The sequence below is a fragment of the Vicugna pacos genome, chromosome 23 (genome assembly GCF_048564905.1).
Source record: "Vicugna pacos chromosome 23, VicPac4, whole genome shotgun sequence".
NCBI lineage: Eukaryota > Metazoa > Chordata > Mammalia > Artiodactyla > Camelidae > Vicugna > Vicugna pacos.
The window spans coordinates 3,854,055-3,915,002 of NC_133009.1; the positions used below are offsets into that span (position 1 = coordinate 3,854,055).

General features: G+C 37.3%; 1 protein-coding gene and 1 pseudogene across 2 annotated transcripts; one reads left to right on the forward strand and one right to left on the reverse strand.

Annotated features, from left to right (window-relative positions):
- Positions 1 to 15,027: 15,027 nt before the first annotated feature.
- Positions 15,028 to 45,732, reverse strand: LOC140688686 (complement receptor type 2-like). Of its 2 annotated transcripts, XM_072948306.1 has the most exons (27): positions 45,607 to 45,669; positions 41,586 to 41,765; positions 40,154 to 40,253; positions 39,679 to 39,764; positions 38,729 to 39,127; positions 37,617 to 37,793; positions 37,434 to 37,536; positions 36,698 to 36,783; positions 35,152 to 35,541; positions 33,597 to 33,785; positions 33,412 to 33,511; positions 33,108 to 33,190; positions 32,051 to 32,458; positions 31,271 to 31,447; positions 31,102 to 31,192; positions 30,723 to 30,799; positions 29,439 to 29,846; positions 28,867 to 29,055; positions 28,705 to 28,792; positions 28,268 to 28,350; positions 27,045 to 27,437; positions 25,821 to 26,006; positions 24,524 to 24,712; positions 23,541 to 23,564; positions 22,787 to 22,865; positions 18,425 to 18,527; positions 15,028 to 15,624 (listed from the first exon to the last, which is right to left on the reverse strand). In XM_072948306.1, the coding sequence occupies exons 1-26, from the start codon at positions 45,662 to 45,664 to the stop codon at positions 18,440 to 18,442; spliced, it is 4,431 nt and encodes a 1,476-aa protein (XP_072804407.1). In that variant the 5' UTR covers positions 45,665 to 45,669; the 3' UTR covers positions 15,028 to 15,624; positions 18,425 to 18,439. The 2 variants fall into 2 exon arrangements, with proteins under 2 accessions (XP_072804407.1, XP_072804406.1); XM_072948305.1 differs by lacking the exons at positions 36,698 to 36,783; positions 37,434 to 37,536; positions 37,617 to 37,793; ... (2 more) ...; positions 40,154 to 40,253; positions 41,586 to 41,765 and having other exon boundaries at positions 18,425 to 18,530; positions 45,607 to 45,732.
- Positions 45,733 to 59,095: 13,363 nt separating this feature from the next.
- LOC116278729 (U2 spliceosomal RNA) lies at positions 59,096 to 59,189 on the forward strand (annotated as a pseudogene).
- The last annotated feature ends 1,759 nt before the right edge of the window (positions 59,190 to 60,948 follow it).

The following is a 60,948-nucleotide window of genomic DNA, read 5'->3' on the forward strand; positions in this document are numbered from 1 at the left end:
CTGCCAACACCTTGATTTCACACTTCCAGCCTCCATAACTGTGAGAGAATACATTTTTGAGGTTGCCCTAAGCCACCCTGTTTGTCATACTTTGTTACGGCAGCCCTGACAGACCAATAGTGAATCTACCTTTAAGATTTTCTTTCTCACCTGGTTGCTCCGTGGTCTTCCCTTCCTTCAGTATCTGCTCTGGGTCAGGGATTTCGTATGATTTGACTATGCCCTCCGTCCACCCTCCTCCTTTCTACCTGGTGAATACCTCGCTCTTCTTCTATTCACTTCCTTGGTTTCCAGCAAGGATACAGATTATCCCCCTTATCCTCCTGTACCGTTTTTCATTTCAATAAGGAGTTAAACACCTATATTCCAGCTTTTTAAGAACAGGTGGTAACAGCCTCGTTTTCCTTTCTGAGATGTGGCCAGATGATGGTATTACTGTTCTGCAACTCTTGACCCAAGAGGTGTTGCTGCCAACTCACCCTCTATTACAAGAATATGTAATTCTGGATCTGAACTGGGTGTTTGTGTCTATGTGCACCACGCCATTCAGAGGATCTGCAGGAGTTTTGCATGATCTTACTTGAAAAAGAAACAGAATTTTAGAGCCAGAAAGAGTCATCTGAACTTTTGTTAGTCCATAACACGTTAGTCCCCACCTGACTGCAGCTTCCCGAAGAGCATATGCAATTCTGGGAACCACAGATTTTGCCACCTTGAGGAACTTCACCAGATTCCTCAGGATCAGCCACTTCCTAAGCACCGCTTTCATTTTTTTAATTTTATTTATTTATTTTTATTCTTTTTTTTTTAGGTGTACTTGATTTAAAATGTTAGTTTCAGGTATACAACAAAGTGATTCATTTATACATATACATACATATGTTTATTACAATACATGTATATTCTTTCCCATTATGACTAAGCACCACTTTCAAAAAGACCTCCTACCGATCTTTCTCATTCCTATATTGCGCCTCTCTGAAAAATGTAAAACTTCATTTATTAACAAGTGTTTACGCTGTCATTCAACCAGTACAAGTTAAAAATCTTAAAGTCTGGGATTATTTCCCCGCCTACACTTTCCTTTCCTGACACATTCGTGAAAATAGGACATCTCTAGTGAATAGAGATGTTCCTTCAGTCCTGCCTTGTGGTGGTCATTTCTTGTGAAATGAACTTGTAATGAACATGCCAGTAACTCAAGGCAGTAGGAAGAAATGACCAACAAGAAGAACTTCCACATCTATTATAGCCTAGGCGAACTTATCAAGACATGTCTCTGTTCCAAAATTTGAACATTGATCAGATTTATGGATTTTTGACTGACACAGATGAGTCCTCAATCTAGAGTTACTTACAATTACAGCTGTGTTTAGATCTTGACCAGACAGAGTTTCCTTGGCAAATGATAGAGAGCACTCTCTTGAAGTAGCTATGGTAACCAGGGAGGCATTTAAAATTCACAGATGTCCCGATGGGAAACTCATCCTTGTCAATCTGTTCTGTAGGCATGGCAAATGGAGGATGCACCGGGGCTTTGCATTGACCTCGAGAGCAAGACCACAGTGACATTAAAGTTAGTGGAGAAACCTCAACTCTACTTTCTCTTTCTCCTCCAATAAGCTTCACAGATACAGCTGTCACCACTGCTGAAAGTCTGTTCCCAAGTCAGTTATATTATTCAGCACAAGGAAATTTGAGCACATGCTTTGTAGACAAAGTTCAATAACTAAGACTATACTATATGAAAGGATATTGTTAAGCACATATTTTAAATACTAGCTTCAGCTACTTCCCCTTAAGCCCTCCCAGTTGTTAAGTTAAAGTAATGAAAATGCCATTTAGAGTCAGACAATATGAAATCACAAAGAAATATCTGCTGAAAAAAATATCATTTTATTTTAGTTCTGGAAATCTCTTTATTGTTTTGTTTTGTTTTTTAAATCCCATGTTCCCCTATTGGCACACTCTCTACTAATTAATTCAAATAATGGAGGATATGTTGGTCAATTTTATTAGTCTTCAAAGAATCAACTTTCGGCTTTATTGATTTACTCATTTTTATTTTATCTTTACTGAGATTTTCTTTACTTTATATGCTGTTCTTTTTTAAAAAACAATTTTTTGAGATGATTGCTTAGACCTTTTTTTGTTTTTAGATTTTCTAGTTTCTAAATAAGCATTCAGACGATTATTATTATTCTAAATATAGTTATTTAGCTGTATTCCACAAGTTTTCACATGTTATATTTTCATTTTTCTGAGTTCAAAATATTTGATAAATTTTTAAACCAAAGCCATTGTTTCATCATTGACCCATGGTTTATTTAGAAATGCTTTACATAATTTATAAACATTTGAGGCAGTTAAAAAATTATATATTTATTTTCAAGTTTTGAAATTGACTGAGTTTATGGCTCAGCATATGACCAACTGAGGCAATTTTATCATATGTGATTGTAAAAACTGTGTTTCTGTGGTAGTGGGTGCAGTGCTCTGGGTATGTTAGTAAGGCCCAACCTGTTACTCATATTTATTTAAATCTTCTAATACTTACTGATTTGTGGGGGTCTTATTCTACCAGATACTAAAGGAGTTGTGTTAAAATGTTCCACCTATTGTACATTTGTCTTATTTCTAACTCTGTCTATTTTTCACTTTGTGCATATACTTTTTTTAACATTTTTATTTAAGTTTAGTAATGTACCTTTATTTTTTAAATCATATTTTCTGGTAGATAGACCCTTTTATCACTAGAAAATCTCTCTATCTCTAGTCTGCCTTTGCCTCACATTCTGTTTTGCCTGCTTTATTTGTAAGGCATATAAGAAACAAATAATAAGTTTGTCAATTTAACCCTCAATACATCTGTAATTATTATAAATATAAATACGCAGTGATAATTTAATGATAAAGATCCTCATAATGCCACATTTGCCAAATCAGCTTTCTTTTGGTTCTGTATAGTATGTTTTTCATCCTTTTATATTCATCCATTCTGTCTCTGAACATGTACGTTGTTTGTTTTGTATAGAACGTTTAGTTTTAATTTTTAATTAATTGTGACAGAGGTTCCCAAACTTAGTTCACAGGGCTCTTATGGTCTCAGTAATTTTTTCATGTCATTCCTAGTCAAAAAAGAAATACTTAGCATTTCTATTTATTAAATAATTAGGCCCAAACAACTTAATAAGTCTTGTGCCCACCATAATTCTTAATATGGAATGTTGAACACTGCTCAACTTCTCAAAGCTTGGAATCAGATCATAAACCACCACTTAATTTCCTATTCCACATTAATTTTCATTTGGTATTTTCTCTTTATTATGATCATAGCTGAAAACCCAGCTTTGCAAAGATTTGATGTCGACCAAGTGGAACCCTGGGAATCTAATGGAACTGAGCTAATTTGAGCCATTTTCACAATATGTGAGAGAATTCAAGTATTGCTGTGTAACTCACAGGTCCCCTGCAAATTCATAAACACCCCTAGGGCACCTCAGCCCACAGTGTGGGAAATGCAGCAGTATGACAACCTTCGTCTTTAAAGTGGAAATGTCTGTTTATATTTAATATAATTGTTGATGTATTTTGGATTCGATCTACCATCTATTTGTTTTTTCATTTGTCCTGTGTTGTCTATGGTCTTTATTCTCTTCTTTTGCCTTCTTTTTGATTATCAGTTATGTTTATTATTTTACTTCTGTTTCTTTTTATTACATGATTAGTGACACATTCCTTTAAAGAACATCCTTAATTATTAATATGCATCCTTAACATATTAACATGTAAGTAGCAATTATAATTTCCCCAACAATTCATGAACTGTAGAAGATGCTAACTCCATTTAGTTCCCTCCTGTCTTTTGTACTACCATTATCATGTATTTAAATTCTACACATATTTTAAACTACCACAGGTCATGGTCAATATACACACTGCAGACTATGTCTTGGACTGTAACCATGTGCTACTAACCTGCACCTAATGTTAATGGGCTCCCTCAACAGACTCAGCTAAGGTTTTGAAAATCTGTGCGGAAATGTGTAGTAGGCTGAATAGTGAGCTCCCAAAAACATCCATGCCCTGATCCCTGGAAATTGTGAACATTACCCAATGAGATCACAGGGCTTGGCAGATGTAATTAAGTGAAAAATCTTGAGATAGGAAGATAATCCTAGATTATTTGGGTGGGCCCTAAATTCAATCACAAGGGTCCTTATATGAAGGAAACAAAGGATCAAAGGAGGCAGAAGAAGCAAGAGTTTTGAAAATGCTACACTGCTGGCTTTGAAAGTAGAGGAAAGGGGCCATGAGCCAAAGGATGCAGGCAGCCTCTAGAAGATAGAAAGTGCAAAGAAACCTATACTTACTTCCCAGAGCATCCAGAAGGAACATCCAGAAGGAACACAGCCCTAAGGATCCACTTTAGATTTAGATCTCCAGAACCAGAAGAGAATAAATGTCTATTGTTTTAAGTCCTTAAGTTTGTGGTAACTTGTTACAGCAGCAATAAGAAACTAATACAAAAAATAATGGCATATGATGTTAAAAACTTTGGATTCGTAGAGACCTGGCCTTGAATCTGATGTCTTCTACTTACTAGCTGTGAGGTCTTAGATGAGCTGCTTAAATTTCTCTGAGCTTCAGTTTCATCTTCAAAAAGCCAATGATAATATTTACCTAATAAGTTTGCTAGAAGGGTCAAAGATGCAAAACACTTAGTAGCATCTTACACATAGATGGCACTTGATTAATTGTAGTTACAGTTATTATCCCCAGAAAAAGGAAAATGCTAACAGGTAGATTTGGATGTTCTGCAAATGTAGGCATGCTCACTTTGCTTCCAAGAGTTTATTTTCTACCTAAGTGTAGAGAGCTAGTTTGAAATAAACCTACTTTTCAGGAAAGCCCTGGAAGACCTCAGTGACCAGTGATCTCAGAAGTTCTGGATGAGTGTGTCCCAGATTCAACCTGGGATTTGATCTCTGCAGCCCATGAGCATGGTTCCCACTGGATCACTGACAGATAGGAGAATTCCTTAAGAAAGTGGATCCATCTAGTCATTTGGCCTGCATAGCTGCTAAGTTGCCTTTTTCCTGTTTATTGGTTTTAATCAGAATCAAGAAATTTAATCTATGTAATTTACTTAAGCAAAGGATGGTGATCAAAGAAAGCTCATATTTCTTACTTATTTTTCTCTAATATTAGACAGCCTTACATCTATCACTACACATTTTCATTATTAAACCAGCAGTTGTTAAGCAAGAGTACCCTTGTCTATGTTTCTTGCCTCATCTTGTACCACTGTGTCCTCTGATTGAGCTGAAATCCTTTTGTCCCCCTTCTTCAGGTTTAAGCTATATGTTCTTTCTTCTGTCTATAATATTCCTTCCATGTGATATACTTTCATCTTCATTCTAACTTCCACTGTTCTTCCAAACCTCTGCTAAAATGTTGCTTCCTCATTGAAGCCTTCCCTGAGCTTCCCAGGGATTTCAAATCTGAACTACTTCCCTCTACCCGACCCCATAATAATTTATAGTCAGACCATTTACTTTTCCTTTTAAATCACTTATTACAAGTTGTGCTTATTATATTTATGTGCTTTAAAAGATGTATCTATTTCTCTCAATAGATATTAGACATGCATAATCTGAGGGCAAGAAACCCAGTGATTTTTGGTCCTTTAAACTAATACCTAGTCCAGGTGCTTAGCACTCGAATGTAAGTACTCAGTGCATATTTGTTGCAATGAATAGATGAAAGATGAATTACCTATAAAACTTTAAAAAAAATCAAGAGTCAAGGCTATATCCCCAAAAGCTGATTCAGTGGGTCTGAGTTACAGCCCAGAAAACTGTATTTTGTGATTTTGATAAATATTAGCACTTAGGGAAACACTGCGACAAACAGAAAAAAAAAGTTAAAAAAACAAACAAAAACAAAAAAACTCCTGTGATGTGATTTCAAATGTTATGCCTTCATCTTTTCTAGGTGATGTGTGGGATGAATGTCATTTTGATATTTGTCTTATTTAGTGATACTGGACAAGATAAGAGGTTCCAAGTGGAGCTTCTGTTGCCAAGAGTTTTACCAGGAGAGGCTGAATGTCACAACGAAGTTCACAAGGAGAAGACAGAGATCTAAAACAACAAAGCAAATGGGATGAACTATTCTTGGAATGGCATTCCTTTCCTTTAATTACCTAAAATTCTTTCCTGAGTCCTGGCTATGATATATGTAATAATAAAAATGCGAATTTGAAAAATAGTCCAAATAAAAAGGAACACATGAGCCTTCACCAGAGAAAGCTTGATCTAGTTTTCTTTTCCTCCTTCAATACAAATCCCTCAAATTATGGCCCATTCCTATGATAAATATATTAATACGAACTCTATAAACTCAAGATCTACCATAGCTTATCAAAAAATCTTTTGGTTTAGCTTTATTAAGATACATTACATACAATAACTGAAAATATTTAAAGTATACAATTTGATGACTTTTGACACATGCACCATGAAACCATCACCACAATCAAGATGACAAACATTTCCATCACACTCCCTACAAGTTTTCTAATGTTTCTTTGTAATCCATCTACCTCTCTACCTCCTTTTCTAGGCAACCTCCAACCTGCTTCCTCTTACACAGATTGATCTGACTTCTGGAATTTCATATAAACTAAATCATTCAGTTTGTACTTGTTATTTTTGTCTAGCTTTCACACAGCATAATTATTTTGAGAATGATCCAGATCGTTGCATATAAAAATTTGTTTTCTGTATTTTGTTTTTGCTGACTAACATTCAGTTATAAAAATACATTTTAATTTAGTTTACTCATTCAGTTGTTCAAGGACATTTGAATGGTTTCCAGTTGTTGGCTATTACAAATAAAGCTGCTATAAAAATTCATGTACAAGTCTTTGTGTGGACACAAGCTTTCATTTCTCTCGAGTAAATACTTAAGGGTAAAATGCCTAGTCATATGGCACATGTGCATTTAACTTTTTAAGAAATTGCCGAACTGTTTCCAAATTGGTTGTATCATTTTACCAATGAGCAATGTATGATTATTCCAGTTACTTCACCTTATAGCCAATACTTGGCATGGTCAGCTTTTAAAATTTTAGCCATTCTACCAGGTGTGTATTGTCATCTCTGCTATTTTTGTCCTGAATAACACAGTCCATCTTAAAATATTTCTGATTCGAATCTTCCATTCAAGGCAAGAATTGATGTATTCTATGCTATAAGCACAGTCTGCTCATTATTACTTGCATTGCTTCATACATGAGCTATCCACCTGGAGTAGGCTCTGCCTTCCATTCTGCTCATTCTGTTCTTTATTGAAGGGTCCTGCAAATGCTTTCCTTAAGTAACTCTATCAGTTAAAGAAAAAAAGAGCATGTAGTTTCAACTTTTATATATTTTATATTTAAATATTTAAACATACTTAAATATATATTATATATTATGATATATATTTGGTGCATTGTATATAATATAATATGTATTATATGCTTTGATATATAACATAGCATATTATTTAATACATGTATCATTTATTATAAAGAATATTATATATTACATATGAACTATGTATTAGATATTAAATTTTAGTATATTATATAATTTAATAAAGCTATATAATTATATATTTGTAATATTTAATGTAATTGTATATGCTATATTATACAACAAAAATATCAGTACAACATAATATTATGTATGTCATATAATATAAATGTAGCATAATTTATGTGTATAAAAATTGTTATTATAACAATATAATTTATATGTTCTGTTATAGTATTTAATAATTATATAATATGTATAATATATGTGCTATATATATGCTATATAATGTATATAATGATATGCTAATATATGTAAATAGAAATTTTAAGAAATATGATACAGATAAAAAACGTTTTAAATGCTTTGCTACTCATGGTGACTTAGTATGACTTAAGATGTCAGAACTAACATCTAAATGGACAAAATAGAGTCGCAATGAGCTTCTCTGTTAATAATAGTGGATATAAAGCTATCTTTCAACTAGTCTTCTTGATGCTTTGTAGATTTTTTGTTTTTTCAGTTCTTGATCAGTTGTGATTAAACTGACCGTGTTTCTCCCTCTTAATGTCTATATGTGTGGCGGGGACTGTCAGCTATGCCATTCGATTCTTTGCTTGAGTTGGCCTTAGAATTATCTTCATTCAGTGTTTACATGAAGGGAAATTTTGAAGTTACTTGTCCAACTGTTAAGGTCATATTTAAAACTAGGTAATACAAACCACAAATCTATTCATCTTGAGCATATGTAAACTAAAGTAGGTCACAAATTACCGAAAACCAACTGAAACACCCCTCTTTTCTACCTTACATCTTTACACACTCAAGTCACAGAGAGATCTGATCCGACCAAGTGAGGGCACCACAGTCTGCCTATGTTAAAATAAACACGGGTCCTAGTAATGCTTAATCAGTGTGCTGACTTTTATGTAAAATGAATATCGCTGTGAATCATCCTGTACAATTTTTTTTGAGGGGCTCACTCCTCAAGTGCTGTTGAAGCCATGCTCCTTCCACTCAGCCTTTTCCTATCATTGGATCTGAGACGTCTCCCTTTTCAGCCACTTTGTGGCCTTCAGGGTCCTGTGTGACTTTCTAGTCGTGGTTTTGGAGATCCCCATGGGGATTCTGAGGTTAATGCACACCGTCACATACATTCCCTCATCTGATTTTCACAATAACCCTCTCAGATAGCAGAGTATCGATTATGTTCATTTTATACAAGTGGACTCTGGGAATCACGCAGGGATGTTAATTGACTTGCTGGGTCCAAGGCTCCCAGCTAGTAGGTAGCAGAAGCTGGAAAACCAGAACCCTGGCCTCCTAATTAAGGAGATTTCATAAAACCCTATCACCGTACTTCTCTACACATATATCTTGCAGGCATAGCCCTCTCTTGCATTTCTTTCAAATTCCACAGTGCTGTGCACACTGTCAGCATTCCATCAGCATTTTCTTTACCTAAATTACTTTGGCAAGTAAATACCAGACAGTTTAATTTAGGCTGCTTCATATTTTGAAGTTATTGTGATAATTTTAGTTAATATTATTTTTTTGCAATTAATAGTGTCTGCAATTGTATTCTAACAGTAACTTAATAAATATGGGCAAACTACAACAACATTCCAGTGAGAAGGGGGCAGTATACTCACAAAGTCCACAAAAATTCTAAGCACAGATTGCTTAATTTACTTGACAGACTTCTCTTCTGAAATTAAAGCTTTAGGTTTTATCCCATCTCTTCACCTGACAGCTTCCTTTATGATGTCTTAGGAGATAAAATATTAACAACAATTTTTGTGGAAACTTGTTTTTCCCTATTCCTTGCTCTCTTAGAAGAGAAGGCCCAATCAAATAGTGAATGCAACATGTCTAGTGACAACAAAGAGCAAACTTGTTGTCCAGAAGAGACTGGACAAAAATAAATACTGTCACTTCAACTAAGAAATTGACAACAGTCCAAGCAACTAAGAAGACTTCTAAGGGAAGCCAAAAATAAGAAGAGAAGGGGCCTCATTAAAGGTGTTTACCTATTCGGAGTTAACGGTAAGGAAGGGAGAATGCTGCCTCGAAATTTTCATAATATCTATAAAAGGCTTTGTTTTGTTCTAAACAGTTGACTAAAATATGACAATATGTAAACATCTCTACACTTCCGTTCTACCTGCAACCAGTGACACTGAGGGTTCTAGAGCCTGGCTCCCTCTTCTATCCCCAAGCACCTAGGATCCTCTTAATATAGATGCTTGATAAGTGCACATTCATGCTAGTGGTGGTGGCTTGGGTTGTGAGTAGGGTGAATATAGCCCGATGCAGGGCAGTTTTCAGGGGATAACTGCACCCCCTGGACTGCGTGTCCAAACACAATCGTGAACAAAGGGCTGGAGTAATGATTGGGGGATAGAAATTAAGTGGCAGGCACTGCGTTAGACCTTTGACATGCTTTATGCCATTTAGGTTAGCAGCCCCATGGGGCCGAGATCTCAGCATTCCCCTTGTACAGATGAGGAAACAGTGTAGTAACTTTCCGCACAATTAATCTATTGCTAGGATTAGAACCCAAGTTGGTCGAATTTCCAACCCGACTTTCTTTCACTATGATCAGTGCTACACTCTGCCGTGGCCAGAGACAAGGAATTCCGTGCAGCACCTGTTGAGCGTCTGCACCCTTCTCTGCACTACACACAACAGAAGTCCCCGCAGAGGGGAACTGACCAGCGCCATCAGGGTCTCCGGGCGCAGAGGGGATCCCAGAGCCGACCTGCCTACTCGCACACTCAGCCCCCAAGAGCGACTCTGCGAGGCGCGCGAGCGCCAGCCGGGCCGTGCCTGCACCGCCCCAGCTGCCCCGGCCGCCCCGTTCGCTGCGCCGGCTCCCGCGCCCGCCAGCATCTCACCCCAGGCCGCCGGTAGCGCGAGCAGCGCTAGGACCGCCAGAAAGGCTCCTCCGGAGCAGGAGACAGAGGGCGCTGGCGGTCGGAGAGGCCCCGGACTCCTCTGGGAAGAAGTTCCCATCCTTCTCAAGCGCCTCTAATAACCTGACGCGATCTTGGAGAAAAGTCCAGATCGGGAGAAAGCAGAGCGAAGATGAGAGATGTCCAACACCGGCTCTGCGCCCAGGGTGTGGGAAGTGCACCCCGCGTTATAGGAGGGGAAATAAAGCCCTTTGACCACAACTTCCCCTTGGTGGGTGAGACCTTGCTTACTCCCAATTTGCATTATTTCTAACAAGTCTAGCACCTGGAGACCACCTTAGAGGAGAAAAATCTGGCAGTGCTTTTAGTTCCTTGAAGTATTCTGCGAACGAAGATGGGCAGCTCCTGGTTCAGAGCTTCACGTCCACACACCTCTGCACATTCCCTCTTCGCAAGAATCCGCGTGGGTAGGGCAGTTAATGAAATTCCTGCTCTCTGTGTTGAAGACACACTTGCAGGCAACATGTACAGGGAATATGAGGAATCAATTTCTTCGTGTTGAATTGAGATATACCATGCCATTAAAAGATTTTTAAAAAGAGAATGGTTTAATCAGATTTGCATGTTTAAAAAATATAATTCTGTGTATAGGATAGAGACCAGATTGGAATAACGCAATAGTGGCTGGAGAGACAAGCAAAGAAACTCTTGCCAACATGGGGTGAGATTTGATGGTGACCCTGACTAGGGATAAAGTAGACAATTAAGAAAGATATTGGAAATGCAATGAGCAAGTTTTGCTTCAGCATTGGGTTTTGGTTATTTCCTTTCTTAAAGTTAGTGGCCAGAAAAAGAAGGAAATTAGTAATTAGCCCTGGGATTCCAAATGAACGGTAGTGCTAGTTATTGAAATAAGAAACATGGGAGAGGGACAAGTTTGGGGCAGAGGGTTAAGCATTCAGAGGTGAGAGAAATGGGGGTGGGTGGTAGGCAGAATAAGGTCCCCAAGATGTCCCTGCCCTAATCCCAGAACCTGTGATATGTTACCTTCTGTGGCAAGAGGGATTTCACAGGTGTGCTTAAGTTAAGGATTTTGAGATGGAGAGATTATCCTGCTAATGTGGGAGGATAACAGTCACAGGGGTACTTATAAGAGGAGGCAGCAGAACAGAGTGGAAGAAGGCACTGGCTGAGGCAGGCTGGAGTTACGCTGCCGTAAACCAAGGAATGCCGCTCCCTCTAGAACCCGGAAGGGGCAAGGAAAGGATTCTCCCCCGGAGCTCTCAGGAGTCAGTCCTACCAACACCTTGATCCAGCCCTCATTTTGGACTTTGACCTCCAGACTTGTTTCAAAACAAAACAAAAAACAAAACCAAAACTGTGTTGTTTTAAGATTCAAGGTAATTTGTTATGACAGTAACAGGACAGGGGACTAATATGGAAGGGGGAGGGGACCCTCAAGGGAGAGTGTCAACGGTTTTTTGGATTTTTAACTGAGAATGACGTAGTCAAGGGACGAATGGATTTTAGTGAGGGCCAGGAAGTGCGGGAATGTTATGGCAATATTCTAGGAAAAGGTTGGGAACGCAGGAGTGGATAATGAAGCTGGACTCCCAGCAAGAGGACTTTTGAAAAGCACATGAGTGGAAAAGTCTCAAAAAAAATCTCAGGAACTGATGGGTCTGTTGAAGAAGAACATGTCCAGTAAACAACAGGAAGGTCAGGATATGTTTATATGAATCACATTGATCCAGAGTTTTGTAAACTTTTTACCAAGGTATAGTGATACAGAATATTATATCAGTTGCAGGTGTTCAACATAGTGATTAAAAAAATTTTAGGTTATACTCCGTTCATAGCTATTATAAAATAGTGGCTATGTCCCTGTGCTCTACAGGATATCCTTGTAGCTTATTTATTTTAGACACAGCAGTTTGTATCTCTTAATCTCTACCCTTGTTTTGCCCTCCCTCCCTTCCCTCTCCGCATCGGTTACCACTAGTTTGTTCTCTGTGTCTGTGAGTCTGTTTCTGGGCCACTATTTACTATTGCACATCCATTCAGAACTTCCTTTCCTCTTTCTCTGTTTCATATAATTTTAAAAAATTTTACTTCTGTTTTCATTTAATTTCCATCTGACAATCTGCTTATAGTCTGTCTCTCCTCACTAGAATAAAAGCTCCGAAGGGTGTGTCCATTTATCACTGCTCTCTTCCACAACCTAAAACACTGCTTAGCACACAAGAATGATTTTCATAGCTACCTATTAAGTAAATGAATAAATGATTAAATAAGCTAACATCAACCACTGTTTCAGAAAATTTGGTGGTTTGAGAAGAGAGATGGTTTAAAAGAGAAAGCCTGGATGGTATGGGGGAAGCTTTGTTTTCAGATAGAAGGTATGGTGGGTATTTGTTGCTTTAACTGGGCCCCTTCTGGAACTGTGGCCCCTGATTTTTGCTCTGGGAAGTCGCCTCTTTAGCAGAGTTCTATGTAGCCATGGTTTCTCAAATACAAAACTATTGACACACTGAACCAGATAATCCTCTGTTTGGGGGTCTGTCCTGTGTACTGTAGGATGTTAAGCAGCATTTTCGGCCTCTCTCCACCAGTAGCTCTTCCCTCCTCCAGCTGTAACAATCACAATGTCTGCAGACATTGCCCAATGTCCTCTGGTGGGGGAGGGAGGCAGGGTATGAGAGCCTCTCTTGAAAACAGCTGAGGTAGCTCAGTCCTATCCCCAGCCCCAAGCCTAGGCAAGCAGCTCAAGCCTTGTCATCTGCTTGTTTCACTGCTTTCACCCTAATAAGTGGTTCAGTTGGGGGGGGGGCAGGTGACCCTGTTTGGACAAATCGAAGGTAATGAAGGGATTTTTGAAGGAGTTATTAGACAAGAGAAGCTCTTTATGCTGGAGTGTGTGTTTGGCATGGTCAGCAAATATTTTTGCCAGTTTTCAAGGAGTGTCTACCAGAGAATGAGGCCAGCAAGGAAAAACAGAACCAAAGAATAGAACAGATTCCTGAGGATGTAATTAGGATATTTAATTCTCATTTTGACTGAAGTGAGCTGAACCGTTCACCTTTACTGTCACGTAATATAATAAAAATCCCTTTTTTGCCTAAGCCAGTATGGGATGGATTTCTGTCACTTGCAGCTGAATGGGTACTGGCTTGAACAGGTTTGTAGGTGGGAAAATGAAAAGAAGCCAGTAATAAGAGAGTGTATTTGATGGAGCAACATCCTGGAAGAAACAGAGAGAGACAAGAGGAGAACTGTAGAGTCTGTGAAAAGTGGTTTGTGGAAATGAAGATAAGGATGAGTGGATATAGATAAGCTTGGAAGTAAAGGGAGAGGAAGTTGAGATATTTTCATCATCTGTTAAGATGAGAACAGAGATGAGTAGAGATGAAGTTATAATAAAATAGAAGGCTGGAGGGTAAGTTGGAGAAATGACAATGGTACTATGAATGAACAAAAGATATGAAACAGCATACTACTTCTAGGTATATATTCAAAAGAATTGAAAAACATTCCTTGAAGAGATATTTGCACACCCATGTTCATAGCAGCATTATTCACAATAGCCACAAGGTGAAAACAACCTACATGTCCATCGATGGATGAATGGATACACAAAATGTTGTATATACATAAAATGAAATGTTATTCAGTCTGAAAAAGAAAGAAAATTCAGATACATGCTACAACATAGATGAAACCTAAGGACATACTAAGTGAAATAAACCAGCCACAGGAAGGAAAATACTGTGTGGTTCCACGTATGTGAGATATCTAAAGTAGTCAACTTCATAAAAACAGGAAGTAGAATGGTGGCTGGCAGGGACTGAAGGAAGGGGGGAATGTGGAGTAATTGTTTCATGGATATAGGTCAGTATGGTAAGATGAAAAAGTTCTGGAGATCTGTTGCATAACAATGTGAATACACTTAACACTTCTGAACTGTATGCTTAAAAATTATTAACTGTAAATTTTATATTACATGTTTTTTTTACCACAATTATAAAAACAAAACAAAAGATGTCAAACAGAATGCACAGTCTTGGAGAAGTTGGGGGCGGGGAGCAAATTTGTGGTGGCCAGTAAGCAAGATTTTATTTTCTCAATAATTTAAATGCTGTAAAGAAAAAAACTGACAGCTGGATCTAGCGTGTGGTGGGGAAGAATGAATGGGCTAGGTGAAAGCGTTGGCTGGATAAATATAAAAGGAAGTCTCAAGGATGACTGCCTTGAGTCTGTGGGTTGAGAGTCTGACTAACATGACAAAGTGGTGGGATCCGGAATGCATAAACGTTAAATCAGGAACTTGAAAACCCTAAGACTATGTCTGTTATTCAGGAGTGCACTGACTCCAGGGGGAAAGAATAATATAGGGAAAATGTTTTTCTTTAAAGATAAAATTTATTTGAATGACTAACGTACATACTACTACATGACATTTTACAAACAACTACAGCTTCTGACAAAGCTTTCAAGGAAACATTGAAATCTTGGATTGTACACCAAAACTTTAGAAATAACACTTCACTCATGATTTTAAAAATAAAGTGCAAGTTGAAATTACTGAGTGATTACATATTATGAGAAAATCTCAAACCAAGGGGAAATAAGTGAAATGTTAAAACATATCAGAAAAAGATGCTACTGTAAAAATAAAACTAGACTCCCCATCAAACATATGCCCATGATAACCACAGGATATGCTTCATACTTTGCTTAAATAATTAAAAACACACTATAACTAAAAGAGTATGGTAACAGTAAGTATGCTGATTATAAAAGAAGAGTCTGGGCGTGAGGACAGCTCTTTTTAGTGCCAGAAAGGCGACACTTTTCAGAGTTACATAATTGTGTATAGTCAGAGCCCAGCTCCAGGCACATCACAAGTGAGGCTTCGAAAAGTTCTTGAAGAGCATGTGGAGGTAAAACTGGGCTCTCATCTTTATCATCAAGCACACTTTCTTTGTTCCACTTGAGAATAAGTGCATATAGGAGTTGAAGCTTATGATAGAATCTCACTGATGTTGAGGACATACAAAAAGACTTGCTGATATTAGAATGGCTTCTTTCCAACCGATGTTCAGTTGGGTTCCAAGCAACAAGGCACACTGAAATAGATTAATTTCTATTTAGGAAAGGCATTGGTACAACTTGAAGTTTAAATATGAGTATCAACATTCTCTTTATATATACCAGCTATAAGTCCTATAAACAATGAAGCGTCAAGCTTCAATTAAGCATCAATTAAGTGGTCCTTCTTTGGACAATATGAAGTGAAGCAACTAATAACTAAATTTTTTGTTGATAAATATGAACAAAATAAATGAGGGAGAAGTTGAAACAATGTCCTCATCCTCACTCATTCAAATATTCATTCAACAAATATTTATGTCATAGCTCTACTTTGGGCTCCCACTGCTTTGGACCTGGAGATCACTCTGCAACAGTCTCTCCTGTTTCCTTCCCTTTTGCTCACCAGCAACAAGGCATCCTTTTATTCCTCAACTGCCACAGCAGTTTTCCTGTGTCTTGTTTTTGGTACTTATTCTTACACTATGAAATGTATATGTCTTATTTTTCTGACTGAAATAAGTTCTAAGAAGGCAGAGGTGGTATCTTTATTTCGTATTTTATAGACTGAAGGAGAAAGCAGTTTGAAGTCAGATTTGAGCTTGAATTCTACTTTTGCCAATTACTGACCCTGAGACCTTGGCCAAGAGAAAATTTTAGCCTTGGTTTTCTCATCTGGGATATTATATTCTCACCTAGGTATTATCTTGGGATAATATACACCTTTCAAAGTTATACTGAAGCAAAATGAGATCAGGCATGAAAGACCCTCAGCATGATGCCTGGGTTTAATAAACCTTCACATGTTCACCCTTATTTTCTCCTGGGAAACTCGAGGGGACCCTTCACGTTGCATGTCAACCTTTCTGTACTTCCTGTCATTCAGTCTTCACCTCTCATAGTGCCTACTTAATACCTTCTTCTTTCTCCTTATATCTCTGATGTCTCAGTTGATCAATTTGCTTTTTATTCAGTGAGAAAACAGAAGCATCAGAAGAGAACCTCCACACATGCTTCTACCATCACATCTCCCTGTATGTTTTGCCACCTCTCCTGTTGCTAATGCCACACTCCTATGTAAGTTCTCCTGCTTGAGTACAAGATCCCAGTCCTTCTAGCTTGCCCAGATGTGGCTCCAGCAATTCTTCCTTTTCTTTCCTGCCATCATTTCCCCCTTCCCTACTAGATCGTTCTCAACCACTTATAGGATTGGCAACATCACTGCTATTTCTTCATTCTTAAAAAAAATACTGCCCTTGACTCTACTTCTTATTCTTGCCATCATTCTACTTATCCTCTCCTCTTCATAGAAAAACTCCTTGAAAGAGTTGTCTGTGGTTGATATCTCTAATTTCTCCCCTTTCATTCTCCCCCAAGCTCATTTCAATCAGGGTTTTGCATCCTTCCTCTACACCAAAACTGTTCCAGTCAAGTTCACCAGCAAAATTTGTGCTGCTAAACACAAAAGTCGGTTTTCATTACTGATCTTTCTTGATCTGTATTTGACAGAGTTGATCACCCTCTCCTTCATAAAATTCTCTCTTTGCATGACTTCTAGAACATTGCTCTCTGGAGTCTTCTCCTGTATCAGAGCTGCTTTTTCACCCCTCTGTTGGTTCCTTCTCACTCCACGACTCTTAATGTTGGAGGATCCAGGGCTCAGCAGTTAGACCTTTCCTCTTCCCCAGCCTCTTTTGTCCCTTGCTGGTCTTATTTGGTTTCATTATTCTGTATATCCATATATGGAAAAGCTCAAATTTGTGTACTGATCCTGGATCTATTCCCTGAAATGCTGACTTGTACATCCAGCTGCCTTCTCGGCACTTCTACTTGGATGTCTATTAGCTATCTCACATTTACCATCTCCAAAGTGGAACCCCTTGTTTTTCTCTCTAATCCTACTTTTCCCATTCTCAGTTGTCTTAATTAATGGCAATTTTATCCTTTCAATTGCTCAGGCCAAAAAACCCAGGCATCATCATTGACTTTTCCCTTCCTCTTTTATCCTGATACAAACTGTTGGCAAACCCCACTGGCAGCATCTCGAAAATGCATGCAGAATTTGACCTCTTCTCACTAGCCTGGTGGTAGCCACTCACAACTCCTTGCCAGGATTTTTGTGATAGAACACATATTGATTCCCCACCTTTCACCCCTGGCTTCCTCCGTTCTCTTCAGTTAAAGTGATCACTTGTTTTTCTGCTTCAAACCCTCTAAGAATTCTCATCTCAGAATAAATACCAAGTTCATTACAGTGACCTAGCATATAGGTCTCTACAGGATCAGTCATCCTCACCTACCTCCCTGTACCTCTCTGATTTCATCTCTACCACTGTCTCCCTTGGTCAGTCCACGCAAGGCCACACTGGCTTCTTGCTGTGCCTCTGACACAGCAGGGACACACCACCTTATTATGGTCTTTGTACTTGCTCTTCTTTCTTCCTGGAATGCTCTTCCTCTACAAGGCTAGCTCCTTACTTCACTCTAGTCTTTGCTCAAATCTCATTTTCTGAGTGAAGACTTCTCTTCCAACTACCCTGCCCCCGTCCCCTTTTCCTGCTTTATTTCTCTTCATAATACTTACCATCTTCTTACTTATTTTATTCTTAGTTATTTTGCTGTTTATTTAAATATTTGTTGAATGGATGAATAAGTTTAAAAAACCCAGGGACAGAAGTTGGCAATGTGAATTAGGTAAGTTAAGAATTTCTGTGCATAATTACTAAAGACTTGTGCAACAGAACGTTATACACTGAGTACTATGCTTATTGAGAAATATAAATTTAAGGAAACATTGACATAGAAATTAATAACAATATTCCAAATTTCATTGGATACCAGTTTGTCTTCTGATTAGCTTGCTGGGTTGTATGGATCAACAGAATATACGTCTAGTGTTTCTAAATGAAGATCTTCTTTACGTCTTTCCTTTGTGTAGTAACTGCTAAATGGAAGAAAAAAAGAATTATTTGCTCACTGATTACTATAAAGGTGTAAAAGTTGTTTTCTTTCCATAATTCCCAACATGGTAAATACTTTTCATGGATGATTTCATTTTATTGTCTTAAATATACTATGATGTAATCACTAAAACCCTCACTTTTTGGAAAGACCCAAAAAATTACTTGCTAAGCTGTTATGTGTCCAAGTCAGAAGTTGACATTAGGCAGCTTTATCCAAGATGTTTAATGACTAGTATCTATGACTCCCAGATCGAAAAAAATTGATTTTAGAATATGATCATAAATTTACTTTTCTGGGAGCAATCTTTCAATATAACTTAAAAATTTTTTTATATTTGATGTTTACTTCAAAACCCTTGCAAAGCCTTACAGCACTAAAAGCTTAAAATGATTTTTAAGATTTTTTACTTTTATTCTTTGAAAGCACATATAGTTTGCTGTGCTTCTAAAACACTTTGCCAAAATTAGCAAAGGACAATAAATATGTGATTGTGCAGTGGGGAAGGTAGAGCTCAAATGATAAAACACGTGCTTAGCATGCACAAGGTCCTGGGTTCAATCCCCAGTACCTCCTCTAAAAATAAATAAATAAATAAGCCTAATTCCCTCCCCCCAAAAAATAAAAATATGAAAATGAATATATGTATGTATAGGCAGGACTGGGACATTGTGCTGTACACCAGAAATTAATATATTATAATTGACTGTACTTCAATTTTAAAAAGTGTGATTGTGCTATAATGAAGAACTCGGAAATTGCAAAAGTACAAAATTACTGCTGAGAAAAATTACTATCAAAGCGTACTTACAGCATGTCACTATCACATTTAAGAGGTCAACTTACTTATTTAAGAGGAATATACATTAAGATGACTAATAAATGGTAATTTTTAGGTCAATATGAAGTTTAGGTTTTATTAAAATATCTTAGATGACAAGAAAAGAATTACATAGTCTCTTCCTCAAATGTTTGGGTGACTTTTCAAAATATCTAATTTTGTTACTAGACATCCATTTTAAATGATCCATTTCCCATCTCACAACAAGTATTTAAGGCAGCTCAAATGTCTATGTCAACTATCAGAAAATGAACTGAAGTCAGTTAGAAATTGGACATAGAACAAATGAGTGATGCTTAGGAATTAAGTTCAACATACGTTTGGTTCCCATCAACTGCGACACTTAAATATAGTATTTGCTATAACTATGTTAATAAACTTAATAATCAGACTGCAACATAATGAATTTTTTGAGTTTGTAGGCATTGCTGAAGTTTGCAAAGTTTTCTACATATGCAGTGCCCTGATAGCAAACTTAGTAGCAGGAAGGAAAGATATAGAGATCACATTTTCTATTTATTTAAAATTTTAATTACTCTAAAATTATCTTCTAACTTCCTGTGAGGAAAGCCATACAAATGACATCCTTACTTTTGTTTTCTTGGGACCTTTTTCTCTCTTGGATTCTATGAAACTATTTTCTCCCAAATTTCCTCTTCCCTCTGACTGTTCCTTCTCCTCCTCCCACTTAAACATTACTGCCCTTCTGAGATCTGTTCTCATCTATATTTTAAAGTTTTATGTTCTTCTTGGTCCCAAAGTTTCAACTGTGATTTAAACGTCACCTGCCTGAGTCCAAAGCTCCTCTCGAGTCCTACCTATGTCATGGGCGTTTCAAAGTAACAAGTCAGACCTGCGTCTTTTCCCCACAAACCTGTCCCTCTCCTTTTTTGGTGAACCACTGGGTTTACCCAGTGACATCAGCTTGAATCATTCTTTGTGCCTGCCTCCTTTTCCCCACATTCAGCAATTCACTAAATCTGATCTTCTTTATGGTAAAGATACTTCATACAGCTGTTCCATCTTCTTGATCCCCAGCACTACTGCTTTGGTTGAGACCCCACTACTACCCACTCTTCTGAAAATACAAATCTGAACATACTGTTTCCTTGGTTAAGCTCCTACAGGATAAAGACCCAACTCCTTGTCCTGGCATGCAAGGTTTTGGATGATCTAGCTTCTGGCCACCTTTCTAGATCTCCTCAATGTTAAATTAAACATTAGTTCCATGGGATGTTAAAAGCATTATGCAAGAAAAAAGAGTTCTGCAGTTCAGTTCAGTTAGTTTGGAAGAGTATTTTTTTTAATTAAATAGGCTTCTTTATTGTAGGACTTCAAACAGTCTCATGATCATTGCGAATCTCCATAATTAAAATGTAGTATGAAGTGTTTCCCAATCTTATTTGGTCATAGGACACTGTTACTCCTGAAATCAGTTATAGGACCAAGGATATGTGATGCACACACACTCTGATAAACACTGCAGCCTAAAGCTCATCCCAGTTGCAGACCCTTGAAAGACCTACTGTGCTCAGGCTCTTCCAGGCTTAGAACAAACTATCCAGGTTCAAAGTTACCGCCATTATACAGATTCAGTGTAACCCTTCAAGGGTTGCACGAGGCATTATAAAACCACAAACAGTGTAATTAGATGGCACTGGTGGCATACTAAATGATGGAACCAGGTAACTTGGCATGTTAAAGTAACTTTGCTGGAGTTTGCAGATGACAGGTCTGGGGTGACGTCATCCCCCATTGCAGGTTGCCTAAGACCTGACAAGACTTCACGTGATTATCCTCCCTAATGCTAACATGTTCAGAGACTTAAGAACCTGTGTACAAGGAACATTTCCAGGCTGATGCTTGATGGTATCATTTGCTGAAAATGTATCCTTTGCACATATCACAATACTCTGTAATTTCCACAAAACTTAAGTGTCAGAAGGGTCATTTATGCCACTCTTTCACCTAAAATTATGCCATCTTCACTTTCAATCACAATCACATGTATTATTCCTTAGTCATGTCAGATTCTTATGCCATTCTCATAATATACGGTGGAATAACAAGCTCTGGGTCTTTACTCTAAAAGCTCCTTCTACCTGGAATAACTTTCTCCCCTTGTCCATACTCTCTTGAAGCTCACCTGAAACATCTCCTCCACTATGGAATCTTTTCTGATCAAAATTCCCAAGTATTGACCATTTGCTTGTGTCCCCACCAAATATCACACAACCCACTATGGCAACATTACTTTATGGATACAAATGTTTAAAAATTAATAAATTAAAAATAAATGCTAAAAGTATGTCTAAGTTCTAGACAATAAAACAGAACATAATGAAACATAGAAACCTAGTAATGTATTAAGTCATCATGAAAACAACAGCTGAGTGAGTTAAAGATTACTTGAACAAGTAGAAAGGCCTAGTATATTTCTGAATGGGAAAGCATTATAGAAAATACGCCAATTCTCAAAGATTAATCCATAGATTCAAATGCAATCACAAAATATCTGTTTTTAGAAAATGGCAAGTCGTCTAAAACTCATCTGTAAGAACAAAGAGGAGATAGTAGAAAGGAAAAGCCCAAAAAATAATAAACAGTGAGGGGCTTCTTGCCTTATCAGATATTAGGATAGGAGACTATTTAAACGCAAAGTGGTTTGTGATGGAAGAATGGATAGATCAATAAAACGAAAAAGGAGTCCAGAAACACAATATATCCAGATACATTAATTATTTGATATACTATTAAGTCAGAGCTAACTTTCCAGAAGGTCATATGAATATTTTTAAGCATCTAATGTTCATACACTTATCCCTAGCAATTCTAGAAATCTAGGCTAAGGAAATAAGTATGAGAAAAGTTTATTCAGGTGTTTCTCATACTTTATTCATTATCAAAATAAATGTGGAAGCAACCTAAAATATCTACAGTACAGAAATACATATAATTGAACAATATGCTATTAAGCACCTAAAAAGAAAACATGATTTAAAGACACAAGAAAAACTGTACATTAAGCTAAATCATTTTTTTTAAAAAATGGCTGGAGACTATAAAGCTAAAATTTCAGTTTTAAAGGGGAAAACGGAGAAAGAATATAAGAAAATGATCAGATAGGAATATACCCAATATTTGCAGTTGTTATGATGGGATTTTTTTTCTATTTTCTAGATATTTTATTGCATATCATCTGAATAAACGTCATTCAAATAAAATAAGAATTTGTTATTTTTTAAGTTCTTACAGAAAGTCTTCTATTTAACACAAGATACCTTATTATAGTTATCACATTGCAATATTTATTTCATATAATTTGTGCTTCTGTGTTTAGTTTCAGGCAAGGAGTCAAAACCTTTTATGCTTTTTGGTCAAGTATGCGCTGAACTTACCGGCGTCCTCTGTATTTTAGTATCATGCATAAGGAGACAATAACCAAGCAGATGAGAACCACTCCACCTACAGAAAGCCCTAGAAAAGAAAACGGAATGTCAAATGCTAGAAAAAATGTGATCATCATTGTTTGAAGTGATTGTGGGGCCTAGTCCTAGTAGAGGAAGATATGTTATGTGACTTTTATACTTATCTTTTCTTGGCCATAAATACCGAATTCATGAATGAGCATATGTGAGCTTAAAGTTTTTCGGATTCAACCCTGGTTAACACTTAATCTAAAGCATCGAGCATTTGATCACAGGGTTCCAGTCAAGCTCGTGTTGAGCTTTTCTGTTCCTTTCAGTTTTATTAGTAATATTCTCATCACTGGGGTAAAATTAGGAGCTCAGGACATGAGGATCCTATCACCTTGCACAACATTTAAATCTCAGTTGTGAAATATATTTTGCTGCTGCAGAATAAGCCAGTCTATTTTGATAGTAACCAAATCATGCAAAAGATCAAGAGTTTAATGTAAAATAAGCTTTCAATATAGAAACTGGGAATGGTTATTTAAATCATTTATTCCATTCTATCCTAAGGTGACAGTTTGTGATGTGAAGTGCACATTAAAAGATCCTTAAAACACCAAAAAAGATCATTTCTTATAAGTGAAAAAAATTAACAGGCCAGATACAGGGCCTCAAATAATACTTTTTTTTTATATAAAACACCATTAGAAGTCTTCTTCAAGTATTTAAGAAAACTTACCACCAAGAAGAGGAGAAAGTGAGCCTACGAAGAATACAAAAATTACAAAAATATTAGTCTAGTTGCATGGTTCCACGTAGCTCAGAGTCCCAGGGTAACGTCCCCAAGTTAACACACAACTCCCTTCTCTCTAAATCTACTTAAAAAGATGTACTGGAAACCTGGGTTATACCCAATCTTCCTTCATTTCTTGTGTAACACTGCCATTGGATTTAAAAAAAATAATTTTTTTTCACTTTAAGTTGGGGTAGTTCACTAATGAAAAAAACAATAAACTCAACTTTATAATCAGGGATTTCCCAGGTCAGAATGCAAACATTAATTGTTACAACAGGTTGGCTAATGTATTTTTGGAAGTCCCTGTCATATTAGTAAGCACTTATAAATGAAGATTCAGGAATAACGGAAGTCTTAGCAGTCAACTGCTTTCAAAGTACAGTTGGTTCTCCATATCTGTATCTGCAGATTCAACCAACCACAGACAGAAAATATTTGAAAAAATCAAAAAATTCCAGAAAGTTCCAAAAAGCAAAACTTGAATTTACTGTAAGCTCATCAACTATTTACATGGTATTTACAATGCATTGGTATTATAAGTAATCTAGAAATTATTTAAAGTATATGGAAGGATGTGCACAGGTTACATGCAAATACTATGCCATTTTATATAAGAGACCTGAGCATCTGCAGATTTTGGTATCCAACGGGGTTCTGGAACGAAGCCCTCTGCGGATACCACAAGATAACGGCATAAGGTTGTTAGTTTTGCACATTTTCAGTTAGTGCTCTTCTCTTTTTATGTTCTGTCTTTACTTCTCCCATCCTCAGAATAGACCACCAACTTCAAATTCGTCTGTTACTGTACCACTGGTCACAGTCCGAAGCCAGTTTAAAACCCAGGAGTCCCTAACATTGAGGGGTACCCCTTACTCTCTTCTCTCCAGTGAAACGAGTCGGAGCTTAGTGAAGCCCTTTGTACTCACTTGGTGATTTGCAAACAGCCAGGGGAGGGTTCCATCGGTGATCTTCCTGACACTGGCTCTGAGGACTTCCTTCCAGGGTATACCCATCTTCACACTCTAGAGTGACAACAGCTCCATACTGATACATCTTTCCAGGCTCTAGCCCATTCTGGATTCCATTTATATGCTCTGGGAAGCTACAGTTCACCTCTGAAATCAAAGGAATCTCGTTGAAGCTGGGTCATACTTTGGCTTTTTGCCATGAACATAAATACTGCCCTTAATGGAAAGGCTTATGAAACCAACTTAGTTTATTCTCAGTTAGTAAAGCTTCACTGAAACACAAAATGATGTCCTAGGCATAGACTTTTAGCATCAGCCATCTACATCAATAACTTCCAGGTAATTATGCCAGACTACATTCCTTCTTTGTGCTTTAGTTCTAAACCAAAACGATAATTTTAGTGGCTTCTTAGAGAAACTATGAGGGCTGAAAGGGTCATGTTAAGAACTCTGAATTATTGCTCCATCAACTTCTACTCTTATTATCTAATTCTTCTTACTTGTAAATGCTTCCTCATTTCTCCTTCCATCTTTTCAGTGTAGGGGTCAATAGTGTGAGATTTTGGATTTGAACTTGACTCTAGGACTTCCTAGCTGTGTGACTTTGGGTAAATTACAGATCTCTCCATTCTGCTGGGATCTCATCTACAATATGGGGATAATCAGGGCACCAATTTCATATAGTTCTCATGAGGATTAAATGAGATAATGCATGCAAAGTGCAAGGCACAGTATCCAGCATGTGGTAAAAACTGCTTACCAAGTATTCGATATTAACTCACTACTCACATTTCATATGCATTGCTAATGAAAATGAAAAAGATATTCTGAAACTTTAATAAAAAATATACCTATAATCTTACCACCACTTAGAGGAAATACACTCTAACAATCATTGTACTTTTTACTAGTATTTTGCCAGATGCACACTTACCATAACTGTAACCACGGTGTAAATTCAGTTTGTACCTTAGTTTTTTAATTTATATAGACTTCAACTTTCCATATTTAAATGACTACATAAGTGATAGCTCAGATAGACTAAAGCCTCAGACACTTTCTTATTTTGTAATATTTAGATTACTTGATGTATTAATCCAATTAAATCCAATTCGATTAATTCAATTAAATGTATTTAACTCAATGGTCCAATTAATGCATTTATTTGGCTATTTTAAGTGGAAAGTAGCTAACAAATATATCTATTTGGGACAAATTTGATTTAAAAATAAGGAAAAATAAATAAACAACAAACCTTTACAATAAGGGGCAGGTCGGTTCCAGGTTCCCTCGTATGTGCAAAGAAGGAGTGCTTCACCTACCAGCAGGTAGCCTTGGCTGCATGTGTACAGGACTGACATCCCAGGAGAAAATCGAGCTATGTCTCCACCAGTATGATTCCCATTGGGGATCTTAAATGGATGCTGACATCCTGTGAAAGCTTAGATACCAATATAAAAGGACCTTTAATTTAGTACAGAGGAACACATAGCCAATGCTATCTGTGGGTCATAGCAATACAGAGTGAAGGCAGGCAGCAAGCCAACTAATTGGTTTCTAGAAATATTCATTCCGCCCAGATCAAGCAGTACTCAGGAGAGATTTGCATTTCCTGCCTATATCATATATGATCTGGAGACAAATCTCAAATGTAAGATGATGAAACATCAATGGTTTAAGCCCACAATTTTAATCTATCAACCAATAATATTCGTTTTTCTTTTCTTTTAAATGGTAGAAAGGCTGCAGTCAAGGGTCACACACTCAAATGCTTACAGAAGCTGACAAGTGAAGCCACCAGATATGATAAGTCAGAAAGCATCTGTCCTTCTAAAAAGGGTAGCCACTGCCCATTTCAAGCTACTAGTGCCTTGCAGGAAGGCAATGGCAGCCCTTCCTATATCACAGATCCACCCTTTGTCTTGGGCAGTGGAGACTGGTTTCACTTTGAATAAGACTACTATGCTAGCCAGAGAAACCAGGTTTGAACTCAGTTCTTGGGTCACCGACTGGGAGCCTCTGTTGTAGATAGACACTAATGGAGGTAAAATTACCAATGATAACTAAAATTACAAGAAAGACAATTCAGTGGGTCCATTCTACAGAATATCCAAAGATCTCTTTCTGGCTAGTATCACAGCCTTAAATATCAAATTATCAAGTAATATTACTGCCAAACAATTGCACTCCCCAAAAGGCATGTGCATTTTCCTATTCTAAATTAATAAAAAATAACAAACCGGGGAGACTCCATCAATTTAGAAGTTAACCATTATCTTTTCATGTACTTTTGTTCAACACACTTAGAAAGGAAAGGGAAAAAATCATGAGGTGAGATGGTAAGGCAGGTATTTCATAAAATAATGATTACATCTTAGCTTTTACTTAGTTTTCTTTAGGCAGAATGGCAAGTGTGATTCAAAACCATTTTTCTTTACTTTGTGCAACATCCCATGTTTTATTCCTTAAAATATCTTACCCTTTTTGATACAAGTTGGTACAGCTGGCTCCCATTTGTTGTTGGTATTACACTTAGTCAAGTTACTGCCATTCATGATGAAGCCAGGATTGCAGGCAACATACACTATGTCATTGTGGGAATATGAAGACTGAGTTTTATTTAGTTTGTATCCATGTGTGACTTCTGGGTTAGGGCAGTGAGTCACAGGGGGAGATTTTAAGCACCGTGGGGGAGGTCCACTCCAAGATCCACGTCCTTTAGAATCCTTTATGCACCGTATACTTTTCTCTCCCAGAAGATAGAATCCTTGGTCACATTCATAAGAGACCTCGTTTCCATATAGAAAGTGTTCTACCATCACACCTTTGTGTCTCCCATTGTTAATCACTGGTGGAGGTTGACAGTCGATAACTGCAGAAGAGATTTAGGAAATTCTACTTCAGCTGGTACACCAAGGTGGACAGTCTTCATTCAGAAACAAACAAAACTATGCAAATGCATGTACTGCACATAGCTAAAAAATTATTTAAATTTTAGACCCTGGATTATGTTTTCTGTGAAACAGCTTTATTACATTTTCTGACCATATGAGTAATACACACTCATTCACTAAAAATTCAGAAAATTCATTAAAGTATTAAGAAAGGGATAAATACAGCTATATTCCCATGAAATAGAGAAATAGTCTACATTTGTTATTTTAAAAATTTTGAGCAATTATCAGGTATATGGCAAATACGGTCATTTCTCAGTATTCGCAGGGGATGAGTTTCAGGACCCCTCCCGGCCATCGATAACAAATTCCAAGGATCCTCAAGTCCCTTATATAAATGGCATAGTATTTGCGTATAATCTATGCATATCCTCCCACATACTTAAAATCATCTCTAGATGACTTATAATACCTTATACAATAGAAATGCTAGGTAAATAGTAGCCAGCACACAGCAAATCCAAGTTTTGCTTTTTGGAACTTTTGGGATTTGAAAAAATATATTTCTGACCTGCAGTTGGTTGAATCCATGGATGTGAAACCCACAAATACAGAGAGCCAACTGTACTAATTTCCTACTTAATAATTTTGTTTCCCAAAACAAATGCTAGTGCCATCTAAACACTAAAAGATGTTTCTTAGTTTATGCACACTGAGCTAGAGTGCATAGACTGTTGACATATAGATTAGTTCTGCAGTGGCCTGTCATCTCTAACCCCTACTACCCTACCGATTTTTTCTAACTTACCTTTACAAAGTGGACTCTTTTTGAACCAAACCCCATTCTTATCATCTTGACATTTCCAATAAGCATATCCAGTCAACTGGTACCTAGAGAGAGAGAATATATTTTCTCTTCCCAATATCAAATCTCTGAAACCTAGCCTTCTCAAACCACAAATACAGAGCCACTTCTAAATAAGAACTTCGGCAGAGAGAAATTAAAGCCTTCAGCCCTCCAAGTAAGAAAACTACTTTAAACTTAAAATCGCTCACAGCAAAGCCATGTCCATGTCAAAAAGGACTGAGACGTCAGAGTTGCTGGTTAGATTTTGAAACCTCACATTCTCAGTTAGCGTGAAGATGAGGAACCACTAAAGGGAGTCATCAAGACAAGCTGAGGGTAGAATTAATGCACAAAGCAAGATGAAGACCCTTTCTCAGGATGGATCATCTTGTACTCACCCATCTTGGCAGGATGTATTAACTGGTACCACAGATGCATCAACTGGAAGCTCTCGAAGATCTTCTTTCAAAGGCTGGCATGGTGCTTCTAGAGGAGCGAAGTTGGAGTTACTTATACATGCCTGATATCAAAGACAAAGACAACTCTCGAACTGAAAGTACCTTCACACCGAGGGGCAGAAGGACTCCAATTTCCTGAAGGCATACAGTGAATGGATCTGTTTCCCACAAGCAAGTAGCCAGAGTCACAGGTGTAGTCTACAGTCATCCCAGGGGTAAAGAAGACCCTGTTTCCACCTGTATGCTGACCATGGTAGAGCCCAGGAGGTGGCTGACAGCTTGAAGATAAAACTTCCCACAGAAATACCAACAAAAACAGAATTTATATTCAAGAACTTCAAGTATACAATGTTTGCCAATAGACAGTGTGAAACTTTTAAGCCAATGATCATCAAGTTCTTATTCATTATTGAATGCTTTCTGTGCCTTGGAAGGAACCTGGCACCTTCAAAAAGATCCTCTCAATTATTTACCCTGAATATACCCCAGATCCAAAGGGGCATTTGCACAAAGAACATATACAACAACACACAGAATATTCCATTAAACAATGGAAGAAATGGGACAGTAATCTATGCCCCCTTGCCTTTTTCCATGACTCTAGCTTTCAGTGAGCGATAATAAACAAGAACAAACAAGTTAATACTTGATTTTGCTCCCCATAGGGTTTTTACCTTTTTCACAAACTGGTAATTCAGGATCCCAGGTGTTATTGGCTTTGCAACGAACCTGACTTCTGCCATTCAAAGTAAATCCATTATCACACTTGAATGTCACAGTGTCATTGTAGAAATATGGGGCTTCCTTGCCAAATATCTTGTATCCATTTGCAATGTGGACATGTGAGCACTGAACAGCAGGGAGGGAGAGTTTACAGAGAGGAGCAGGGCCACTCCAGATGCCTGTCTCTTGATCGTTGCTTGTACAACGGATGGTGCTCTCCCCAATGAGGATGAAATCCACTTCTCTCTCTGGCCCGGGGTTACATGTGTACGTGACTGTGGTTCCATATAGAACATCTTCTGAGGAACTCCCTGTGTGTGCTCCATTGTAGATAACAGGGGGTGGTGGGCAGGTGATTTCTGGAGAGATGAGAAGTTACTATACAATTCTGTTCCAGTATTAAAGCCCAAAGAAGAGAAATGAAGCTGGTTATGAGTTATCAGGTTTCTTAGAGGATATGAGTGAGTCATGATGATATGTGTTACATCAAAGCTCACTGCATATGTAAAATCCAACTTAAAAGACTTCATAGGAAAGATACTTGTAAGTCTTTGTTAATAGTGAACATGTACATTGATATCAGATTGTGAGGCAGTAAAGTCTGGTGGTAAACTATTAATTTAAAAACAGAATTATTTCTTTTTAATAACTATTAGGTCAATAAAAAGCACAGGGAAATAGAATTAAGCTTTTTTGAGTATCATCTTTGTGCTGAGGTGATATGATAGGTTAGCCAAGAATACTAACTTGATTGAACATCTACTTTTTGACAGGTAATTTTCTCAGCTACAGGGTAGGAATAGTACCATCTAATTATACTAACTTTGAGATCTGCAGCCTTATGCTAAGGTTGTAGATAAGAGGCTAGAGATCAGAAAAGTTACACAAATTGCCCCAAGTCATGTGAAGGAGCAGAAATAGAATCTGAGTTTGGATCCCAACCAGTCCCCTTTCTCTCCCCTAAACTACAGTGTGCCCAACATTAAGGATGGCAGCTCATATATTCACTGACCTCATTATTAGTATTCTCCTGTATCATAAAAAGAGAATCAGTAACTAAATTGCTATGTTTTGAAGTAGAAAGAGGTGACAACAGAAAGCAAATCTCGTGCAGCTGTAACTATTGACAAAGTGAATAGAACAAAATCTAATATTCTTTTTCCCATAACATGGAATCTCACAGGAAATGCAAACAGCTCACATTATTTTAGATCCTCTGTTACTTTTTTACTCACCTTTACAAAGACGAATCTCCATAAACCAAGGAATTGTGCCTTGACACAGCTGATAAACACTCTCACTTAACCGGTACCTAGAGACAAAGAGCCATGATAGTTTGCCATCTGGTAACCACTAACCTAAGCGAGAGCTGTTGGCTCAAAAGCAGACTCATTACTCTCAGGACAAGAAGCAATAGGAACAAAAATGTGCACAGCATCAGCACGACCTGTCCATGGCATAGCACAGGTTCCATTAATGGAAAAACAGAGTGATCAATGCTTCCACGAACACGTGATGGAGCGGGAGGTGGTCTCGGAGATGAACTTTTACACAGAGCTTGCAGTAGGCACTGATGAGTCAGACCTAGTTCAAGCTGAAACAGCCCTCACTTACCCTTCATCACAAGAAGAGTTAACATCTGCTCTAATAAATTGGGCCTCGGGTTTTTTAAAGACTTGCTTTCCTATGGGTTCGCACTCTGCCACTAAGAAAAGAGACTAGGATAAGAAATCAACTCAAGGAATCTCAAAATAAAAAATCATCTGCATCCAAAGCCTGCTACCTCTGCATGTGGGGGCAGCAGGCCTCCACACTCCCTCAGAGGTACAACGTATGGATTCTTCTCCCGCCAGCACATAGCCAGGGTCGCAGCTGTATCTGATGGATGTTCCAGGGCCAAAGTGGATCATGTGTCTGTCTTTCGTTTGCCCATGGAGGATCCTGGGAGGAGCCTGACAATCTAAAGAAAAGGCAGAGAATTTTTCTGATGTAAACTACAACAGAGAGAAACTGAGCCAAAGAAATTAACATTAATGCTACAATTCCACTTTGGTGGCAATTGTATGGTACAGAAGTTATCTTGCAGCCTCGTTTAAGGTAATTTTAAATCTGTGGTTTTCAATCTTTTTTTTTAATTTTCTGCATTTAGGCTGCTGCAGATTTTGTTTGATTCCCTCTATGTACACCAACTCCTCTCCTGTCTCTTCCTTTTTTAAGGAATCATCTTCCATGATTTTAATGTGAGATTTCCCTGTAGGGGAAAGTCTTTGCCGATATCTCTTTTAAGAAATCACTGTTAAGACAAACAAGCATCTTTGCCAGTTTTTTCCTTAAAGAAATGGGCAACTTAGTGACCCCTAATATTTTTTCCCCAATGATACTCCCACAAAATGAATGGAAGAGAGTGTTTAAAAAAAAACTTCTATATAATTTATATTCACTATATTCAGTGTAATTGAGGAGACTGGAAACTGGAAAAGGCCCTGCTGAAGTCCGTAACCCCTTCTCTTATGCTTCAAATGGATGAATAAGCAGCACAGGTTCCAAGTATGGGGATACCTACCCTTTTCACAGACTGGTACCGATGGTTCCCATGTGCCTTGGGCATCACATCGGATTTCCTTGCTGCCCTTCATTTTGAAGCCGGATACGCAAGCGAATACCACAGTGTCGTTATAGGAATATTGATCTTTCTGCCCAGATAATATTTTGCCTCTTAGGATCTGGGGAGGTGGGCAGTGAGCCTCAGGAATAGAAAGTTCACAGCGTGGGGCAGGGCTGCTCCAGGTCCCAGTCTTCTGACTACCATTGGTACAGCGGATAGTGCTGTCCCCAACAAGGATGAAATTCACTCCTTTCTCTGGGCTTGGGTCACAAAAGTAAGTGACTGTGCTTCCGTACGGAACATTCACTGAAGAGCTGCCTGAATGCCTTCCATTGAGAATAGGAGGAGGTGGTGGACAAAGAATTTCTAGAGAAATTATGGAGAGAAATGACAAGGTTGCAGCTGTATTAAAAACAAAGAATACCTCAGGTGTTGCTTAATGTCATTTTCATCCTAGATTTGAATCTAATGAACCTGTCAAAGCAGCTGTATATTATTCAAAAAAAGTATGATTTAGAGTTTTATTCTTTTGGGGAGGTAGGAGGTAATTAGACTGATTGATTGATTGATGGGGGTACTGGGGACTGAACCCAGGACTTTGTGCTTGCTAGGCACATGCTCTACCACTGAGCTATACCCTCCCCACTAGAGCTTTATTCTTGAATATATATATATATATATTCAAGTATATATATATACTTTGATGATCCTTTGATTTCTTTTACCAAATATACAATCCCTTTATGTGCATGGCCTGAACAGCAACTCTGCGTAGCTTTCAGAGAAAGATAAGTCTAGGAACCCTGTTTCACTTGAGTAAGCAGAGAATAAAGAGGTAATTCGAGGCTACTTCAGTGAATAACATATCCCTTAAAGATTTCTAGGAGAGATCTTCACTCTGTAAGACCCTGTATAGTAACAACTGAACAAAAAGATTTCAGCTAAGCTGAGACTGCGGTGTCCTGTTGAACCTCTGGTCAATAAGCCAGTTACAAATCACATCAGCCTAACATACCTTCACAAACTGGCATCTTGGTCCAAAAAGTTTTCTGTCCAACAATTACACACTGGCTAGACGGTTGGCCGTGTAATTGATACCTGGAGACAGAGGGAAGTCATTCAGAACTATCAGGCAGAACAAAAGCTTCTATTTAAGGCAAAATCACTTAATTTCTGTGTACCCCTTTTATCAGCATTCTCTCTCATAACCTCAAGCTGTCCACAGACCCTCATGGAAGAGCCTTCTGCAGGTTTCACGGTTCACACCAGGCACATGTAACTCAAAGGAATTAAATCTCACTGGCTCTCTCGACACTCACCCTTCATTACACGAAAAGTCCACAGTTACACCAACCCGAAAACTTGTGGGCCTCTTTATCTGCCCATTGAGAAGCTGTCCTGGAGGTTCACACAGTGCCTCTAAGAAAACAAGCCAAAGATGAGCAAAATGTGGCAAGTAACATTATAACCCAAATCCTTAAAATTGATTGTAAATTTAGGGTACCTTTACACGTGGGAGTGACAGCACTCCAGACTCCTGAAGACAAACAGCGAATGGTCTTTTCGCCAAGAAGCAAGTAACCAGGTTCACAGCTGTAGGTCACAGAAAATCCTGGGGCAAAGGAGCTAACACGCTCCCCTGTGTGATGTCCGTGAGCGATTGTGGGAAGTGATGGACACTCCAGGGGAAAATCTTTACACACACACAGTAGGGAAATCAGATGATAGCTTCTACCCAAACTATATTTTGACTTAGTACATAAATCCAAGTAAATGATACATGATCTATGGTAAGCAGATATCATTCATTTTCAACTCAGTCTTTGAAAGATCAAACAGGCGTGGTTTAACTGTATCCATTTTACACCATAAATAGTACATTATTTATTTTTAGTTTCACCTTATGAATTATCTTTGCCACATTTCAATAGAAAAATTTCAGTTACCAAAAAAAAAGTCCATTTTCACTCATACCTTCATCTTACCCTTAAGCCTGTTCTCTGCTCCAAAAGTGGCATGTTATTATAAGGGGTGATCCTGTCAGATATTTGTAATATAGTTTCTTTGGATCCTCTATGTGATTTATATACACACATATTTTGGGTGTGTATGTATACTCAATACATATTTTCCTATGCTTACTTTCTTTGCTTAATAATCTATATCTTTCCATATTAACACATACAGGTCCGTCTAACACTTGATAAGGCTTAACAGTTTTCCGTGGTCACTCCATTTTGTGACTATCTTCAGATCTTCCCTACCTCCAAGTTTACATATCTATTTATGGATAGATAGACTCCTATTTCTCTAATAATAATTTGTTCAGTTCTTTAATCAATTTAGAATTTATCAATAACATTCTTTATTAGGAAAATAAGTACCTAATTTTGATGGTATAATTTTTGTCAAATATTGCATGGTTCCTGTCATTACATAACTGAAATTCAGATTTAGATTTCAGGAGCAACATATACCAGACCAAAGAAGAAGGAAATGAAGAGCTTACAGAAGTTCCTATTTTCAAACTTACTTGATTTGAAATGTTATGACTTAGGAGACAAGTTGGGAAGATTAGCAGATCACTCAATGAGGCCGAAGACAACAGGGCATCATAGCAGCCAGGTGATATTAACAGCTATTTTTGGACGAATTCTAAATCCACTGGGTGTGTTTTTTGCTATTGAGCCCATATTTCTTCTCATTTTAACAATAACCCAGATATTTGGTTTAAAACCACCCAATTCTCATAGTTCCAGTGAACTCTGGCCCCCATCCTTGGGACACTCATTCCGTTCAGTTATTAGTTGTGATCAGTCAGATTTTTCCATTGTACTTAAGATTCTTTGCTCCGTTGATGTTTGTTGAATGAACATTTATACCCCCCCAAACTAAGAAAAAACAGGAAGCCATAATTTTCACCCTTTCCCTTGCTCCTTCCCTCCACCCCTACATTCACACATTCACAACATTTTTACTTCAGAATGATACCAAACTTGATCTGCACAGAAATACAAGGACCCAACCTCCTGACTCAGTTTTATTTTTTTTCTACTCACCACTCTCACAGGTTGGCAGTGGTGTCGGCCCCCACTTTTTATTTGCTTGGCACCAAACAGTTTTGTTTCCTTTCATGGTGAAGTTGGTATTACAGGCAAATGTCACAGAATCACCATGTCTGTATGGTGGTCTAGACTTTTTACTTCTGTAACCCCCTGGTACTGTGGGTTCAGGGCAAATAGAATTTTTATTGTAATATTCACAAATGGGAGCAGCCTTATCCCAGATTCCATTTACTTGGTCTTTACTTATACAAAAGAGAATACTTTCTCCAATGAGGCGGAAGGTACCCTGACAGCTGTACCTCACCACAGTGTTAAGAGGTGTGGGGCCAGAATGATAACTATTCCGTCCATTCTTGATAAGAGGAGGAGGGTCACAAGAAATCCCTGCAAAGTAGAAAAGAAAATATGTGGTCACACTGATCATGACAAGAAGAAGATTCAAATTTAGATGAAGGGTCCAAACTGAAGTCATGCCCTTTTTTCAGAAATAGACTTAGAAATTTGTACAATTTGTTTCTTATTCATAGTCCCTACATAACCCCAGCCTCCTAAATTCTTACCTTTCTCTTGCTCCTCAGCAAGAGGAGCAGTATAAGACTATAAGTCAACTTGACCAAACAGTAACAATGAGACAGAATTTATTGAATAGTTCTGTGTCTAATGAAAAACAAAAGGCAAACAGCACATGAAAAGAATATGTTAATGACACACTAATCACACGTGGAGAGACACCATGGACTAACGAAATTTGGGCTCAGTAGCCCTGGTTTCAAATGCCCACAGTCATTCAATAGCTGTATGGCCATAGGCAAGTCTTACCCTATCCTAAGCCTCAGTTTTCTAGTCTAGTATAATTCAAGGCTGTAGTGAGAATCCAGTAAGATAAAAGTACCTGAAAGGGGCAAGTACAATATCTGGAACATGCTAACTATGCAATGCCTGTTTCAAACACACAACTGGGACTATAAGTAGTGAAACCACATTCTGTCCTGCTATTGAAGATACTGCAGCCTCATTGCAAGTCATTTGTTATCTTTTGATGCTGGACCTCTTTGAAAAGCCACAGGAAGTTATCAGATGTTTTGAATAATGACCTCGTATCCTTTATTTACTTATCCTAAAGGGTATGAAGAATATTAATTGTTTATATTGGTATAGATACACCTTTCCTGAGTGGGTCTCAGAATAAAGGGAAAATTACCAACCTCCAAAACTTCTGGTTGATTTCCATTTAGCTCCAAGAGTTGTTCATACTGGCATAAGAAGACACAGCCAAACCACTGTAGCACATCAGTGCTACTCATTTTCAGTAGGGGTAACTTTTGAGAGCCTCTATCTTTATGCACATAGACTACTCAATGCAAAATGTAATCAGTTGAATAAATTTAGTTTTAGTCTGCATTCTACAACGTACAGAAGAGTGGCATATATATGTTCAAAGCACACATATAGATAAGGTTTTATAATTGATAAATGCATGAGAGCACACCAGAAATCAAGAGGCACAGTCCGCACTTGATTATTTTTGCTTTCTACTCACGTTCACAGACAGGAAACTTATTATTCCAGAGTACTCTCATTCCTTCTGAGACACACTGACTAGAAGACTGGCCATTTAACCGGTACCTTAAACAATAAGGGGCAGAAAATCAGCTGTAGAACAAACCAGTTCTTGGCTGTATGGAATTAATCACTTCTTTCAAATATAAGGTATTGGTGGGCTCTATTTTTGTAAGCATTTCTGGCTTAAGGAAAAAGTCCAAGATTGTGAATCAGCTCAGCCACGTGAAGACTTCAGACCAGCTAAAAACCAGAGGAAAAAGATCCTAATGATCATATTCTTTTCTTTAATTTTTTCTTTCTTCCTTGGCATCCAAATATCAAGATTCTCTTGACCGTGTAGAAGGAAATAACCTCAGTTCCTAGTGAAGAAATTATCAAAGACCTTGTTTCCTAAGCTCACCATGAAGATCCCCTCTCACTAAACACCCATTGTCCATTCATTCTCCTAATAGAAGCCTTAACTTCTGAGCCCAAATCTTGCTTTTTTAAGTGATGAAAAGACAATTCCCAGCTTTGCCTGGCCATGTGCAATACATACACATGGAGAAAGCCAGTGTTATTTGCTTGATAACAGAAGTCTTAATCATAAAGTATAAAGAAAAGGAGAAAAAAATCAGAGAAAGAAAAAAACTAACTACCGTTAGAGATCACAGTTTGCAATACTTAGCTGTGGATCATAGACTCTAATTCAAACCCCATCAGCTTGCACTCACCCCTTATTACAAACAAATGAAACCTTTGCCCCAAGCTGGAGATTAGGAGGAGCTACCACACGACCGTTGAGAATCTGCTTTGGAATGGCATCACATGATTTCACTAGGAGAAAACAGACAAGGCTGATACACAGAGTCAGGAAACAGTTGCATTTCCTTAAGATGGAATAAACCTTTAGGCACCTTCACATTTGGGAGCTGTATGGCTCCAGGTTCCCAAGGATGTACACTGCATAGTGTTAGTTCCAATGAGAGTGTAGCCAGGCTCACAGCTGTAGGACACTTCCTGTCCGATTAGAAATAATTCCTTATCCATGTTTCTATAATTGCCATGGTGGATATGTGGAGGTGGTAGACACCCTGAGGAAAGAACAGGACCAGAGGCCTTTTATTTCTGAAATAAGAGTGTTCTTCTCTACAACCTAAGCCAAGCTGGGATTGGCAGGAGTAAGATGAAGGTCATGTCAATTCTCCTAAGTGTAAGGAAGAGACTCTTTTGGGTGAGGTGGAGTGGGGTGAACATGTGTTACATTTTTAGACATGATGATCCATGCAACTGTCTGCCTTCTATATCTTGATCTATACCAGGAAGCATTACTCCCACTCATCATTTTCCCATTTCATTTAAGTGGATATCATCTCATTAAAATAGTCAAGGGAACCAAACTACTATAATGCATTTTTACCACCAAAATCTCCTCTTTCTTCCTGCTCCCCAAATCACTGATGAAGTTTCTGAGCCTCGTGGGACACTCCCAATGTTGCCAGGTTTTTACTAAGTCGGGTGTTTCTCAATAAAAGTAGGGAAGGAAGGGAGAATGGGAAAAGAGACTCAATCTTAAGTCTAGCCTAATTCCATAAAGGCTATATTTTTCAATAGGAGAATGTATAATACCTCCAGTAATTTGAATCAAATTCTGATCAGTCAGTTTGCCCCATTGACTTAGACAATAGGATTGAAAGTTTATTTTCTCCTCATTTAAATAAAATCTAATCATACATGATTTTAATCATATAAAAATCTCTGATCATTGGCTCTGGTACTATCTGCTTTTTTAAAAGTGTCTTCTAATTTCCTCCACATTAATGCAGACCTAGCACTGTTCCAGAATGTAGTAAATTTCCCACCTTTTTAACATTTATATACTACTTTTAAGGTTTACTTTTAAATTCTTTAACCAGGATATCCAACCACATACACTATCTTTATCCTCCTCTTCTCATAAGTGCCATATATCTATTCCTCTAAAAGTCTCATTTTATTTCTAGATCCCCAAAATTTCAGCCAAACTCACCCTTGAAGCACTTTGGCAGTGGAGGATTCCATGTGCTGTTTGGTTGACACCTTGCTATGTTGCTGCCTTTCATGGTAAAGCCAGGCTTACACTTAAACATCACAGAATCACTTAAGAAAAATGAAGGCCTAAATCCAGATTCCACGATTCCATTTTCAACTTCTGGAATTGGGCATTTGACTAGAGGAATACACTGAGGGGGAGGGCTGCTCCAAATGCCAACGTGATTATCTTTGCTGGTGCAATATATTGACTTCTCACCCACGAGGTCAAACAGCTTTTTCCCATTCTGTCCAACATGGCACTTATAAGTAACCACCATTCCGTAGTAAAAATTCTCTCTATTGCTGGCGTGAAAGTCTCCATTGGAGATGGCTGGGGGCGACTCACAAAGAATAGCTTTTTGGGGGGTAGATAGGAAAAGAGAGAAGTCATTTAAACGTTATACCTTCTGGGAATTTTGTCTGAACTCTTGCAAACCAAACCTCCACTTAACCTACAATTAACCCATATTATTGAAATTCTGGATGATCATCTCAAAGATGGTTCTAAATGGGCAGTAGCAAGGTAGGCAAATACACAGAACTGGCCTGATAAAACCCCCGGAATATGATATGGTCACCAGTCCCTACCCCTAGAACACAGATAAACTGTTCCAAAAGACACCTAGGATGGTGTATGTTTTGCATAGGGTAAAGTTGGCAGTGTGTAATCTTGTGGCATATATTATATTTAAGCACTTTTTCACTATGAAATAACTTATCATCAAAGGACAGTAAGCAAAGGAAAGTGTTGTGGAATTGAGGGCACTGAATAAGATAAACCACAGGTCTGCATCCAGAACTACTCAAACCAAGTGTAACCCTCTTGGGTACTTATTTTGATTGTGTAGATGTCCACTTTCCTCCTAGGAGAGACAAGGGGTGCAAGAAAGGGAAAATTTTACTCACATTCACAAAAAGGCATGCTCTTATCCCAGACTACAGCATTGTCTGAGATAATACATGTAGCGGATGAGTCACCAATGAGTCGATATCTAAATACAAAGAGAGGAGTAATCACCTCCCAGCTGGACATTGTAGGAAAGCTTAGTTCTTTTTCCACTGAAAGAATGGCAAAGAATAGAGTATCATATGTAACAAATAATGGAGACTAAGGACTCATACAAAAGATTCAATAATCTAAATTGAAATGAAAATTGACCTCCTGGTCAGTAATACTGAAGATTTAAAATTGGAAGAAGAGTGGCTCAAACTCCTTTCTCTTCTAGGAATCTTCACTAGTGGGTAATCTTGAAGAGTTGTTTCTGGGGCAGATCAGAGAGGTGATTCTCTTTTTGCCTATGTTTAAGGGTAGGTGGCAATTTCTGGTTGAAATTACTGTGCTAACATCCATGTATTCTGGAGGTAGCTCTTGCCAACTCACCCTTTATCACAAGAATATGTAATTGTTGACCCAAACATGAAACCCCTGGGTGCGAGGACAGAGCCATGGAGAAGTTCTCTAGGATTCATACATGATTTACCTACAAGGGAACATAAACAAAACAGAATTTGGAACTGGGATTTAGGGGACATTTTGTGTTTTATATTAAACTCCAACCTGACTGGACTTGCTTAGTAACCTAAGTTTATTCAGAAAAAAAATCTGACATTTACAAAACTTCTATCTTCCAAAGGATCAAGTCAACTCCATAACACTTTTCATTCAAAGTACATCGTTTATATTTCTGAGCATGGATCAAGCATTATTTGTAGTCAATCATAATTTATAATCTCTATTTCCCCTTTTTATATTCTGTAAGTGATGGCAAATTCTACCAAATCTTCTGGCTTAAGAAAAAACCTCACAGTCATCATTTCCTTTCTGTAACTCATTCTCTATCTGCTGCTCTTCATTCAATTGGTCATGAAGTTTTCGTGATTGGATTCCAGATCCCTCTCTCCAAACCAACTATTTTGCCACTGCTGTAATCTCTCACTGGATCATTAAGAAATAAAATAAAATTCTAATTCTGGTTGCCATCAGTCCTGTACATCTTCTGTACCACTACACACATTATCTTCCAGAAGCACAAATGTGGTCATGCCACTCCCCATATTTAAAAACTTACAATGACTTGCCATTGTTTATTGGAAAAGAATGAACAGCCCATCACAATTAAGCTCCAATCCACTTAATCAACTACTGTCCCTCACCATGCACCCTATATTCCAACAACAGTGAATTTTTCTTTTTTCCAAAGACATCATATTCTTCTACACCTTTATGTGTTGGCACATGCTGTTTGCTCTGTCAATAATGCCTAGATTTCCCTGTTCTCCTAGATAGCATTTATTATTTACTTCTCTATGATGTTTACAGACTTTTATCTCTACAAATAAAAAAAAATACATCATAGCACAGTATATGTTTAAAGTCAGTATTTATAACTAGCAGAGGAGTTCCTCAAGCACAGAAACTAGCTGATTAATTTTTATGTCTCTCCCTAGTCCCATTATCTAGCCTAATGTTTCATATCTAGTGGTTACTCAAAAATATTTCTTTGAATTGAATGGGGTGATAATGAGGTGAAACTAGCATTCCTTGTATACTAACTTCTTAGCTCACACTAACACAGTACAGAAACCATAGAACAAGGTCAAGGAGATGATAGGATAAACAGAGTTGATCAGCTCTGATGACTTAACCCCAATACCCAATACTCTTAGGAGTAAAAGAAAACATGGGAACCCAAGAGCCCCTTTATTGAGTTATCACTGAGATAAAATTTGCTCATATTTTATCTTGAAAATAACAGGTTAGCCCATAGAGACATGTTATAGATCCAAAGATTCCTCTATTACAGATTACTCACGTTCACAGAATTGCTGAGTATTTGACCATTTGGAGGTCTTTAGGCAGGTGATAGAGAATGACTTCTTCTTATACCCAGGAAGACATTCATATTCCCAAATTGTCCCAACAGCAAACTCAGACTGATCACTCTGAACTTTAGGCTTAGCAAAAGGATAACTTGGCGGGAACTTACACTGACCTAGAGACAAAGACCACAGGAATATCAAGACTAAGAAAGGCTAAGATCTCAATCTGTTTCTGTTTTGTCACCAGTTACACTAACAACTTTGATCTTTAGAGATTAAACCTAAAATGGCAATATTTTCTGGGTCAAAGAATATATATCTTGCAGTATGAATGCATATACAGAGAAATAAGCTCAGGAGTTCATAGATTTTTAGGATAGACTTTTGAGGAAAAGCTGGAGAAAATCATTTTTTAAACCAAAATTCCATGGAGACACTGGGGTTGTTCCATCTTCTTACAACCTCATAAAAAAAAGTTAAACCTTATCAATAAAGACTTTTCTGGGATAGCACAGGGAACAAATACATGAAAGGCCTTATAATCTCATCGCATGTATGACCTTCTAAAATTACTTCAATGAATTAACATTACTGTATTATTCATTAAATTTTAAGGTCGTAGCAAGAAGAAAATGAAGTTATTTGTTATCCTTCATTTATTTTATTCCATTAACCTAGGAGAGTAATATGCCCCCAAAAGAGCTTAGTAAATACTTCCTGATGGGTACCAGGTAAGATGAGCTAGCCATTTCAAGACACTTCCTTGTAATTTAAAATGATGATGATGATGATGACAATGATGACGATGATGATGAAGGAGAAGAAGAAACAAATTTTATTCTAGGAAATGGGTAAGAAACTATAACGCCCATACTGTAACACTTGAGGATGTACCTGAAAAAGACATTTTTCTAAGTATGAAAGAGAGGTAAAGATTCAACTCCAGAATGGTGGTATATTTGAATATCAAATTTATAAATCTCCTTTCTTAAAGAAGTCTGAAACAGATACAGGTGAAAGTCAGATAACAAACAGGGACTAACTGACACAAAGGCAAACACGAGGCTCCCAAGCCAGACCCAGCCTTTTTACAGCCCAACACTTCTGCTGAGAAGCCACAGACTGGATCTAGGAATAGCTGTCACTGTTGGACACAGATCTCACTGTAGGTCTCCTATTTCCTTCTCCAACTTCTTTGGTTTCCTCCATTAACACCTACAAATGTCCCCAAGTGCATATTTTTGCAAACAGCAAGACTCTGGAGAGAAAGTCTGAGTTTGTCTTCAACGAAGGTCAAGTTCAGGACCCTGCTGTTATTTGTACCAAATTCACCCTAATCAAGTGATTTAACCTGTAATTATCAAACGTGAATAAGGACAATCCCAAATAATTCTCCACAAATTGGAAAATCGATTTTAGTTCACAAGATTTAATCAGTTTCAATGACATAGACTAAGATGCAACCAAGATCTTGAAGTAGCAAAAGTAGAAGAGTACTTTATAACATGACATTCGGAGGTGAAAAGAGATAAGAATCACACTTTCTGGATAAGAAACAGTGGGAAGTTCTTACTCCTAATAAGGAGACTTAGGGACTCTACCTCTTTTGAGGGACACTAGCTCTTCTTAGTAATGAAATTGACAAAATCCCAAGTCATATGACAGAATTTTCAGCAATCATGTTCTCTTCCACATCAGAAAAGGGAAAGTCTATGAACCATTTAGTAACATGAATTTTCTTAAGGTTCACTGCACCCTCTTCACATCTTTTTTAAAATCAGGAGGAAAAATTAGTGTAGATCATGACTGGATCTAAAATAGAAGATAATGGCAAAGCACTGATATAAACATGTCTATATACATGTCTCAAAACATGTTAAAAACTAAGGAGGCAAAGGAGTTTCTGGAAAACAAGGATACATTTTACTCTTTATTTGGGTCCAAGGGGATTTACCTGCAATGGCTTAGAAATCCGTTTGAAATGAAGAACAAATACATAGGATAATAAAAATAAAACTGAAATTGAGAAAGCAGGTAGGAAGATAAACTATTATTGAGGATGAGAATTATTATAATCAAATACCATAACACAGGGTTTCCAGGCCACTTGATCATTTTTGAATGACGGTTATGCAGATTAACGAAGGTATTTTCTTAAGCACAGAATATGCATCAGTGAACATTAGATATAGGCTCCCACCCTCATGAAATTTATATTCCAATAGAAGGAGATAGATCATAAATAAATGCCAATAAATAAATAGGTGGTATGTAGAAGAAATAAACAGAGTGATGTGTCAAAATGGAATCTAATGGAAAAGGGAGGGGACAGGGTGGCATACAATTTCAATTATGACGGTTAAGGAAGGCCTATGAGGAGGAGACATTTGAGTTGTGACTGAAGGATAAGGAGGAGTTAGCCAGGTAAAATGCCAGGTAAAGCCAGGTAAAGATGAAGATAATAGACCAATGATCATAAACACAAAATAGACTCATAGACATAGAATACAAACTTGTGGTTGCCGGGGGGGAGGGGGGTGGGAAGGGACAGACTGGACATTTGAAATTTGTAGATACTGACAGGCATATACAGAATAGATAAACAAGATTATACTGTATAGCACAGGGAAATATATACAAAATCCTGTGGTAGGTCACGGTGAAAAAGAATGCAATAATGAATATATGTATGTTCACGTATAACTGAAAAATTGTGCTCTACACTGGAAATTGACACAACATTGTAGACTGACTATAACTCAAAAAAAATAAAATTAAAAAAATAAATAAAATAAAAGATGAAGATAATGTCTTGGAGAAATGTTCAACTAAGGGTACGGAGAAAGTTAAATGTCAGGAAGCAGACCATGTAAGTAGTAATGGAACCAAAGTGTGCAATAACCCTTAACAAGCTAGGGATGGATAAGCTTAGATGCTGGCTTCATAAAAACAGGTCCAGACAATAATCTTATTACTCATATTTAGTAATAACATCCAACATCTAACTTTCATTTCTCTAATCTCATCTGATTTTCAGGGCAGCTCAGGAAGGGTAGGGCTGCTAATCCCCACTAGCTTCATTTTACAGGTGAAGAAACTGAGGCTCAGGGAGCTAAATGACTTGCCAAAAGTCACACAGGTATTGAGGTCTGTATGCAGTAAACTTGTTAATAAACTAGAAATCCACTGGTCTCTGGAAATTATTAGAAAGTTAGACCTATCTGGTCACCAAGAGACTCTAAGTTTAGCAAATCACAATACTTCTTCAAAATTAAGGCAATCTGGAAGGGAAAAAGTTATAAAAAAGGTAGAATGACACCTCCTAGACCCCTCGCCATTACAGAAAGTAAGTAACACAAAGTACTGTCATTTTTATTCACGTATCAGCTTTTCTAAATTACTCCAGGTGTCCATCCTTTAGGATCTCTTTACTTACATCATATTAAAGTTAAAAAAAACAAAACAGAAAACAAACAAACAAACAAGCAAAAAACATGAGCACCATGCCTGGGGAGTCAGACGTTATTCTTATTCTGGGAAGGCAGCGGGAAGCTGTGCTGCTTTTACTGGGCGGGAGCGAGTTCACTGTGAGCAGAAACTCCCGCGCCCAGCGGAGCATGCAGCCGAGTTTTGCACTCATCACGAGACTAGGTTTTGAATACGTGCCTAGCGTTAGCACTCGCAGACCTCAGACCCAGAGCGCGGAGCACCTGCTGAGTCCAGGGGGCGGGGAGCGCAGAGAACACAGAGAGCACACACCACCAGCCACACAGGGTAGATCATATAGCCTCTCTATGCTGCAGCCTGCAATTCTGACGGTCTCTGCCTGGGGAGTGAGTGAGGACATTCAGGAGCAAGAGATCCAGAGATCCCCCAAAGCGAGCGGGAGGCAGGCAAGCGTCCAGCACGGCCCCCACCCCACTTTGTCGCTTTTGATTCGGCTTTGCATCCCGGCACAGAGGCCGTCCTGGCCCCAGATGCTTCCCTACCTCCGCGCTCCCCTTCCCAGCTCACCGAGGACCCCTGGCACGATGAGAGCCAAGAAAACCCCGAACAGGCCCGCAGCGCCCATGCCACGGCGGCAGCCCCAGCGGTGGGATGCGTTCCGAGACTCGCGAGCCTCCGGCAGCTCCGGGAGGGCAGGGTTGGAGGAGGAGACAGCGGCAAGCAAGGGGAGGTGGCCCCTTAAGTAGTGTCTGGCACCACGTGCTAGCTTGAGCGCACACCTGCGGGCTGCTGGGGGCCGGACACCGTGCTGTGAGGATGGCACAGGCTTAGGAGGAGGGTTTGGCCGGGGGCGGGCAGACGGAGGAACCCTGACCCAGTCTTTGGCTCAGGCTCCAGTCCTCCTCAGTGCCACCAGCGACTTTCCAATTTCTTTGACCGCACAACCCAGTGTATTCACTTTTGCCTCTCTTGAGATGTGGAACAAAATTTCACAAAATAGTACTCACCGTTATTAATCTACAATGCTCTATTCTACTATTTTTCTTTTTCTTTCCTTTTTAAAAATTCTGATTTGGATTCACTAAATTTATTTCAAAAGCTACTAATGTTCCCAACACTCCGTCTGAAAACAGTTTACTTAGAAAGGAAACTGAGGAACGGCAGCCACATTTTCTTTTGACATAATTTCTGCAGAAAAGTTGCAAGAATAATAAAAAGAATTCCCATCACCTAGATTCTTCAAATGCTAACATCTTCTCTTTCTAGTTAGATAGGTACAGATAGCATAATACAGTTTTATATATATATATATATATATATATATATATATATATATATATATAACACACATATATATATATACACACACACATACACACTTATATGTGTATATAAATATAATTATATACGTTTTTTACTTTGGGACTCTGAGGTAAGTTACAAGCATGACACTCCTACTCTATATAGTTTGGTGTCAATTCCCTGAAAACAAGAACATACTCTTGCATAACTATAGGACTAGTATGATGAGCAAATACAGGAAATTAACACATTACCTAAGGGACAGACTGTGCTCAGATTTCTCCAGTCAGCTCAATATTCTTTGTTATAGGAAACAGACACACACACACCCTTTTTTTTTTTTTTTTGGTCCAAGGTCATTCTGGGATGATGCGTTGCATTTGATTGTCGGTTTTTCTTATTTAATCTGGAAAAGGTCCTCCATCTTTTTTTGTTTTTTATGATCTTGACATTTTTGAAGAGTACACAGCAATTACTTTTGTAGAATGACTTTTAAATTAGTTACCTATTGCATAGTAACAAATTACCCTAAACTTATTGATTAAAAGTGAGAATAATATTTATTGTCTCACACAATTTCTGTGTGTCAGGAATCTGAGAGCAGCTTAGTGAGGTGGTTCTGGCTTGGGGTTTTTCATGAGGTTTCAGTAGGGACACCCACCAGAACTCCAGTCATCTGAAGGCTTGACTGGTCCTGGCTGGACAACCCATGTCTAAGATGACTCACTCACATGGCTATTGGCTGGAGGCCTCATAGCCTTACCATGTGGACCTGATGTCAGGACTGTTTGAGCGCCCTTGTGACATGACAGCTGGCTTCTTGTAAAATAAGAGAGAAAGGCAGAAGCCACAATGTCTTTTATAATCTATCCCCAGAAGTTCCATTTGGCCATAAAGAAGATGAATGAATCTTGCCTATATTACTATATTACATAGTAAATTACTTCCACAATATCCTATTGGATACTGTGATGGTTAATTTTAAATGTTAACTTGACTGGGCTATGAGGTGCCCAGATATATGGTCAAACATTATTCTGGTCTTTCTGTAAGGGTGTTTTTGGATGAACTTAACTTTTTTTGGTAACTGATCTCTTTATTTTAATTCTTTCCGTTTTTTTCAGTTTTATTGAGGTATAATTGAGATATAATATTGTATCAGTTTAAGGTATACAACATAATGATTTCATATATGTACATATCGCAAACTGACTACCACAGTAAGTTTAGTTAACATCCATCACCTTACATAGTTACAATTTTTTCTTATAACTTTTAAGATCTGGTCTCTTAGCAACCTTCAAATATACAATATTGTTAAGCATAGCCATCCCACCGTACTTTTTTATCTTGTAACTGAAATTTGTGCCTTTTGATCACTTTCACCCATTTTTCCTACTCCCCCACTCCTTTGGCAACTATCAATCTGTTCTCTGTTTTTCATGAGTTTGATTTTTTTAGTATCCAATTATAAGTGATATACAGTATTTGTCTTTCTCTATTTGACTTATACCACTGGCATAATGAATTCAAAGTTCTCCCATGTTGTCAAAAATGGCAAGATTCATTCGTCTTTTTATAGCCAAATGGAATTTTTTATGGAAAAAAAAATATATATACTTTCTTATTCATGCATTCACCTCCTTGGAATAGTGATTTTTTTTCTTCTGATATATACTCAGAAGTGGAATTGCTGGATCATATAGCAGCTCTATTTTGAATTTTTTGAGGAACTGCCATACTGTTTTCCATAGTAGCTGCACTGATTTATATAAGGGTTCCTTTTTATTCACATCCTCTCCAATACTTGTTATCTCTTATCTTTTGAATAATAGCCATTCTAACAGGTATGAGGTGATACTTCATTTTGGTTTTAATTTGCATTTCCCTGGTGATTAATAATATTGAGCACCTTTTCATTTTTGCCATGCAGAAGCTTTTTAGTTTGATGTAGTCATCGTTGTTTATTTTTGCTTATGTTGCCTTTGCTTTTGATGTCAAATTAAAAAAAAAATCATTGCTAAGATCAGTGTCAAGGAGCTAATCCCCTATATTTTCCTCTAGGAGTCTTATGGTTTCAGGTATTACATTCAAGCCTTTAATCCATTTTGCATTGATTTTTGTGTATGGTGTAAGACTGAAATTTCATTTCACTCTTTTTGCATGTGATGGTTCAGGCTTACCAACACCATTTATTGAAGAGACTATCCTTTCATCATTGTATATTCTTGGCTCCTTTGTTTTGAATTAATTAACCAACCATATGTGGATATATTTCTGGGTGCTCTATTCTATCCCATTGATCCATGTGTCTGTTTTATGCAAATACCATGCTGTTTTGATTTTTATAGCTTTGTAATATAGTTTATGTTAGATAATAGAAAATATATATGTTGGTCTCTGTTCCCTAGTCCTGGCAGAGAGCTTCTAAAACTCTTGAAATCTTCTAAGTGATAAGAGCACTAGGGGCATCTTTTGTTCTAATATTTGTCTCTGATCCCATCCCTGACACAGGGCTCCTAAAATCCTTGTCAATTCCCATAATAGGAGCACTAGGAGCATCCTTTGTTCTATTGAAGTGACTCTGGATGGCTCCTGAATGGCTCCTGTATGGGGACTGGTAACCAGAAAGACCAAGCCATCATTAGAAGCTTGGAAGTTTTGCTCCATGCCCCACTGTCCTCCAGAGAGGAGAGACTAGAAATGGAGCTTATAATTGACCTTTCCTATGTGAAGAAGACTCCATAAATCCCAATAGTGTGGAATTAGGAGAGCTTCTGGGCTGCTGAACACATCCACACCAGGGGATGACACACCTCCAGCTCCATGGGAACAGAAGCCCCTGCACTTGAGACTCTCCCAGATCTCATCCTGTGTATTTCTTCATCTATCTGTTCATCTGTATCCTTTTTTATATTCTTTAATAAGCTGGTAAATGTAACTAAGTGTTCCCTAAGTTTTGTGAGCTGTTCTAGCAAATTAATCAAACCCAAGGAGGGGGTCATTGGAGCCTTGAATCTATAGCCTGTTGGTCACAAGCACAGGAGATAAAACTGGGATTCTGACTGGCATCTGAACTGAGATGGGGGCAGTCTTATGGGACTGAGTCCTTAATCTGTGAGATTTGACACTATATCTGGGTAGATAGTGTCAGAATTGAGTAAAAGGGTAGGATACCCAGCTGGTGTCACAGGGACTTGCTTGATATGGGGAAAAACCTCAACACATTTGGCCACCAGAAGTGTCAGAAGTCACCAGAACTGTTCTATTAAAAGTGAAGGAGACACGCAGGAAAGAAACACACAGTGGGGAAGAACTGGGTTTTTCCCTACATAGAAAAGAAAAAAGCTGAATTTCTTCTTTATAGTTTGAAATTAGGAAGTGTGATGTTTACAGTTTTGTTTTTCTTTCTCAAGATTGCTTTGTCTATTTGGGGTATATGGTGACTCCATATAAATTTTAGTATTTTCTTTTATTTAGGTTGAAAATACCATTGAAATTTTGACTGAGATTGTGTTGAATCTATAGATCATTTTGGGTAGTATGTATAATATAACAATATTAATTCTTCCAATTCATAAACATAAGTTTTATCTTTCCATTTATTTGTGTCTTTTTTGTAAGTATTTATAATTTATTTTATTTATTTTATTAAAGTATAGTTTATTTACAATATTATATTAGTTTCAGGTGTACAACATAGTGATTCAATATTTTTATAGATTATACTCCATTTAAAGCTATTACAAATAATGGCTATATCTCCCTGTGCTATTCAATATATTCTTGTAGCTCATCTATTTTATATGTGATAGTTTGTGTCTCTTAATCCCATACCCCTATCTCATACCATGCCTCTTCCCTCTACCCGCTGGTAACCATTAGCTTGTTCTCTGTATCTGTGAGTCTGTTTCTGTTTTGTTACATACATTCATTTGTTTCATTTTTTAGATTCCACATATGTGATAATATAAAATGTTTGTTTTTCTCTGTCTGGCTTATTTCACTAAACATAATACTCTCTAGGTCCATCGTTGCAAACAGAATTTCATTCTTGTTTAAGGCTGAATAATATTTCATATATATATTTCCTTGTTCTTTCATGGACACTTGTGTTGGTTCCATATCTTGGCTATCTTAAATAATGCTGCTATGAACATTGGGGTGCATGTATATTTTTGAACTAGTGTTTTCATTTTCTTTGGACGTATTCAGGAGGGAAATTGCTGGATCATATGGTAGTTCTATTTTTAGTTTTTTGAGGAACCTTCATACTGCTTTCCTTAGTGGCTGCAACAATTTATAATCCCACAGTGTACTAGGGTTCCCTTTTCTCCACATCCTCACCAGTGTTTGTTACTTGTAGACTTTTTGAAGAAAGCCATTTTAACAGGTATAAGGTGATATCTCATTTTGATTTTGATTGTCATTTCTCTTATGGTTAGTGATATTGAACATTTTATTTCATTTTCTTGTTTGTTTTTGGCTGGGACTTCCTATACTATGTTAAATAGAACTGACAAGAGTGAGCATCTCTGTCTTGTTCCTGATTTTAAAGGAAAAGCATTCAGCTTTTCACCATTGAGTATTATATTAGCTGTAGGTTTGTCAAAAGTGGCCTTTATTATATTGAGATATGATACCTCTATACTAACTTTGATGAGAGTTTTTATCATGAATGGATGTTGAATTTTGTCAAATGCTTTTTCTGCATCTATTAAGATAATCATGTGACTTTATCCTTTTTGTTAATGTGTTGTATCACATTGGTTGATTTTGAATATTGAACAATCCTTGCATGCCTAAAATAAATCCCGCTTGATCATGGTATGTGACCCTTTCTATACATTGTTAAATTTGGTTTGCAAATATTTTGTTGAGGATTTTTGCATTCGTCAAAGATATTACTTGTAATTTTTTTTGTAGTGTCTTTGGTGTTGGTATCAGGGTCTTGATCTCATAGAAGGAACTTGGGAGTGTTCACAAAGGAAGAAGTGAAGAGAAGAAGAAAGGAACAAAGGAATTACAAAATTCAGAAAATAATTAACAAAATAACACTAGTAAGTTCATACCTATCAATAATTACTTTAAATGTAAATTGACTAAATTCTCTAATCAAAAGACATAGAGTGACTGAATGGATTAAAAAAAAAACACACACACACACAAGCTCCAACTCTATGCTGCCTACAAGAGACACATGTCAGCTTTAAGGGCACACCCACACTGAAAGCGAAGGGCCCGAAAAGGTATCACCTGCAAATGGAAACCAAAAGAAAGTGGAGGTAGCTGTATTTGTATTGCACAAAATATATTTTTAGTTAAAGACTGTAAAAAAAGACAAAGATGGTCATTATATAATGATAAAGAAGCCAACCCAACAAGAAAGTGTAACATTTGCAAATATTTATGTCCACAACAAAGGAGCACCTAAATATATAAAGCAAATATTAACAGACCTGAAGGGAGAAATAGACAGCAATATAATAATGGTAGGGGACTTCAATATCCCTCTTTCAGGCGTGGATATATCATCCAGACAGAAAATCAATAAAGAGACATTGAACTTAAATGACATGTTAGACCTGACTCAGCAGCACTTTACAGAATATTCCACGTAACAACAGCAGAACGCACTAAAGCAGGACTTATCTATTCTGATGTTGGACTACTCTAAAGAATTTTTCAGTTCAGTTATTGTACTCTTCAGCTTTGTGATTTATGTTCTGTTGTTTGTTATATTTTCTATCTTTGTTGAAATTCTCACTTTGCTTGTATATTGTTCTTCTGATCTCAGTGAGCATCCTTATGAACATTATTTTGAACTCTTTTCTGGGTAAATCACTTATCTCCACTTCATTAAGGTCTGTTTCTGGAGTTTTATCTTATCCTTTTGTTTGTAACATATTTCAGTTTTGTTTTGCTTTGTTTTTCATTTTCCTTTATTCTCTCTGTTGGTGTCTGTGCATTAGATGAAACAGCTACCTCTTCTAGTTTTTGACAGAGTGGTGTTATGTAGATGAATCTTACTGTTTAGCCCAGCCCTAGCTCTTGGTTGTCTCTCAAACCTTCTTGATTGCCCAGTCTACCTCTTTGTGCTTAGTGGCTCCAAGTAGTTGCAGATGTACCAAGATCCTTCAGTGTCCCAAAGGGAAAGATCTCAGTCAATACGTAAGTGCTAACCCTCAGGAAGCAGCTGTTAAAGTATGCATGTAGACCTCTTTCAGGGAAAGCCTGGTAGCTGGGCATTTGTCTGCTCCTCCTGCACTGAGCCCCACAGAGATTACTGGTTAAGAACTGTTTCCTTATTTGCTTCAGTCTTGTAGGCACATGAACACAAGCCCTGTTTTCTACCACAGCCAGGTGATAAAGGGCACCTGGGTGACGGCCACAAAAAGCCAGAGTGCCAGACGTGTACAAATTTGTTCCAGGGGGACTCTGGCCATCAGGAGCAGGTCAGAGGGAGAACATAGAGATGATACCATCCAATCTCCCTGGTTTCCAGGGAAGACTACAGTCTGTCTGTAGGTGTCTGCTAAATTAGAAGCCTGACACTGGGGAAGGACTATTTAAAGGCTTCTTTTAGAGAAAAACTAGAAGATGGCCATTTCTGTCTGCTCCCTGAGCCCAGGGGAGTGGGGTGGAGATAACTCATTAAGAAGTGTTTTTTTGTTTTGTTTTGTTTGTTTTTGCCAGTCCTGTGGAAACGGGCACTATAAATACGCTGGTCACCAGGTGATCAAGGGGTACCTGCCAGATGTGTACACAAGTGCTTTCCAGGGTTGATGCCAACAACCTGGCTACATCTTTTAAGATATGCAAATAAGCCTCTTTCAGGGAAAGATGGGGAAATGGATGTTTTGGTGCGTCCATGGGAAGAGGTGAGTTCAGCAGCCTCCTAGTTCACCATCTTGGACCAGAATCCCTGAGATGAACATTTAAATCAGTAGACTAAATAAAGCATATTGAGCTGCCTAATGCAGGTGAGTCTTACCCAATCAGTTAAAGGCCTAAATAGAAGAAAAGGCTGACCATTCCCTAAATAAGAGAGAATTCCTCCTGTCTGACTACCCTCAAACTGGGACACTGGCTTTTTTCTTGCCTTTAGACTCAAATCAAGTCAGCTTTTCCTATGGTTGAAGCCTACTGGCCTTCAGACGTAATCTACACTATTGGCTCTCCTGGGTCTCCATCTTGCCAACTCACCTTGCAGATCTTGGGGCTTGTCAGCCTCTGTAATTGTGTGTGCCAATTCTTTATAATATATCTCTGTCTGTCTCTGTCTCTCTTTCTGACTACTTCTGTCTTTCTCTGTATGTATGTGTGTCTCTCTCTGTGTCTTTGTGTCTCTCTGTCTCTCTGTCTCTTTCTCTGTAGAGAACCTTGATAATACAGACACGGACTAGCCCTCCTCAGTGTGAGAGGGCACTACACATGGATGGGAACACTAGGAGGCAAGGATCACTTGGGGCCATCCTGGAGGCTGGCTAGGACATGCCTCAATTTGGTTTTGTCTGGTGTTTCTTCATTATATTAGAGTCAGATTATGCATTTTTGGCAGGAACACCACAGAAGGGATGTTATGTCCTTTTCAGTGCATTATATCAGGATATATATATTATCTACTTGTCCCGTTACTGATGGTGTTAATTTTGATCAGTTAGTTAAGGTGGTGTCTGCTCAGTTGCTGGAGTGTTAAGTTAATACTTTACTTTTGTAACTAATAAGCAATTTGTGAGGATATTGTTAAAAACTATGTAAACATCTCATTTTTCATTAAGTTTTTACCCACTAACTTCATTATTTAGTATTTTTACAATTTTTGCCTGAATCAGTTGTTCCCTTGATGGATGCCAAATTATATTTTTTCCTCATTCAATCATTACTTCTATGTTCATTAATTGGCATTCTACTACAAAAAAAAAAAGCTTTCCCTTCTCTTCCATTTATTTATTCATTGATTTATCTATGTCACCATTGATTCAATATCTATATCAATATAGACTTCATTTATTTAATGGGTCAAAATCTATTATGATCATTATTTTGATTGCCCTTGATTTGGCCAGTGGGAGCCCTCAGTGTAGCTCCTGTGTCATTTCAATCAGTTCCCCTCATTATTTGAATATTTCCTTTCTGGAAAAACAAACTATCCCAGGCTCCCCTTGTGTATTTCCAGATGCAGCACTGGAACTTGCCATTTCTCCAAAGATTTTTGGTTCCTTTTAGCAGAGATTGGTATTTCAAAACCAAGACACAGATGCTGACTGTGTTCATTGCCTTTGGAGTATCATTGCTTATGGACTCTTTGAGAAAGCAAAGCGAGGAAATATATGTGTATATATATGTGTGTGTATATATATAATATATATTTACATATATATGTGTGTGTGTATATATATATCTATATCTAAGTCATGAACTCATATCAGTTCTTCAAATTCCAGTCCAATATCATAGATGTTATTTTAACCTTCCTTTTTTTCTATATTTGTAACTCCCTTCTCCAACAGTCAGATACCTAGTTCCCATTATCCACAATATATAAACTTTTTTGTTCAGTCCTAGAATACATAGAAAGAAGTTTTGGAACTGCCAATCCTATACCATGGTGGAAAGCAAATTTACTAGTTAAAAAGTTTTGGTTTGTTTTTAGCCTGAGAGCATAAAAAATAACATTGTTCTGTTCAAAAGTTGCTTAGATTAATTACCTCTACATCCCCCACAGCGTGGTTATGTTATACCGCTAGATTCATTTGTTTTTCTTTATATTCCATTTTAGTTTTTTCCACAGCCTTTTTTACTTTATAGGTTTTCCATAGGTACATATTGACATAGTTCCAAATATCAGAACTAGATAAAAAGATATGACCAGAGAAATGTTCCTTTTGCCCACCATTTCTACTCCCATCCTCTTCCTTTCCACCCCATTTCCACCCACTTTTTCTAGGTACCCAATTTCAGTAGTTTCTAGCCTATCTATCTTCTTTAATTTTGCCCAAATGAACCGACCCATGTGTGCCTTTTTATTTTTCTTTATTTATTACATAAAAAGAAATAATGCTGTAGACACTTTTCCCCCCATTTAACAGGTATGCTGGAATTCCTGCTCAGTTCAGTGATATTTCTCATTCTTTTATAGCTTATAGGACCTCATTATGTTGATATACCATAGTCTATTCAACAGTTTTCTTATATATGGGCATTTAGATTGTATTTAATGTTTTTCAATTCTGTGTAGTGCTGTAAAGAATAACTTTGTGCATATTTATTTTTCTATTGTTGGAAGTGTATCTTCAGTGCAAATTCCTTGAAGTGGGTTCTTTGTTCTGAAAGTAAACATGTGTTCAGTTTTGTTGGATACTGCCAGATCTTCTCAATAAGAGGTGGACTGATTCACGTTTCTACCTGGAATGTGTGAGAGTGCTCTGCTTCCCCAGAGTCTCATGAACCAAACGTGTTCTCATCATGGTTTTTAATCGTAGCCAATCTCATAGGTGAGAAATTTTATATCAGTGTACTATGAATTTGCATTTTTCTGAGTGAGTGTGAACATATCTTGATAGGTTAAATAGCCATTTCAATTTTTCATTCTTTTGTGAATTCTCTGTTCATGTTTTTGTCCTTTTTTCTATGTTTTGCAGGTATTTTCTCCTGGTTAGTCAATTATCTTTTGACTTTTTTTTAAAGGTTGAACAGGATGAGCCTGAGGACCCAAGTTTTCAGCAAGAAGCTTCAGGGTGACCTGGATTCACTCAACAGCCCTTGTAGGACATGACGGTTGCCCATCATTAAGAAAGCCAGTAGCCATGCTCCTCAGCCTGCAAGTCTCCATCCTGCCCATGGAAACAGCACAGGGAACTTTGTGAAACCTCACTGAAATCTAGGCAGGCACGGCGTTGATTCTTGTTCATTCTTTTGAGGGTTGTTATCATGCCCTAATTCAAGGCTGTGTGATCTTAGGCAATTGCCTTTTCTTCTTCCTCCATCTCATTTGGGGTGGGGCAGGGGAAAGTTCAGGTGTACACGTTTGGCTTAGTCATGCTTCTTAGCATTATTAGTCCCTGAAAGACCCCTCTCTTGTTTTATTTAATTGATTATTCAGAATAGGTTAGGACTATGCTGCAGTAACAAACACATCCAAATCTCCAAACCTTAAAACAACAAAAGTTTATTTCTCACTAAAAGTACCTGTCCGATGCACTTTAGTGGGCTGGGGCCTGGGGGAGCCTCAGCTTCTTGTATTCACTCAGAGATCCAGGGTGATGGAAGTTTCTTCTTAATATGTGCCTTTATGATTATTAGCAGTACAGGACTAGAGCACTGGACACTGTCCCATGAGAAATTAACTCCTCTGGTCTAAAACTGGTGCACATGAATTCCACCTACAACTCTTCAGACAGAATTAACCCATGACCTTGCCCAACTGAAGGGTTGAGGAGGGCAGGGAAGTGCTATCCTCCCATGTGTTTGAGAGGAAGGGAGAATTGCCTATAGGTGAGCCTTAGAAGACTCCATGACGTTTGCTTTTATTTCCCTTCTTCTTGCCCAAACCTCTTCCCCTTCTCCATAAACAGTCATTCTTTTTTTTTTTAATTTTTAATTGAGTTATATTCAGTGTACAGTGTTGTCTCAACTTCCAATGTAGAGCACAATTTTTCAATTATACATGGACATACGTATATTCATTGTCACATTCTTTTTTGCTGTGAGCTACCAGAAGATCTTGTATATATTTCTCTGTGCTACCCTGTACAATCTTGTTTATCTATTCTACATATGCCTGTCAGTATCCACAAATTTCGAGCTCCACAGTCATTCTAATGTGTTTAATGTGTATTCTTTTATTTGCATGTGTTCTTTCAAAATATATAGTTTTATTTTATGGGTGTTTGCTTTTAATTTACATAGATGCTATTGTCCTATAGACCTAATCCTATTTCTTTTTTTTTTCACTCAACACTATGTTTTTAATATCCATCCATTTTGTTAAATGTGCACTTACTCTGTTGCTTCTGACTGCTGCATGCACCATTTTACTTATCTACTCATCGTGGGGTTGGGCACCTAGATTGCCTCCAGCTCCCTGCTATTACAATGCTATCATGAATATCTTTATGGCACCTTATATTTGTACCATATGGGATTATAAAAGAATTTCTTTGAGAAATTTACCTAGGAGCAGAATTACTGGGTTATAGAGTATGCGTATTATTCAATCCACAGTACCTCCATTAAAAAATAAATAAATAAACCTAATTACTTCCTCCAAAAAAATTTTTAAAAAGCAATTTATCATTGAAAAAAACTAATATATATACATATATATATACCCGCTCTCCACAAACTGATCTATAGATCCAATGTAGTTTTAATCAAAATTTAACAACATTTTTTCTAAGAATTTGATCATATAATTCAAAAATATATATGGAAAAGCAAAATGAAAGAAATAAAGTGCCTCTTGGTGATACTTGTTCTACTAGGTGTCAAGACATAAATACTTAATATTTAGGGCACTATGGTATTCATAAATGCACAGACAAATATACTAGTAAGAAAAAAAAAGAAAGACCTCATATAAAGAAGATAGATATATTCAATAAGTAAATAGGAGAGTCAGTTACACATAATGAAATAAATTGAATCCCAACCTCACACACACTAAATTTATTCCAAACGGATAAAAGCTTAAATGTGAAAGACAAGACATTAAAACATTTAAAAGAAAACATGTGATGGTATTTTTATGACCTTGGGGTGAGGAAATATTTCTTACAATAGACATAAAAAATAAAAGCCCTATTCAACTATATTAAAATTTAGAACTTTGTTCATTGAAAGACAGTATTGAGTAAAACCATATAAACCACATAAGATATTTGCAACACACATCATTAATATTATTATTCAGAATATGCAAAGAACCCCTACATATCAATCAGAAAAAATTCCCTCCCAAAATGGACAAAAGAACAGATTTCTACTTTCAGTTATATTGTGTCCTAGGTTAATTAGACAAATCATTCCACTGAAAACAACTCTAATGCTAGAATGTGTGTATGTGTGTGTGTGTGTGTTTGTGTGTGTATGGATATGGATCTATCTCTCTAGATATCTATATAAGTATATGTGATCAGAATATATAAGTAGAATTATCAGGGAAAAATAAAAGAGAAAGAGGGAAGCCAGTTGGGCATTTTGGAGGATGTGGGAGAATTTAAGCTTTGATTCTGAAAGACTTTTGGGCCACTGAGGACAGAAATCAAGACTCACTAGGATGGCTAGGATAACAAAATCACATAGTACAAAGTGTTTTAAGATTATGGTGTAATTGAAACCCTCTTACATTGCTAATGGAAAGGTAAAATTGTGCAGATTCTTTGGAAAACAGTCTGAAAGTTTCTCAAATGATTAAACCCAGCAGTTTTACTCCTTGGTGTATACCCTAGAGAATGAAAACATTTGCCCGTACTAAAACTTGTACACAAATGTATAGCAGCTTTATTCTTAATAGCCAAAAGGTGGAAATAACCCAAATGTCAATCGAGTTATGAATGGATAAACAATCCATGCAATGGAATATTATTCTGCCATAAAATAAATGACTTACTGATACATTTACAGGTTGGATGAACCTTGTAAACATGCTAAGTCAAAGAAGCTAGTCACAAAATTCCATACATTGTATGATTCCATTCATATGAAAATCCACAAAAGGGAAATCCGTAGAGACAGTAAGTAGATTAGTGATATCGCCTCTTGGCCTTTTGGCTAAGATCAAGTGTGTTATCTGTTCTTATCAGAAAGTAGATTAGTAATTGCTTATTGGTAGAGAGGAAGATAATGAGGGGATAGGAGGGTGATAGCTGAACAGTACAGGTTTTCTTCTTGGGGTGATGAAAATGTTTTAAAATCAACAGTGCTGATGGTTGCATATATTTGTGAACATACTAAAAATCATCAAACTGTACATTTTAATTAGAATAACTATATGGCATGTGAATTATTGCTCAAAAAAGCTATTTAAAAAGAAAATCTAAGGATACAGAAAACTTGAAAATAAATAATGGAAAAAGATATAAGATACAAATACAGGAAGAGGAAACATATATAATTATGTCAATTGCTGACAAAATAGAATTTAAGGCAGAAAACCTTAGTAGAGAGAAACAGCATCACTTAATAATGATAAAAGAAGAATCCACTCAGATGATGTAATGATTTTAAATTTCCCATATAGAATAAAAGAGCCTCAGAGCATTTAAGGCAAGGACAGAACTATAAGAAGAAAAAAGACAAATTCATAATTCAAATTCAAAATCACAGATAAATTTTAACTTATTTGTCAATAACTGATAAAATAAGTAGACAGAAAATTAGCAAATATATTGAAAATGTGTACAATATGTAACATGTTTGATATATATAGAACACTATACCCAACAAATGCAGAATACACCTGTTTTTCAAGTACACAGGGCTAATTTGCATATACTGATAACACACTAGCTAACAAAGCACTTCCCAAAAAAACCTCAAAGCTTGAAATCATGCCGTGTATATTCTCTGACCTCAATAACTTCAAGATAGCAATCAGTAACAAAAAGATAAATAATTTTAAAAATCTATGTTTGAAAATTAAGACAGGCATTTCTAAATAACACATGCATCAGAGAGATCACAATAGAAATTAATATATATGTATTTCAAACTGAACCATAAAGGAAATAATCACATTAACATTTGTGGAATTCCAACTAATGCAGGGTTCAGAAGAAAATTCAAAGTCTTTAATGCCAAGGAAAGTATTAAAAAGAAAAAAAGGTCTGAAAAACACGTATTTCAAGAAATTAGAGGAAAGTTAGAAAAAGAAATTCAAAGAAAGTAGAAAAAGGCAATACTAAAAATAAGAGTAAAAATCAATCAAGTAGCATGTTTCAGTCGTACATACACATTATGCTGTACACCAGCAACTGACACGTTATAAACTGACTATACTTCAGGTTTTAAAAAATGAGTGGTACAAATCAAAAACAAATCAATCAAGTAGAAAACAAATAAGAGCAAAGTTAGTTTCTTTAAAAGCTCTAATTAATTAGACAAATATTTAATGAGCGTGATCAAGAATAAAGAAAAGGGTAAAAATAAAAGTAATGGTGAATATTGGAAATGTACAAGGAGTCATTACTGCAGATGGATCAAGAAGTCTTATGGGTGAATTGTACTCCATTACTTATATATGCTGCATCTTCGTCTGTTCATCTACTGATGTGCACTCACGATGCTTCCATATCTCGGCAATTATAAAAAATGTTGCTGTTAACAGTGGGGTATATGTATGTTTTTGAATTAATTCTTATTTTGTGGTTGGCTTTATTCCTTTGATAACTATGTAAGTTTAAAAAGCTAAGGCTCTAAACAGTCTCAGAAACAATGAACAGTACCTATATGCAAATTTTTTAAATATGTGCATTACATTGAATATATGTATTTACATGCAATATATTGTATATGTGCAGTCAAACTGTAACAATTCTAACTAATAAAACCAAAAAGTGAAAAAAAAGAAAAAGACATGCTAAGTTTGTTGAACAAAGCAACCCA

Coding starts and splice junctions, on each gene's coding strand:
- LOC140688686 (XM_072948306.1), bottom strand. CDS start 45,664: ATGGGCGCTGCGGGCCTGTTCGGGGTTTTCTTGGCTCTCATCGTGCCA. Junction 33,786..35,151: donor ACTGCCAACCTGTGAGAGTG/GTGAGTAGAAAA, acceptor GTGTGTGTAAAG/ATTTTCCCCTGGAGTGTCCA. Junction 31,448..32,050: donor GGTACCAGTCTGTGAAAAGG/GTAGGTATCCCC, acceptor CCTTTTCTTTAG/ATTGTCAGGCTCCTCCCAGG.